General features: G+C 32.1%; 4 protein-coding genes across 4 annotated transcripts; all 4 read left to right on the top strand.

The window, feature by feature from the left end:
- Window positions 1-17048: 17048 nt before the first annotated feature.
- LOC100252761 (glycine-rich protein 5) lies at window positions 17049-17794 on the top strand. Its single transcript, XM_002285615.5, has one exon. The coding sequence runs from the start codon at window positions 17144-17146 to the stop codon at window positions 17585-17587; it is 444 nt and encodes a 147-aa protein (XP_002285651.1). The 5' UTR covers window positions 17049-17143; the 3' UTR covers window positions 17588-17794.
- A 617-nt stretch (window positions 17795-18411) lies between these two features.
- On the top strand, window positions 18412-19162 carry LOC109122558 (putative glycine-rich cell wall structural protein 1). Its single transcript, XM_019219753.2, has one exon. It carries the CDS (start codon window positions 18529-18531, stop codon window positions 19000-19002), a length of 474 nt encoding a protein of 157 aa, XP_019075298.1. The 5' UTR covers window positions 18412-18528; the 3' UTR covers window positions 19003-19162.
- Window positions 19163-19494: 332 nt separating this feature from the next.
- LOC100257913 (glycine-rich cell wall structural protein 2) lies at window positions 19495-20708 on the top strand. The gene has a single exon (XM_002285612.5). The coding sequence runs from the start codon at window positions 20018-20020 to the stop codon at window positions 20528-20530; it is 513 nt and encodes a 170-aa protein (XP_002285648.1). The 5' UTR covers window positions 19495-20017; the 3' UTR covers window positions 20531-20708.
- Window positions 20709-32667: 11959 nt separating this feature from the next.
- Window positions 32668-34499, top strand: LOC100244362 (9-cis-epoxycarotenoid dioxygenase NCED6, chloroplastic). Its single transcript, XM_002283149.4, has one exon. It carries the CDS (start codon window positions 32693-32695, stop codon window positions 34418-34420), a length of 1728 nt encoding a protein of 575 aa, XP_002283185.1. The 5' UTR covers window positions 32668-32692; the 3' UTR covers window positions 34421-34499.
- The last annotated feature ends 37590 nt before the right edge of the window (window positions 34500-72089 follow it).

Below are 72089 nucleotides of genomic sequence, written 5' to 3'. Positions count from 1 at the left end.
TTCACAATTTGGTCCTTTCAAAATTAATTATAATACTCAGAAGGATAAATGGAAAATGAGTGAACTAATTGTTATGTGTGTTCAAGAAGAAAAGATGCTTAAAGTGGAAAAACCCGATATGGCTCACCTCACTATTGGTCTAAATAAAAAATCCTTCAAGAAAGGTAAAGGTAATAAAAAGAAGCAAGGTAATGATGTATCTCACAATGGGCAAAAGGACGAAAATAAGATACAATGTCATTTTTGCCACAAAAAAGGTCACAAAAGAAGAGATTGTTCTAGCTTTAAGGCTTGGTTGGAAAAGAAAGGTAAAAATCAATGCTTAGTGTCTTATGAATCTTATTTAGTTGATATACCACCAAACTCTTAGTGGATTGACACTGGTGCAAGCATTCACATAACGAATTCATTGTAGGGATACCTTACAAGTAAGAGACTAAGTAAAGAAGAGCAAACCATTACTTTGGGAAATGGAACATAAGTGGAAATTGAGGTTATTGACACTCTTCTTTTAATTTTGGATACTGGTTTCATTATGGATTTAGTAGATACAATTTATGTTCTTGTTTTTACTAGAAACCTAATTTCAGTTCCAAGACTTTATTCTTATGGTTATAAATTAAAGTTTGGAAATAATGGAGTTTCCTTATTCTATAATTCTTATTTGGTTGGCTCTGGCACTTTACATGGTAATCTTTATTCATTGAATTTAGATTGCAAATATTCACAGTCTCTTTTATCTTATCATGTGTATGAATTCTCTAAAAAGCGAAATCGAGTAAATGAAAATTCATCCATATTGTGGCATAAGCGATTGGATCACATTTCAAGAGAAAGGATGGAACGTCTTATTAAAGATGAAATTTTGACTTCACTTGATTTTTCTAATTTACCTAGTTGTGTTGAATGCATAAATGGAAAATACACTAAGGTTAAGAAAAAGGATGCCTCAAGGGCTACTGAATTGTTAGAATGTATTCATTTTGACATTCGGGGACCTTATTCAATTCCAACTATCAATGGACATAAGTATTTTATTAGTTTTATTGATGACTTTTCAAGGTATTCTTATGTGTATCTTATTCGTGAAAAATCTGAAGCATTAGATGTTTTTAAGATTTATAAAGTTGAGGTTGAAAATCAACTCAATTGGCGAATTACAAGTGTAAGATCTGATAGAGGTGGTGAATATTATGGTAGGTTCACCGAATCAGGTCAACATCTTAGAGCTTTTGCCTTATTTTTAAGAGAGCATGGTATCATTGTAAACTACACAATGCCTAGAACACCAGAGCAAAATGGTGTAGCAGAGCAACGAAATTGTACTCTAATTGACATGGTGAGAAGTATGATGAGTAACTCAAACTTGCCTGAATTTTTGTGGGGTGAAGCATTGAAAACTGTTGTTCACATTCTCAATCGTGTTCCTGGTAAGGCTATACCCAAAACTCCTTATGAGTTATGGGTGGGTAGGAAACCGACTTTGAATTATTTACATGTATGGGAATGTCCAACTGAATCTAAAATTTTTAACCCACAACTAAAGAAATTGGATTCTAAAACCATAAGTTGTAATTTCATTGGCTATCTTGAAAGATCAAAAGGTTTTAGATTTTACTGTCATGGTCAAGGCCTTAAAATTGTTGAAACTAGACATGCTGTGTTTTTAGAAAATGAATATTTTAGTGGGAGAACTCAGCTTAAAAAGTTAACCTCTAATGAAGTATCAACACCAATGATGGAATATGGTGTGACTCAAGAGGTTTCTTGTAATGAAAATGAGAATGTCCCAACTACAGAAGTATCTTTACGTAGATCACAAAGAGAGAAAATACCTACGATATCAGATGACTATGAAGTTTATCTTAATGAGTGTGATTATGATGTTAGCTTGGAAAGTGATCCTACTTCTTATGATCAAGCCATCAATAGTGAAAATTCAACTCTATGGCTTTATGCTATGGAAGAAGAGTTGAAATCAATGAAAGATAATGAAGTTTGGGATCTTGTAGAATTTCCCAAAGGAATTAAAACTATTGGTTGCAAATAGATTTTTAAAACCAAACATGATTCTAAGGGCAATGTCGAAAGATACAAGGTCAGGTTAGTTGCAAAAAGATACACTAAAAAAAAAAAGAATTGACTATAAGGAAACATTTTCTCCTGTTTCCAAGAAAGATTCCTTAAGAATAGTCATGACTTTAGTAGCTCATTTTGACTTAGAGTTACATCAAATGGACGTTAAAACTATCTTTTTGAATGGTGACTTGCATGAAGAGGTTTATATGGATCAACCTATGGGTTTTCAAGATAAAGGCAAGGCACATATGGTATGTAAACTTAAAAAGTCCATATATGGTCTAAAGTAGGCTTCTAGACAATGGTATCTTAAGTTCCATGAAATTCTCATCACTTTTGGTTTCAAAGAGAATCTAGTGGATCAATGTATATACCTTAAGATGAGTGGGAGCAAAATTTGTATTATTGTATTGTATGATGATGATATGTTGCTTGCTAGCAACAATATGAGAATGATTTTTGAGACCAAACAATTTTTATCCAAGAATTTTGATGTGAAAGATCTTGGTGAAGCATCCTATGTGATAGGAATTGAAATTCATCGAGATAGGTCACGTGAATTATTAGGATTATCCCAAAAGAACTATATTGAAAAAGTTTTTAAAAGATTCAACATGCAAAATTGTTCTAGTAGTGTTGCTCCCATTGTGAAAGAGGACTTATTTTGTGAACTTCAATGTCCCAAAAATGATATTAAAAAGAAACAAATGGACAAAATTCCTTATACTTCTATAGTAGGGAGTATCATGTATGCTCAAGTTTGCACTCGACCAGACATAGCTTATGTGGTAGGCATGCTTGGTCGATACCAAAGTAATCCAGGTATTAATCATTGGAAAGCAGTTAAGAAAGTATTGTGTTATTTGCAAGGGACTAAGGACTACATGCTTACATATAGAAGAACAAATAATCTAAAGATTATTGGTTATTCTAATTCTGATTATGCCGGCTGTAAGGATACTAGAAAGTCTACATCTGGCTATATTTTTATGTTATCAAATGGACCTATTTCATGGAAGAGCCATAAACAATCATTGATAGCTTCTTCTACAATGGAGGTAGAATATGTAGCATGTTATGAAGCCACATGTCATGCAATATGGTTGAGAAACTTTGTCTCAGGGTTTCATGTTATTGATTCGATAATGAGACCATTGAGAATATGTTGTGATAATAGTGTTGTTGTGCGATTCTCTAAAAATAATAAGACTATAGGAGGATCAAAGCACATTGATATTAAGTATCTGGTTGTAAGGGAGAAAGTTCAAAATGGACTTGTCTCTATTGAACATATTAAAAATACACTCATGTTGGCAAATCCATTGACAAAAGGTCTTCCACCTAAGCTTTTTATAGATTATGTTGCACGCATGGGCTTGGTGGCAAGTTTGTCAATTTTAGATTGATTAAGAGTGTAATGTATGTGATCGCATTATAATGAGAATAAAGTTCTTGATTATGATATATTGATGATTATTATGTTACTTTTATATATCCATTTTGTGCACAATCTAGAGGTTTAAAAGTTGATGGGACCATTATGTGAATGAATTAGCATTCTCACCTTAATGTTGCTAATGTCATAAAAGTCATTGATTCATGTTAATGGAGGTGCTAGTACTATAATCCTTGAAGAATATTGGATCGTTATGTGATCCAATCATTTCAATGATTTGGTGTTAGTGGTTCCATGAAACATATTAACGTAAGGGATGCCTATTTTTGAGAAATTGTTATGACCATATTATGTTTTAATCTATTACAAATATAATTATGTACGCCAAGTGGGAGATTATTAGTTTTTTTCCTATAATGTGTGGCCATGTATAATTACATTTGTGTAAATATTATTTAAGGGTATCAATTGATAGGTAGGTGAATCAATTGATTGGGCATCCAAGAGTCTTATGTATGGAAGACTCAAATTAAAAATAGGGAGTTAGAAAATTTAATTTATATGAATGTGGTATTACAACTTTTGTAACCCCATGATTATGAAATTTATTTGGTACATTATGTTTATGAGTAATGGAGGAAAATGGAAAAGTATAACCTATGCAATTATAGAGATGCATTCAAGTTAATAACCCACCATTACCCATTAATTTGTACATAATGGGTGTAAATAATGAGTATAACTCCCATATAGTCTTTGATGGGAAAACTAAGAGATGTACAATTTTTTTATAAGTTGAGGTCCCAAGCCACACTCTCATTCTCATGTCCTTTTGTTTGTTTTGTTTTTAACAACATACACCATACAAGTGACCCATCCACTATATGAGAGTAGTGAGTTAAAGACCTTGACAATCAAATTCACAAGGTGATTCAATCTCACTTCAAAAGTGTTATTGGTATCATGGATCAAGGTAAGAATATGATCATTATTTTAGTAGTTATATTTATTTTGTTTTATGTATCCAAAATTGTTTTTTAAAATAATTATTTTCACATAAAGTTTATAAATGTTTGGTTAACAACTAGATGTAATGAAAGACGGTGAAAAAAAAGAGCGGAGGAAAGTTGAAGGCAGAAGAAGCCTACAATCAAAATTGAAAAGGAAACTTGTGTTAACGTGGATGTTGACATAAAGATTAGTTTAGGGCAATTTGTCCAAAAAAAAATGAGTCAACCCAAAATGCACAAAAATCATATTATTTTTCACATTAACAGTTACATCTCATATTTTCAATTCTTAGGTTCAAAAAACCCAATTATTCCCAAATGGCTGACCCAAAACACAAGTTTCCCAACAATCTCCATCAACTTTCCAGAGATTGAAATTTTCAATGGAAAATTTTTGTGGCATGGAACACCATTATGCACAACCCACAGTACGCCATTGTCTTCTCGATTCGGTGTGACATGATTTTCAATAATATATATACATATACGACTTACAAGTTCAGAAATTGACCCAAGGTAGAAGATTGTTCAAAATTGAAAGAGGTATTCAAGAGAGTTGAAGTTGGGTTTCTCATATTTTCAAATTTTTGTCTTCTTTACATATATATATATATATATATATATATATATATATATAACATGGAAAAAGAAAGTGGATATTCAAATTAAAAACCTTTGTATTAATACAAAACCTTTTTTCAATGTCAAGTGGAAAGAAAGAAAAGAAATAAAATAATATTTTTTTTAAATAAGAAAAAAAATATTTTAAAATAGGAAAGATATATTTTAAAATAAGAAACTTTTTATTAAAAATATTTCTTTGAAAATAAAATTTTTTAAAGGGATCTTCAAGACCCACTCATATACATTGCAAGGCATGTACGTGATACATTTTAAAGTGGAGGCATTTGTTGACATCAAATTTTTTAGTGAAATAAATTATCACTAAATTGGTTTTTAAAAAAATGTGACTCCCAAATTGATAAAATTTGGGATTGAAAAGTGATAGGTATCATATACATTTAACACATGACATACACATTTGACACATGACATGAATTAAAAGGGTGACACATAATAAAATTTGAAAGATTACAAAATTTAGTCTTTCAAATAAAATTAAAATTTTCAATTGTAGTCAAAAGAGAATTATACATATATATATATTAACAAATTCTTAAAAGAACAAATATTCCGGTTGAGGTAAAAAAAGAATAAAGAATAAATAAATATTTTTTGTTGGAAAATTTATTCTAGTAACTAAAATCAAGCAACTAAATTTTAAAGAATTCCAAAATTTAATTCCTTAATTTCACCTATAAATAGAGGTGATTTCCTTCAATGCAAGGACTTCTTTGGATCGACAAAACTAATCCACATGGGTTCACAAAATATCCTTGCATCTTCATAGTCAATGAGTTCATTCAGGAATAAGTCACTTATGGTCATAGATTGATATTTGAAATCAAAGAAAACGTCATCGTGGTCTTCTAAATTGTGACCAAGGTGAAAGAATCAGAAAAATATATTCTTTTATAAATAATATTACTATAAAGATTGTACCCCACAACTTATCAATTTTAACAAAAATATTTTGTTTCGCATATTTTTTCTATTATTTTGTTTACATCATAAGACTTTCACAAAAATTATCCATACAAGGATAAAAAGATGGAAAAATAATAAGATATGTCCATGTTAGTTTGAGTTCAATTTGAGATTTTTCAGGACTGCACCTATATCGATCAATCATTCATCTTGTCAGTTCAATTTTGGGGACTGTACCTATATCAATCAGTCATTCAACTTGTCAATTCAATTTGAGTTTTAGGAACCGCACTTATATCGATCAGTCATTGTCTATGTTAGTTTGAGTTTAGTTTGAGGTTTTTCGGGACGCATCTATATGGATCAATCATTCATTTTGTCAATTCAGTTTTTGGGGTCACACCAATATCGATCTACCATCTTCTTATCAGTTTGGGTTCAGTTCGAGTTGGGACCGCACCTATATCGATCAGTTATTCATCTTGTCAGTTCAGTTTTTGGGGTCGCACCTATATTCATCGACCATTTTCCTGTTAGTTTGAGTAGGGACCGCACCTATATCGATCGGTCATTCATCTTGTCAGTTTAAGTTTTCGGGGCCGCACCTATATCTATCAACCATCTTCTTGTTAGCTTGTGTTCAATTCAAGTTGGGACCGCACCTATATCAATTGGTCATTTAGCTTGTCAGTTCAATTTGAGTTTTAGGGACCACACCTGTATCGATCGATCATTGTCCATGTTAGTTTGAGTTCAGTTTGAGGTTTTTCGGGACCACACCTATATGGATCGATCATTCATTTTGTCAGTTCAGTTTTTGGGACCACACCTATATCGATCGATCATCCATCTTGTCAGTTTGGTTTTTGGGACCACACTTATATCGATGTCTTTTTCCTGTCAGTTTGTGTTTAGTTCGAGTTGGAATCACACCTATATCGATCGGTCATTCATCTTATCAGTTTAGTTTAAGTTTTTCGGGACCACACCTATATCAATTGGTCATTATCTTGTCAACTTGAGTTTGAGTTTTTCGGGGCCGCACCCATATCGATCGACCATCTTTTTATCATCTTGTGTTAAATTTCAATTTTTGCGATTGCACCTATATCGATCGGTCATTCAGCTTGTCTTGTCAGTTTAAGTTTTCAGGGTCGTACTTATATCGATCGGCCATCTTCTTATCAGTTTGTGTTCAATTTGAGTAGGGACCGCACTTGTATCCATTAGTCATTCATCTTGTTAGTTCAGGTTTTAGGACCACACCTATATCGATCGGTCATTCATCTTGTCAGTTCGGTTTTTGGGACCGCACCTATATCAATCAATTATTTCCATATCAGTTTAGTTTTTGAGACCGCACCTATATTGATTGGTCATTCATCTTGTCAGTTCAATTTTTGGGATCGCACCTATATCGATCGGTCATTTCCATGCCAATTTAGTTTTCGAGACCGCACCTATATCGATCGATCATTATTCTTATCAGTTTAGTTTGAGTTTTTTAGGACCACACCTATATCAATCGGACATTGTCCTATAAGCTTGAGTTTGAGTTTTTCGGGGCCACACCTATATTGATCGATCATTGTCATGTCAGTTCGAGTTTAGTTTGAGTTCCTAAGGCCGCATCCATATCGATCAACCATCTTTCTATCATCTTGTGTTAGATTTCAGTTATTGGGACCGTACCTATATCGATCGGTCATTCAGCTTGTCTTGTCAGTTTGAGTTTTCGGGTTCGCACCGATATTGATCGACCATCTTCCTATCAGTTTGTGTTCAGATCGAGTTGGGACCGCACCTATATCAATCGATCATCTTTCTATCAGTTTGAGTTTTCGGGACCGCACTCATATCGATCGATCATTTGTCTTACCAGTTTGAGTTCAATTTGAGTTTTCAAGGCCGCACCTATATCAATCGATCATTTTCCTATCAGTTTATGTTCAGTTCGAGTTGGGACCACACCTATATCAATTAGTCATCGTCTTGTCAATTTGAGTTTGAGTTTTTAGGGCCACACCTATATTGATCGGTCATCTTCCATGTCAGTTAGAGTTCAGTTTGAGTTTTTAAGACCACATCTATATTTATCAGTCATTTCCATGTCAATTTAGTTTTGGGGACCGCACATATATTGATCGGTCATTGTCATGTCAGATCAGTTTGAATTTTTAGGGCCGCACCTATATCGATCGGCCATATTCTTATCATTTCATTTAGAGTTTAGGACCGCACCTATATTGATCGGTCATTCATCTTGTTAGTTGAGTTGAGTCTTGTTCGACTTCGAGTCGTGCCTACCTAGTTGAGTCTATTCGACCTTGAGTCATACCTTATCCTTCATTTGAGTTCTTTTTCCGTGTGTCGATCACTCCTTATCTTAGTCATCCTTGTACTACTCATGGTATCACGGTCCAATGTTATTCATTGCATATACACTCTTCGTATCATCCACATCTTTGGCTAGAGTCTCACCTTCCTAGTATGTGCCCTTGATCTTGAGCTTATCGTGTTATGTGTTTAGAACAAAATTCGGGATTTTTTCCATTCTTCGGTATAGTTCACTTCATTCCATTCGCTTCTCACGTATCTATGATCCATTCATTTCACTTGTGATTTTTACCGAAGATAGCCATATTTGTAGACCCTCATTTTAGTCTAAGTCTTTTTGGTCGTTTTTGGAGCATATTTTTACCACCCCGGGAAGAGTTGGTAGCTGGTTTTTGGAGTGGGGGCCGATTTTAGGAGAAGTCGAGCATGTTGGGACGTGTGGCAAAGGATTGCCATCTTGCCATGGTGGTGGTTGAGAGAGGGACTTCTCTAAATAAAGGATGATGACTGGCATAGTGAGCTTTAGAGGATGATGGTAGGAGCAATGGAACGGGTGAGAGGACGAGGAGAAAAAAAGAAAGAAAAATAAATGAGGGGAAAGATGAGATTAAAAACAAAGGGGTGAGAGCTATGATGGGAGAGGCTTTTTGGGGAGGATTTTGTAGAAGCAGTTGGTTGCTTGAGAAACAAGAAAGGCTTGAGATGATCAATTAAGGAAATGGTGGTTGCTAGAGGGGAGCTATCCCAGCTTTCATTCACTACTTAGACACGACTGCTATGCTATTCTCTCATTTTCTTTGATTTCACTTGAGGATATCATGAGTATAGGTTCATCTGAATCATGGTAATGTTCTCTGTCATTCCCCTGTTCATAGTCCATGGATTCACATTTGAAATAAGGCTCAATATGTTTTTTATTTAGTATTTCCTGTTTGTTTCTTGGGATTTACCTTGTTTTAACCTCTGCTCTTTCTTCTTCCATACATGTTTTTTTTCTTTAAATTTGTGAATCACATGTTGGGTTGTGTGAGGATGAGAGGGAATGGAAGTCACTACACTAAAATCACATTCTAGAGTCATCAGTATTTCTTTGAGAGATTGCAATCAACTTCAAGGTACTCTGTTCAAGAAAGTCTGCTAGTAAATCTAGGTGGATTAGTGAGATGTATGAGCATTCCTTTGATGCAATAGAGCTAAATCTAAACTTAAGAGGAGAAAATGATTTCGTGGTGGGGGTTTCCTGAGATAAGGAATCTTTTGTACATAAATGGGTCTTATGGAGCTTTTAAACATGGCTTGGTGACTGAATCTGAGATTTGGAATGCTAGGAAGAGCCCATGCATTTTACATCTATTGAAGTGGTGGAGTAGATATCATTAAAATGTTCAGTTGAGAGAACTTGTTAGGTTCCAATAGCCCTTCACCAAACGCAAGCCAAGCCAAAGTTGAAGTTGTTGTTTTTAGAGATTACACAACACACCTAAGAAAAGTTCAACCCGCATTGATGTCCTCTTGATGTCCAGATGCCACTTAGCAAAACTCTCAGTGAAGAATACTGCTGAATCTGGCATCATAAGTCTTCATCTCAAAGCTAAATTCCAGGGGCAGTGTGGCACTTGGGCCAGAACCTGGATTGAAGGTCCTTAATGTATGTTCAGCTCCAAGAAACAAAGAACTGAAACCATACAAACAGAACCCTTTAAACAAAATGTTGGTATTTCTACACATTCTACTTACCCATCTGTTATTCTATCCAATTTTGAAGTTCCAATCATATCGCCTAGAAAAAGCAAAGAAGAAATTCAAAGGGAACTCTTGGGCTTGAAATGAAAGGTTCTTAGTCTTAGAAGGGTTCATAAAAAGTTGAAAGGTGCAAAAAGAGCTCAATTGATCCTACAAAAGGCTCAAGACGGAAAGACACTTTCATTCACTACTTAGACGGAATTTGTGGGCGACTTTGAGTGTACATGGCCATGTTCTAAAACATGGATTGGAATTTACTGTTGATGTGAAGACTGGATTGATAATATTTTCTATTCTTTTACCTACTGCTAATTCTCTCCCATATCCACACCACTTCTCACCTCTTACCTCATACCCAATCTACCCATCTCCTCAACCTTCATACCCACCATACCCATTAACATGTTCACCATCATTAGTTCATTCCACATTTTAATACCCACTAACCCACTCATTTCATACCCCCATACCTATACCATACTCACCTCCATTCCTCTTCCTAGACCCCATCTTTCTCACTTTAAAACCCACCCTCTCTCTAAAAAATGCGTGAAATCTTTCACGTTCAAGGTGGGCAATGTAGGAACCAGATCGAAGCCAAGTTATGGGAGGTGGTCTGCATTGAGCACGACATTGACTCCATCGGGCGCTACCAAGGCGACATGGAGCTACAACTAGAGCAAGTCAATGTGTACTACAACGAGGCAAATTGTGGAAGGTTCGTGCCCAGGGCAGTGCTCATGGATTTGGAGCCGGGTACCATAGACAACGCCACACTATCTATTCACTAGCTTGTTGAAAATGCAAATGAGTGTATGGTTCTAAATAACAAAGCTCTACAATATTTGCTACCGTACACTTAAGCTCACCATGCCCAGTTTTGGTGACTTGAACCATCTAGTTTCTACCACAATGAGTGGGGTCACATGCTGCCTCTACTTCCCTAGCCAACTGGATTCATATCTTGACAAGCTGGCAGTCAACTTCATCCCTTTCCCAAGGCTACACTTTTTTATGGTTGGGTTTGCACCTCTCACATCTCGTGGGTCTTAGCAGTACCATGCCCTTACAGTCCCAGAACTTACCCAGCAGATGTGGGATGCAAAGAACATGATGTGTGCAACTGATCCTCGCCATGGTAGATACCTCACATCATTGGCCATGTTTTGAGGAAAGATGAGCATAAATGAGGTTGACGAGCAGAATGATTAATGTACAAAACAAGAGGAAACCATTGAAAAGATTATGGGAACCCCAAGGGAGCTGCCATTCTATTGAATTTTTATTTGAAGAACATCTTCTTTTGCTCAATCCACCAAAAAATCATCAGCGAGGAATATTGAAGATGAATATTGGCAAAATTCTATCGGTAAGGAGCTCCAAGGCAAAATCTGGTTGTGGGACCCATCTCATTATTTCATGGCATGCATGGCCACCTTTTGGTGGGTCATTTTTTTTTAAAAGAAATTCTTGCCCTCGTTTTCTCATTTCTTCATCCTTATTTTCAAGCTTTATTTTTTCAAAAGTCCAACTTTCAAATAAATCATTTAACCTTTTTACTCTTCCTTAGAGTTCTAGGTTACCAAAAAAAAAAAATCTATTTTTCAATAAAATTAGTTGCCATTTTCTTTCCAGCAAGCATCTTTTCACATTTTCATTAATTTTTAAATGTTTTGAAACAAGCGTGAATTTAATTCCGTAATTCCAAAACAATGGAATTTGTGGGATTAATTCATACAAAATCAATTAAGCTTTGGTGGGGGCCCTACATATGAGTTTTCTTTTTTGATTGTCAACTGTTGTGCTTAATAAATATTGCTTGATCTTTGTCCTGATCTTTGATATGCATGTGATAATTTTATACTTGAGCTAACCTTGTTTCCATGATAGTGCACTATTATTTGCTGCTAAGGTACGATCTCACTCCCACTTTGCTTATTCTTATACATGATTCACTTTATTATTTGATTATTTCATTGGTATCCATTGATTTCCTTATTAATTGTCACACTTGTCTTACCTTATTTAGTAGAGACCTTATTATAGGGCTTAGAGGGGTGCTATGACTCACCATCGTACCTTCCCAATAGGTAACTTGACCCCCATACCCGACTTTGGTTTTCCACAAACTGTCTTTTCCAAATAAGGAGTCACACTTAGAGTTTTCTTTCTTATTTTGTTTTCCCTTTAAAAATAAAACAAAAATAAGTGACAACTTAAAAAAAAAATTCAAAAATCATTTTTCAAAATCAAAAGCGAGTCGCGTCATTTAAGTGGGAAACACACATGTGCAGAAATGCGGGGTCCATATAATGATATAATGCTTATAATATAATATATTAATAATTTATTTTCATATTTAAAAATTTTAATTTTGATATACAAATAACAACCAGATTTTTTATTATAGTTATTATTAAATATATATTCCCAAATGATGACAAAAACAAAACACCTTATTTTACAATTTCTAAATTTAAAATTTTATTTATTTTAAAATTTTAAATGACATGGTCAAATGGATTGAAGATTTTTAGATATGCCAAATACGTTGTCTTAGCCATATAGAAATTTCACTAACCATAAAAAATATGTCATTTTTAAAAGTTTTAAAATTTAAGATAAAAAGTAATAAATTTTTTTATTTTCATGTTCATAATATTCAAATTAATTTTTTTTGAATTTTTATCTTTAATAATTTTACTTGGATGAACTTTGTTTTGAAGAAATTTAATAAAAGTTGTCAATTTATAATTAAAATTAGAAAATTAGATTTTGTTTTACCTAGAATTAGGTTTTGATAGTAATTTTACAAGATTAAAATGGGGATATTTCGTTAATTACATTGTAAATTTAAAGTAAAATGGAAACTTGAACCCCAGTCAAATTGCACACCTTTCAAGCTACGCACCTCCTCCCTTTAACAAATTGGACCTCCTCCCTCTTAACAAATTGTGTACCTTTCCAATTTCCTCTCTCTCTCTCTCTCTCTCTCTCTCTCTCTCTCTATATATATATATGTTATCTTAAGCTTGCACACCAACACCTTGAACCACCTACTCAATCTTTCTTGTTTGGTTTTTAATATGTTTCAAAACTTGACCAAGTTTTCTAAGTCATATTTTCCCTCTACTGAATAACGTTAAACACTTTAGAAACTTTCTACTATAAAAATCATGGAACAATCTAATAATCAGCTAATAAACAAACTCAACCAATATCAAATCATCTCGATCCATAATATTAGAATTTTGCATTTTATTTATTTCATCAAAATGTTATACATAGTGTTCAAGTTATATACAAGTATAACTATTCCAAACAATTGTAGTTCTCTATTTCTATTATTTTTACAAAACTTTCTAACATCTAAAACACCTATACTTCAAAAATTTAGTATTCAAGGATTCTTATCAGCAACATATATAGAAAATCAACTCTCCCTTTCTCTTTGAACTCTTCAAATTGTCTTGGGAAAAAATGATTTTAAATTAAGTGGGTGAATTACAACTCTCTAAAAACGGGTTTAATAAAATAAAAGAGTTTATAATATGATTATTTCAAAATGTTTTGCATGACTCATATCAACAATTCAAATAATCTAACAATACATTTCTTAAACCTTTTTTAAAATATGCACAATCATATCACATCTAACAATAGATATCACACTATATATATACATTTCTTAAACCTCTAAACCCATTTCCACAACTTGTAATAGTTATGTCGATACATAAAGTATTTTAGGGCTCTCACCTCGAGACATGCATCTATGCCCTCCATTAATCCAAACATGGATCTTCCCGATGATGTTTTGAGTCTTTCATCCTATGGTATTTTACTCTTTTTTCTTTTGGGACTTTTACTTAGGAACCACTTCTCCCCGTTGATTTTTATCTTCTTCCAAGCCACCTATCATGGTGCCTTACAAGAAGATATGTCAATACTATCAACACTTTCAATATTACTCATGTTGTTTCAACAAGTTAGTTCCAACAAAACAAAGTACATCTGATTACAACAGAGTATATCTCAATCATAAACAATAAGTTTTAATTGAAATTTGTCATATTTAAGTGTCAAACATAACTAAAATTTCCAAAACTTCATATCTCGATTTATTTTAAACATCATGTATAACAAATATGTTTACTCAAGCTCTATATAAAGAATTAAAACAAGTTTTCATACAACATGCACTTTCCTACCTCTTTTAGAAATTTAGTAAGGTTCACTCTGATTTCCTTCTCAAAGAAAGTTATGTTATTCCTACGTTTTGATTTTCCCAAAACAAACAAAGGTTAAAGCTAGCAATTATTTATTCACAAAAAGCAATTGTTAGATGTTTAATTTTAAAACAATTTTAATGTTCCTGACTTAATCGATTTTTTATATCTGTAATTAAGCCCTTTTTAGATGAAGTTTTAAGGGCAAATGGCTCTATCCGAGTCAAGCAATTAGTCACCAGTAGTTGAATTTTTAGCCACCCTCTCCAAGTTCTAATAATGCCACATGCGCATTTTCAGGTTCGTTATTGTAATCAAAACCAAGTAGAAAGTACTTGCCAACTTTCCCACTTTCACTTTGAGTTTTGTTCTGATACTGTATAAGTCCACAACTTCTATTATTATTATTATTATTATTATTTAAATAAAAAATAAAAAATAAAAAATAACTTTCTCATAAAAAAGCATCATATATCATTATCGTTACAATAATATTTTAAGTTGATTCGAAGATCTTAATAATGTCATTTTACGGGATTTGATAATGTTGCAATTTTTTTAAAAAAATAATTTATTTAAATAATTGTGAGAAATCATTTTAGTGAGCTTGGTTGCAACATCCATTTCACTAAGGCCATAAATGGACGTGGGCAAATAATTATTGGGCCTACGACCATTTGCAACATCCATTTTATGAGGCCATAAATGGACGTGGGCAGATAATTATTGGGCCTACGACCATCTTTTCACTCTCAATTCCACCATACTCGGAATCGGAGCCCCTCTAATGCTCCTACTCTGCTCACAAATCATTTCCTCCACCCAAACCCAATCATCAAAAATTATGGACAAAAAAAAAAAAAAAAAGTAAAAATCAATGCAAAAATTGATAAGTGATTAGAACCCAACAACAAAACCTTTTGTTGCCTTTCACCGAGTCGAGCACATAAATGAAGAAGCTGCAAGCTTGCTTTCCAAAAGATCAGACTCCACAATTGCCAAATCTCCATTATATCAAGTCATTAATCTTTATCATGAGAATAAACAAAATTAACTAACCCTTAATCAAAATCTGGCCATTAATACAAAATATGTTTATGAAATAATGTGCATATTTGATTTATTATATTGTCCATATCTTAGGATATTTAGAAATGACAGTTCATCCTAGGAAGAAGATCCATCTTTTTGTACCTCACTATAATGCATGTGTAGACACACGATTCACTATTATGGACTACGCCATATGGGACATGGTCATGACGTGCATGCCAATCTAACCAAGCAACTAACTAAAGCATGGTTAAGATTAAATAAGCAACCATATTAACAAGGCATTTGAACATGTATAATTAGTTTATCAACTAATTAAATACTATTGAAGCAATAATTAGCAAAGTAATGGGAATCTAGACAGGGAGCATGATGGATTGATTAAAAGCCAAATCATTATCACTATGCACTATTTAGAACCACTACCAATAAATTTCTGAACATGTGGTTTAAAATAAATTTTCAAGTGATAGATTTGACATGATTTTCTTATATTTGAGAAGAAGTTTTCCATTTTTAATAAGCTCATCTCATGGTGTTTGTTGAAAATTATTCTTATTTTATATTTTCCACAATAAAATTAAACACGAGAAAATAATTTTTTTTAACAATTTTTTTTATAGTACTTTTTGATAATCAAATATAACATAAGGTTATATTTGTTCTCAAAAGATACCAAAAAAAAGAAAAAAATTAAGGAAAATGATTCTCGTATATTTGGTTTCTTTATGAAAACATGAAAGAAAATCAAATATAATTAAAATAAATTAAAATTTTATTCATTTTTTAATTATTTAATCTTTTCATGAAGAGAAGAAATATGTGAAATGAATTTGAAAGGGTAAATAAAAATAATTTATTCACTTTAAATCTAATTTTTTATTTTTTTATTTTTACTTTTTCTTTATATTTTTTTTCCTTCGCATTTTTATTCAAAGTTTTTGGGAACCAAATACTGTTTAAAAGAAAATAAGATGTAAAGTTAGAAGAAAGAAAAAGTAAAAAAATAAAATTTAAATTTAAGTTTAATTAATTAATTTAGTATGGTAATTCAAATTTATTTAAATTATTTTAAATCTTTTTTTTTATAAAAATTAAATAATTTAAAAATATGTAAATTTATAGTCATTTTAATTATATTTAATTTTTTATTCATATTTTTTATAATAAAATTAAGTATGAAATCCAAACATTTTTTTATGGAGTATTTTTCCCAATCAAATATAACCTTAATGTTACTAAATTTATCTTTTCCAAAAGTTAGAAAGCTTGGACAAATCATGAAGAGGACCGTTTAAAAGATTCGATATAATAATAAAAAAAAAAATACATTTTAAGCTTGCCTTTCATTTAAAGTTTTATTTTTAATCGTAAAACTAACCTGGAGAAATGATTAAGGAAAATATGCTACAAGCAATGAAGAAATGAAGAATGAGACATAGTCAACAAAGCTGCCCGTTATGCTCCACTATGGTTATCAGTGGAGATCATATGGGTTGTGGGTTGGTGACATCCAACACGTCATCCAGATGGCTATGCCCCTTTGGCCACATGGTGTTTTCCACTTCGAATTATAAGCTAGAATACTCCTTCACTCTACTGTAGATTTTGCATGTCCACTCAGTGTCAACAGCTATAAATAACTGCCTGTCTGCACCCACTCTCACACAAAAGCTTCTCTACTATCGCTTTTGTTTTAAACTTCATTTTTCTCAGGCTTCTTTGCTGTTTCTACATTATCATTTAACATGGCTTCGAAGTCTCTGGCTCTTGTTCTTTTGCTTATTGCAACTTTTGCTTTTGTGTCTGAGAGTAGTAGGATTGCAAGGAAGGACTTGGGTTTGGATCTTGGCGGTCTGGGAGGTGGGGTTGGAACAGGGTTGGGCGTGGGTGTGGGCTTAGGGGGTGGCAGTGGCTCGGTCTCTGGATCCGGTTCTGGATCTGGGTCTGCGTCTGGGTTGGGTTCCATCTCTGGATCTAGGTCTGGTTCCATCTCTGGGTCAAGGTCTGGGTCAGGTTCAGCCTTGGGGTCAGGTTCCGGTTCAGGTTCAGGTTCAGGATCAGGGTCTGGTGCGGGTTCTGAAGCGGGTTCTGAAGCCGGTTCCTATGCTGGATCCAGGGCCGGGTCAGGATCTGCAAGCGGTGAAGGATCAGGATACGGGTCAGGCTATGGCAGGGGAGGTGGCAACTGAGAACATGCACTGGTGGTAATAATAGATGATTCATCATTCTGTGTGTAAATAAGTTGGTGAATCTAATAGCCTTTCTGCTGTTGTGTGAGTGTTCTCTACTGTCTTCGGTTGTTTACCGTGTGGAAGATGATGCAGATCTAAAATCTCTCATTTGTATTCCCGTTTCTTATCTTTCATTTAATAAAATGAATATTTTCTTTGGAAAAATCATTATAGACAAAATGCTTCAAGACACAAATTCCTTCATTTTATTTGATCTGTGTGACTGTGTGAGGTTCAAAAGAGGAGAGAAAAGGAGTTCCTTATGATTACTTAAAGAAATAAGTACAACACACAATAGATTCTAAATAAGTTTATAATTAAATGAAAACAAAAGAAAAAAACTAAGAAAAATAATTTTTTTTCATATTTAATTTTATTATAAAAAAAATTAAATATAATTAAAATTTATATATTTTTTAAATCATTTAATTTTTATATAATAAAAAATAAAAAATAAAAAGATTGAAGAAGCTTATAAAAATAAATTTATTTGTGGATGCAACACTTTTTGTATGAATGGGTGGATGAAAGACAATAATTTAAAATAAAAAATAAAAAATTAGCAAGTTCATCGTGGTGTAACGGCCTTTGCGTCTTCATGATGAGTGAGCTGAATTAGTAATCCAGTAAAGTGATCAATTGATTATAAGGTCGGCACCACTTCAATGATACGTTTCCAGAGCTTCAGCGCTCCAACAAAATTTCCACTCGGCAGTTGCAACTTTATGGCCACAAAACTTTGTCCTTCCAGATTTCAGATGTACAAATCACCATTCCAACTCATAAAGCAAGAACCCACGTCAACCTCCACTTCTTCATTCTATTCTTAATATTCACACGTTTCTTTACTTACCAACCTCATTCTCTTTGACTATAAATAGTTGTCTCTAGCTAAAGAAATGATCAACAACATATATAGTAGATTAGAACTCACATCTTTAACTCATTCGATGGCCGGTTTGAGGTCTTTAGCTCTCGTTGCATTGCTTATTTCAAGCTTTGTTGTTCTTTCGCAGAGCCGAGTGGCAAGAAAGGACCTGGGTGTGAATCTGGGTGGGGTGGGAGTTGGCGCAGGCCTTGGGTTAGGAGGGAGTGGTTCAGGCTCAGGCTCGGGCTCGGGCTCGGGCTCGGGCTCTGGGTCTAGTTCTGGGGCAGGTTCAGGTTCAAGCTCAGAAGCAGGCTCATACGCTGGATCATATGCAGGTTCCAGGGCTGGGTCAGGATCAGGCTCTGGGTCAGGCCAAGGGCATGGTCAAGGTTCAGGTTCTGGCTCTGGATCTGGTTCTGGTCATGGTGAGGGATATGGGGAGGGCTCTGGCCAAGGAAGCGGCTCTGGTGAAGGATCAGGCCATGGTGAGGGTTATGGCTATTAAATGACCAAAACCAAGGAGAGAACAATAGAAGAATAATTAATGTTGGGAAGAAATAAGTGGATGAGACCTATGTTTATGTGACATCTTTATTAATAGAGCATGTTCTATGCAATATGTATTGACATCTTGAATATATATTACCCATATTCTTAGATATTAATTTAGAGTCTTCTACAAACTTTTTCACCTGATAACAATCAATATATTCAACAACTGTAGCAACAGATAGCAGAGAAGCTGAACTGAAAACAACAACCATATCAACATTACATTTGTTACATTCTGTTATGTTTAACCCTTAGTTCTTGAAACCCCGGGACACAGGCAATGGATAAATAATAATAATAATAATAATAAATTAAATATCACAACGATAATTCAATTTTGTTCTTCGAAAAAGCCATTTTTAATAAAAGAACATACTTAAAATATCATATTAAAAAAAAGAAGAAAAAATAAGAGGAAAGGAATAGCCTCTTAATGTTCAATTAGTATTCGCAAATTGCTCCACTTCACATCTTTATTTTCCGATCGTTTGGACCATTTGTGAACTGTGATGCAGCTCTCCTTGTGAGCAGATGAAACAAGCTGTGCTCACGATAGTTTTAAAAAAATTGACAAACTTCATCGTTAGTGACAGCCTTTGCGTCCTCCATCTAGGCTTAGGGTGTGATGAGTGAGGATTCGTACTCCACTTAAGTGAGTGGATTATATGGTCGCCAGCACTGCAGTGATACGTGTCCAGGGCTTCAGCGCTCCAACAAAGCTCCACTCAGCAGTCGCAACGTTCTCAGCCACAAAACTTCGTCCATCCAGATTTCAGATGTACAAATCACCATTCCAATTCACAAAGCAAGAGGCCACTCCAACCTCCACTTCTTTATTCTATTCTTAATATTCACACGTTTCTTTACGTACCAACCTCATTCTCTTCGACTATAAATAGCTGTCTCTAGCCAAAGGAAAGATCAACAACGAATATAGTAGATTAGAACTCATTTCTTTAGCTCATACGATGGCCGGTTTGAGGTCTTTAGCTCTCGTTGCATTGCTTGTTTCAAGCTTTGTTGTGGTTTCGCAGAGCCGAGTGGCAAGAAAGGACCTGGGTCTGGATCTGGGTGGGGTGGGAGTTGGATTGGGTGTTGGTGTAGGCCTTGGGTTAGGTGGGAGTGGTTCAGGCTCAGGCTCAGGCTCGGGCTCGGGCTCGGGCTCTGGAGCTAGTTCTGGAGCAGGTTCGGCTTCTTCATCAGGTTCAGGGTCCGGCTCAGGCTCAGAAGCAGGTTCATACGCCGGGTCATACGCGGGTTCCAGGGCTGGGTCAGGATCCGGAAGTAATCAAGGACGAGGATCAGGCTCTGGGTCAGGCCAAGGGCATGGTCAAGGTTCAGGTTCTGGCTCTGGCTCTGGATCTGGTTCTGGTCATGGTGAAGGATATGGGGAGGGCTCTGGTCGAGGAAGCGGCTCTGGTGAAGGATCAGGCCATGGCGAAGGTTATGGCTATGGTGAAGGCTCGGGGCGTGGAAACTAAATGACCAAGAACATAAAGAGTATAATAAAAGAATAAAATGGTCGTCTCTATTTGACTATGTGGAGAAGAAATAAGTAGATGAGACCTATGTGCATGTGAATAATAATCTTTATTAGGGCATGTTCTAGGCATTATGTACTTCCCTTCTTTAATATTACTGCGTGTATGAGCTTTTTCACTTCTTGCATGGACTTGGTTTTCTCTATATTTCCTGTCATCACAATAAAATAAATATCACAATAAGATAAATATATTTACATTGTGAATTACACGTCCACGTCACCCCAATTAATATTATCAAGCATCATCCTCTACATGCAAAATTAAGGTAGAGTTTGATCAAATTGAAAATCAAGTACTAAAAAGATTAATTTGAGTGAAAAATTGAGTACTAAAAAATTTTCATACGAGTCTCGAATTGAAAGAAAGTGTTTAATATCATATTAAGTTTTAGTGTTAATTTAATTCGACCATCCAATAATATAAATAAGTGAAGTTTGAAAATGATTTGTTTATATAAATTTAAATTTACACTTGTTATATGAGATCTTTGAAAATTTAAACATTATACATAATACTGATTAGATGAAGTTTTTAAATTTTTATTGAAGTCTCCTATAGTTTAGACTCGAGATGAAATACAAGGTGTATGTGAAATGAAATGCGATCTAAGATGTACATCAATATTATTCAAAAATCTAATTCAATCAACAAAAAATTTTATATTCTAAATATTTAAAAGATAAAAAAGTAATAAAATTGTAAAAATTTCAATATACAATTAAAAATTTCAATAATAAAAGTGTTTAAAAAGAAAAAATAAAGTCAACAAGACATGCCTTTCCAATAAGGCACATGTCTTGGCATATAAGGCACTATAATAAAGGAGTGGTTGTGCCTTGAACCTATACACCCTTAAGCACACTTTTTAAAACTATGTTCAAAACTATAAAGAAAATAAAATGTTATTTTTTTATCTTACAAAAATACAACACTATTTTTTAACTATCATTTATCTCAAAAATGGTAAAAATATGTCAAATATTTCTAGGTAGTTACCTTTTCATTAAAGGAAAAATTGTATCAAATTTTCATTGAATACATTATGATAACTTGAAATTAAAAGAAGAAAATTAATTAATTAAAATTTTATTTATAATTCTAATTTTATTTTATATAATTAATAAAGAGATTATTTAAAAGAAACTCAATTTTATTCTTGGAAAGGATTTATTATACTTCTCATAAGTTCACTACTTTAATATAATGTTTTTCATCTTAATTAACATAATTCAATCATAAATAATAAATAAAATACATGCAGATTAATGATCAGCATAATGTATCTCGTAATTTTACCCTAAAAGTATCTCATTAATAATAAAAAAAATACTGAATCATAAAATTTTCTTGATTATAATATTTTTATTTTAATAAAAACTATTCGAAGTATTTTGAGCAATGAGAAAATGCTAACAAAAGGAAAAACATAGACTCTTAGGTGACGTTTGTTTTTTTACTTAATTCTAAATAGAACCTTAATACTTAATAGTATTAAATATTATGTTGTTTGTTTTTGTAGTATTTTATTTCTATTAAGCATTAAAAAGTAAAAAAAAAACAATATATTATTTTTTCTATTTAGAAAAAGCTATATATTTTGGCTTTTTCTATTTAATAAAAAGTTCATAATAAGTCATGAAAAAGTAGAAAAACAAACAACCTAAATTCTGAAAACAAATGGCTTTTTGGAACAAACACCACCTAAAAAAAAAAAACAATTCTCCTCTATTAGGATGAGATTAAAAAAAAAAAAATTGAGATAGAATAAAAGTGTTATGAAAATTTTGAAAATATTTTTCTTGTATTTTCTTAAAGAAAATAAAAAGAAAAGAAAAGTTTTATGAAGTACCTTTTGTAAATAATTTTATTTCTCCGGGATATGAACTACAAAAGTTTTATTCACTACTTGCCTTCTTTCCCTTTTTTTTCTTTCTAATTTATTTTTTTTTTCCAAACTTTTCATTAACTGAATGTAATATTTTTTTTTAAAGTATTTTATAATAACAAACTAAAATAAAATATGGAGTAAATGAACTAAAACATAAAAGAAAAAAATTCTATATAACATAAATAATTCATAACAAATAAATATAATATATTATCTAATTTTTTTCATCAAAATCATTTAAAAAAATATCATCATAATTTTTATCTTTTCCAATAACCCTTTAATAAAAAAATAATTTTTATAAGTAAAAAAATAGAGTTCATTTGGAATTGTACTTTTATTATATTAAATAACTAAAATAAAGAATTTTATTGTGAAAGAAATTTATTTTCAATATAAATAAATTAAAAATAGAGTTTGATTTAATATAATTATCATAAATGAACTAAAATAGATTCTTTTTAAATTTTAATTTTATTATATGAAGGAACTAATAATAAAAAAATTGATTTATAAGAAGACACATTTTAGTATAAAATTATTTAATAATAGAATCTTTATTTTATGAAAAGGAAAATGTGGATCCCAAACTTTTTTATTTTATTTTTATTTTTTATTTATTATGTTTTTACTTTTGGTTATTTTATTGTGGACCCGTATTTTTCATGTGCGTCCCCACTTGAACGGTGAGACTTGCATTTTTATTTGGTGAAAAATTGATTGATTGATTTTATATATATATAAGAAGACTTAAAGTTACCACTTATTTTTGTTTATTTTTAAAAGAAAAAACAAAATAAGAAAGAAAACCATGTATGATTCCTTATTTGAAAAAAGACGTGTCTACAAATAGTGTACACTTGAAAAAGAAGTTTACATTTTGACAAATTTATCTAAAAGAAAGAGAATTTGAAATATGCTTACAAATCATTTAAAAAGCACATTTACCTTAAAAATAAACATCTTTCACAATTTTATTCAAGGGAAAGGGAATTTTGTTTGACTTTTATTAAAAGAAATTTTTATTTAACTTTACTTTTAAAAAAAAAAATTGTCTTTTAAAAAAAATTAAAATTTTATCTAAAAGATGATTTTTCCTAACTTAAAAGAAGTAGAAGAAGAAAATATTTTCTTATTTTATTTAAAAAAATAGTTTTGCCTTTAAAAAAAATAAATAAAATTATAAAAAGTTGGATTTTGATTTACTTTTATTAAACTTAGATTTTTACAATTCCATTTATGAAACCAAACCAATTCAATTTATTTAAAAACAATTTTTTTACAACTTTTATTTAGAAAATGGATTTTTAGTTTTATATATATATATATATATATTTAAAAAAAAAAACTTTTTATAACCTTTATTTAGAAAATTGAATTTTAAGAATTTATTTAGAAATGATATTTCAACCAAACTTTTATGAACCAAAAAAAAAAAAGATTTTTCTAGTTTTATTTTGAAAAACAATTTTTACAAATTCATTTACATATTCCAAAATGGTACGTTCAATTGTAATTTAAAATATATATATTTAAGTTTTTTCTTTTTACAAATTTTAGTTAAAAGAAAATTTTAATTCAAATTTTATTTAAAAGAAACTTACCCAATTTTATTGGAAAAGATTTTATAAAAAACAAAACAACTAAATTCTTAAAAAGAATAAAAAATGTTTCCGACTAGAAGTAATAGTTTTTCATTAGTATTAAAAATATTTACAATAAAAAAGAAAATCTATTTTATGAAAAAAAAAATGTTTTTCAAACTATACAAAAAAATAAAATAAAATAAAAAACATTATTTTCTTTAATAAAAATTATCTTAATTTTTTTATTTTAAAGAAAATGGTTTCACTTTATTTATTTTAAGCAAAAGGATTTTAAGTTTACTATTTGGAAACAATGTCTCCCAAATTCATAAGCCATTACTTTAGTTTACTAAAAAATAAATAAATAAACTTTAAGACTTTATTGAACCAGAGAAAGAGGAAGAAAAATATATTTATTATTTATTATAATATCTTAAAAACATGAACCAACAAAACAACAATCCTTCGTTCAAATACCTATTACATATATATATATATATATATATATATATATATATATATATATATATATATATATATATATATATTTATAACAAAATAAATAAATAATAAGAAAAATTTATAATAGCATAATTGCAATATATTTACAACAATTACATATCTACAAGACAAATAATAAAAATGAACAAAACATGCATATTCCCAAATATGTACAAAAATAATATATATATTTAAAAAAAAACGGTTACTATAGAGATCAAAGGAAAATCACCTTCACTTCAAGCATCCATGGATGAAAAAGTGTGGCATGTAGTGGTAGCATGGGTGTAGTTATGCATGGAGAAAAGAAATGGGTATGAAGATGGATACAAAAATGGAGGATGGAAAAGAGAGAGAGAGAGAGAGAGAGAGAGAGAGGGGGAATGACAATTATTGAAAATTTGTGGTGTCATGGTTGGCAAGGGGCATCGACATCGCAACTGTTGGTAATTTCTCATCGTCGATGGCAGCGAGTTGATGCTTCCAGTATTGGTGGTATTGTGGGTGGGAAAGAAAATGAAAAATGAAAGATGAAGAAGGAACAAAAGGGGAAGTAAAGTAGGAAAATGGGGGGAAAATAAAAAAGGGTTGTGAATGGAGAAAAGAGTACTAGAAGAAAAAAAAAGTGTGCTAACAAAATGAGATGAAGAAATGAAAAGAAAAGTGGTGAGAGATAAATTAGGTATTTAGGGTTTAAATGGGTAAATGAATGGTTATGATACATCACAGATGGAGGGTCTACATTCAACCTAAAAAATAATGTCAAATTTTGGGGTTTACATTTATTTATTTCTTTCTTTCATAATTTTGGTTAGTTATTTTTAGACTTATTCTCTTTTATTTTCAGCCCAAATTCATATTCTTTAATGAATTAATCTGGACCCTTTATTTTTGTTAAATCATGAGCATCCATTCAAAATAACAACCCTAAAATCCTTCTCTTCCTACCCAAAATTGTTTCCCTTATTCCTTTTTCTTCTTCCTTCTTTTTCTTTCATTTTCTTTTCTTTCTTTTCTTTTTTTCATTTTCTTATCACCACCATCTTTCACCATGATTGCCACTTTTCCATCTCTATTTGACGATAGCTACTGTTATTGTGGATAACCTCTCACTACACCATCCTTCTTCACATGACTTCAAGAACATGGGTAAACACCACTTTGATCTTTATGGCTTGTATTTGTGTAATTGGATTTTGTTTGTTAGCTTGGATTTGGTGGTTCTTATTTATATACAACCAATAATGTTTTTTTTTTTCCGGCTAATTTCCTACACAAGCGACGAGCATAGTTGCAACAAGGTGTGTCTAAATGGTTTTTTTGGACACACCCCTCCAAAACTTTAGTTTTCAAAAGAAACAAGCAATGGATTTTTTAAGAAACTTAGTTCATTTCTAAATTTGATGTCAGGTAGCCTTTTATTCTAATAGAACTGTAATGTTTTATGTGTCTCTTTAATGCTTTAAATGTCAATAATTAGCCTTGCAAATAATGAATTTTGAGCTTGAAGTTAGGCATTTATGTTGATGTAAGGGTTCAGTACATTTATGACTTGCATAATGAACATGGATGCTACCCAGATAGTCCTTTGTTTGTCTAATACCTGAATGAGAAATGGATTTAGTCATGTGAAGAGCACATGTTTTTCCATCCAAAAAAATAATGGTGTCTCTAAAAAAAATGCACATTACATGCAATTAGAAATGATGGAGGGTACATTGCCGGATTTTGAACTTGAAGGTGCAATGTGCAAAACACGCTATAGGTTGAGGGGTAAAGTGTATTTAACCCAAAATATATTTTAAAATAATTTATAATTTTTTTTTAATTGTAAAGGTCATAAAAATTCATTCTTCTAGCAAAAGTAAATAAAAATTATTTTTATTATCAAATTAAAATTTTTATTAAATGCTTTCAATAATAATATGTGTGCAAGTAACTTTCTTGAAAATAAAACTTAAATACAAAAATCAAATCAAATCAAATCACTTATTGAAAATAAATTGAAACTTTTTTGTAAATAAATAAATTGAAATTATTAATTCGAAATTGTTTTAATAAACTCCTTTGGAATTTCCTAAAAAAGAAATTTCTAAAATATTTTTTAAATTAGTTTAATAAATTAATTTGTATAATTTTCTTTTCATTTATTTTGTAAATTCTTCTAATCTACCTTTATAACTATTTTCCTACATATTGATTTATGTCTTTCTTAATCTTGGTATCCATGATTAATTAATTAACTGTTACAATTCCCTCCATTGGTTTAGTAGAGGCCTAATCTTAAGGCTTAGAGGGGTGCTACGGTTTATCATTGTACCTTCTAGATAGATAACCCGATTCTCGAATATAGACTTGATTTTTACAAACATGTCTTTTTTAAATAAGGAGTCACATAGAATTTTATTTTTTATTTTGTTTCCTCTTTTTCAAAATGAACTAAAATAAGTGGCGACTTTAACTTTTAAAAAAAATCAAATTTTCACCAATGAAACAAGTTTCGCCATCAAGTGGAGATGCACGCGAAAAATGCGAGTCTACATATAAATATAGAATAAAAAAGTGATAAAATTAAAAAATTCACTTATATTGTTTTGTCATAAATGATTAGTCAAGTTCCTTTCACTAAACAAATTTAGTGATTTTTTGGTGTGATTGATCTTAAATGATTTAAAAAAATTTATTATCAAATGAACTTAAAAAGTTAGACCAATCATTTTTTTTCACTTAAGTGGTTGGATCTTATATCAAACACTTACTAAGTTACAATGACATGATCGATTTTAGTAGAGTTGCTACAAGAAAAAAATGTCATCCTTAATGATTGTTGACCATCAAGGATTAAGATATATGTCATATCTCAATCACTAAGTTACTATGTTCAAATATGTCATCTATGTAGTAGGGGCACAATCATTCTTAATATACACTGTTAAGGTTGGTATCTTTCATCACTCATCATGTCAAGGTAGGTATTTTTCACTAATGATCATTAGTTGAGATTGTTCGTCACATATATAATAGTTTTCTTTACGTCTATCATGGTTATATGAAAGATATGTTGAGGTGACTATATATGTTAAGGTTTGATGTCATGTATATGTCATCATTGCCTGTCCATATATATCAAGTTCAAGTATCACTTAAGTGATCATTGTCTTCACATATATCATTGCCTCTCCATATATATCAAGTTCAAGTATCACTTAAGTGATCGTTGTCTTCACACCACATATGTTATGTCATAGTTGTCACTAAGTTTGCTAAGGATACTTATTAAGTTTGCCCTTGAAATTTTTATTTTTGTTTTTGTTTTAAAATTTAATTTTTAATTTAAAATTGTTAAATGGAGTATGTGTTTAAGTATGATAATGATAATAATAATAATAATAATAATTAAATTATTCATATTTTATTGTTTTAAATAAATTTGAATATTAAAAGTAAAAATTCATAAAACTATTTAAAGTTATATCTATGTTCTATATAGATCAAAATCAATACCATCTAAAATTAAATTTAAAAAATTTTATAATATAATATTATAAATTTGAACTAAAAGTTCCACATTCATATACAATTAATGCAATCAACATATACAATCAATTTTATGGACACTAATTCATGGAGAGTTTGCACATAATAATTAGTAGAGAAAAATTAATTAAATTAAATTTAATCAATTTAATTTCATAGAATATTGGAGTACAATTAACTCTTTACAATATGGTATTGAGTTAATTTTAGAATTGGATTTTAAGGAAGACAATATTTTTCTATGATTTTAGTGTCTAGTGATCTCTACTCAAGTGTACACTATCTGATGACATATTATTTTGAGGGATACTTAAGTTTTTATTCATGTGTGCATAAAAGTGTTTTGATAAGAACATAGGATTACACAAGAGCTTATAAATTAATTTTTTGGATTGAACTAATTAATTAATTGAAGTCCAATAAGATTATTTAATTAATTATAACTCAATGCGTTAAATTAAATGACTCAAGCCTTAAATAGGCTCAAGTCACTTAAGCTCGTAAGAAGGTTTATATAAACCCCTTGGGATTTAGGGTTATAAAATAAGATGATTCACTATTGTATTCCAAAGAGAAAAAAACCCTAAGCTCCATCCCTTAAGAGATAATTCTACCATTCTCCATTGCCAATATCCAAGTCATTTAATGCCTTTTTGTCATATCATCAATAACCTATCACACAAAAGAGAGTATTTTGTAAATCAACTTAACAACATGATATAATTCAATTTAAGTAATTAAACATATTTAATAAAATAACTTAATATGATAACTTAAAATTAAAAAATAATTTTAATTATTAAATTAAGATAATTAATTTATTCTAAATCTCAAATCTCTTTTACCTAATTTTCATAAATCTAAGTAAGTTTCTTGCATCAATGATTACATATTCATGACCCAATTTTTTTATAATAAATATGTTATAATTGTTTATATAATTGCATTCGTCTACAATATTTTTTTATATGGGTTTTTAACAGACATATTTATTATTTAAAGTTAATGAGAATGAATTAAATATTAATTACAATTAATAAGCATAAATATATTAATTTAGTGATTTAGAAAAACTTTTAAGTTAACTTTATTAACTAAATTTAATACCTTAAGAAAAAAAAAACAAAATAATAAGTTTTAAATTAACAACTTAATAATAATTTTACTTAAATCAATTTAAATGATTAAATAATAAAAATTAAGTTATATCACACACCCTTTAATAACCTTTTCCTATTACTTGTTTGGAAAATGCGTCCAAACAAGGTGTAAATTTAAATATATTTAGGAAAATGAAGAAGGTATTAGAGAAGTAAGAAAATTATTGCATTCCACCTTTTCCTTTTTTCTTTTTTCTTTTTTAATTCTTTTACCTTTATATCAGTATTTTCCTTCTTTCATTTTTCCCATGGTTTTGAAGAGGCAAATTAGTCTTCATAGTTGAGATTCAAATTAAGAATTTGAACCCCAATTATAATAAACATTCAAGATATAAAAACAGAAGTTGAATATGAAAATAACTTTTTCATCAAATTAAAGACTGAATAATGGTTGAATAATGAACAATGAACTTGATATACATTTCAAATTTGCCAAAACTAAAATGGTTCCTTAAAAAGTCAGATTTTAATGTTTGGGTTAAATTAGCCCAACACCATATGTTATCTCACACAATTGGGTTGATACAATAGGAAGGTTCCCAAACTCTCAATGCAATTTAGAAAGGACTAAGAAGGTGATGGAAAAGTCTTGGTGGAGTTTCAAAGCCTCTTTGAACTCCTTCAAATTTCTTCAAAAATCTTCTTGGCTCCTTCAAAGGTTTCAAGAATGCCTATAAATGAGCAATTCATTAATGCTTCTTTAAAAGGATTCAAGGTTCTTTTAAATCTTCCAAGATTCTTCAACAACCATTCAATTTCTTCAAAGCTTTGAAGTGGACAATACCCGTGTTCTTATGAACACGGATATTGATTTGTATATTTATATATTCTACCCGCATGTTCGTATTCTTGAGTCGTGTTACGTTCACTATGACGTGGAACAAAAGTTATGTCCTAACAAATAAGGACCAAGACGAACTGCTTCGAACATGACCTATGATTTGTATTATAGATAACCCGAATGGATGTCCATGTTCACAAGAACACAAACCAAAGTTCATGGTCACAAGAACACAAACTAAAGTCCATGTTCACAAGAACATGGGTAAAAAATTATCTCCACATGAATTGAGTTACAAGGATCCAGAAAATATTTTTTGTTGTAATCTATTTAAATCTTGACTAGAGAGAAATTGACATGTGTATTCACTAAAGGTATAAAAACTAAGAAAATTTTTAGAAGAGGTTAGACAAAAAATTAGCGTAACAACAAGCTTCTCTTAAGATTTTCAAGTTTCAAACTTCACAATTGAAATATGTGAAAGACGTTTTTTTTTTTTAAATCATAAATTGATCAAATCAAAGCTCAAGTCTTACTAATACTCACATTATACCAAAATCCAAGTCAAACTAAAACTAAGATAAGTTAAGAGTCAAGGCACAAATCAAATTAAATCCTAAATTAAGTTTAAGTTTGCAATGTCAAATTTTCAAGAAAATAAAAAAACTTTTATTTTGACATCTAAGTTTTTCAAATCCTCAATTATTATCACTTAGAAGAAATTATTTAGTATTTGCTTGTATACACCTTTTTTTTTAAAATAAGAAACTTTTATATAATAGTAATTGTACAAAAAATAAATTTATATTATTCCTTCAATAATTACTTTCATAAGTTTTAAAATTTGTAATAGTTTTTTTTATATCTCAATTTTTAAAATTTTTTTTTTTTAATGTAAGTTCTTAAAAAAATTTATATCTTATGTAAAAGTGACTATTATTTTCGAATTTTAAAAATAGAAAATGGGACATATATCCAAACCAACACTTAAAAGATTATTTCCATTTTCTTTTTTTAAAAAATCAAAATTATAATTTTATTCACAATTTTTCATCAAGAAGAATTTGAAGAGCATCATATTGATTAATACAACATTGGGCATCAGGGACAAACCATCCAAGGCCACGTCCTCAATTTTATCCTCTTTACCTTAAAGCCATGTTGAGGACAGTTAGGTCTGGTCTGGTCTGGGAACGAAGCCGAAGAGTGTTCTTGGGCCTAAGGTTCATTTCTCAAGGCCCAAATCAACGCCCAAGTTTAGCTGTTTGAGGCCCAAATAACAATGGGTGTGGGTTAAATGTGACGTCAGAGTGAAATACTAAAATTTAAATGATTATATATCCATTAATTTAGTAAATTAGAAGGGCATAGCCTATAGGTAGTGAATATTTATTTATATCTCAATAGTGATAATATTGACAGAATTGGAAATAAACTAGAAAGGAGAATCCAAGGAATGAGTGGAGGAAGCCCAGAAGGGCACCCTTGCGGTGAGCTTCTCTACCAGGCACGTGTCCACCACGTGTCTCTTGTCTTAAAAACTGGAGTGAAATTCCACACGTCCACTCGAAAGTTTGTCAGATAAGGGGAGAAACCATGGGCTGGGTTTCTTGAGAAACGAAGTAGGGCCCAAACATATGCATTGGACGGTGTGCAATGGTTTACGTGGCCTCAGCCCATGAAGGCCCATGGCTTCCACCACGTGAAATTAATGTGCATTGTTTGAGTTCCCACTTCCCACTAATCCTATATAGGCTTTGTCAGAGTGCTCATCCTTTTATACAGTTGTACCCTAGCGCCCATAGGATTAATTCTAATTACAATGATAATAATAAATAAAGCTTATGTAATTAGTAGTAGTATCAGTTTATGCCTACTTCATTCTTTCTCTTTTTCCTTTTTTTTTTTTTTTTTATTTCTTTTATTAATGGATTTAATTTGCATAATTTTATGGATAAGATTTATATATACAATATATATCACTGTCAAAGGTGATTTATTATTATTTATATTTTTAAAATATAAAAAATGAATTGTGCAATAATAATAATGTAAAAAGTATAATTTATATGTAGATACCAAATGTCTCGAAATAAAAGTTAAATTTAATTTTATTTAGTTTTTAATAAATAAAGAAATCAAAAAGGATATTATGAATTATTGGGCCCTGTTCATCGAAATTGGAGTCTAAAGGGCTAAAAGTGTGTACATTTTTCATAGGAAGTAATAGGATAGATGGAAAAAGATATGAAAGGAGTTATAGAAATGACAAGTGAGAAATTGAGAAATGAAAAAGAGGAAGAGCGATGACTGATGATGTGGAATGGGTGGGAGACTAAGAGGGTTGGAGAGGGAGAGGGAGAGAGAGAGAGAGAGAAAGGAGAGGGGTTTAGAAGTTAAAAATTCAACACAAACCAACGAGCAGGGGCGGAGCAGAAGATATGAAGTGACGCGGTGGGGGGCAATTTTTCGCGAATCACTCATGACTCAATCCACGCCACACGTGTCTCCTCCACCTCCTTCTAACTGGACGACCTTTTACATCTCCCACTCAGCCTTTGCACTTCTTTCCACTTTATATGCCCATCACTCACCCCAGTATTCCTTCCACAACACTCTCTCTCTCTCTCTCTCTCTCTCAGAGCCATGCAAGCTTCTCCTGGCTTCTCCTCCACCGCCATCACCTCTGCTCCTGAATCACCTGCTCCTACTAAACTTCACCCACCGCCATCCAAACTTCTCATCCAAACATCAAACCCACCACTCCCCCTCAAACTTATTGCTCCATTAACCTCTCCCCTTGCAACTAAATGGCCTTCTCACCTCAACCCACTTCAGAAACTCGCTGCCTCTGCCCTAGACATGGTTGAGTGCTTCCTGATCCACCGATTGGACAACAAACACACCCTCCCCAAGCCCCTCGACCCCGCTGTTCAACTTGTTGGCAACTTCGCCCCAGTTCGGGAGTGTCCTGTTCAGCACGACCTCCAGGTGCTGGGTCAGCTTCCGCCAGCTCTCCGTGGCGTCTACTTGCGAAACGGCGCCAATCCCATGCTCTCTCCAGCCGGTGGTCACCACCTCTTCGACGGTGACGGCATGATACATGCTGTTACCTTGGGCCCAGGCAACAGAGCCAGCTACAGCTGCCGGTTCACCCGCACGAGCCGGCTGGTGCAGGAAGCCGCATTAGGAAGGCCGCTGTTTCCCAAACCGATCGGTGAGCTGCATGGCCACTCTGGGATAGCTCGGCTGGCGCTGTTCTACGCCCGCGCCGCAGTAGGCTTGGTGGATGGATCACGAGGCACAGGTGTCGCAAATGCTGGCCTCGTCTATTTCAACGGTCGGCTTCTCGCCATGTCAGAGGATGACCTGCCCTACCACGTGAAGATCAAAGGCGATGGAGACCTGGAGACCACCGGACGCTTCGACTTCTCAGGACAGATGGACCGTCCGATGATAGCGCATCCCAAGGTGGACCCCATAACAGGGGAGCTTTTCTCTCTCAGCTACAACGTGGTGAAGAAGCCCTACCTCAAGTATTATAAGTTCGGCACGTGCGGAGAAAAGTCACGTGAGGTATCGATTTCCCTCCAACAGCCCACGATCATCCACGACTTCGCTTTAACGGAGACCTCCGTGGTGATCCCAGACCACCAGGTGGTTTTCAAACTATCGGAAATGGTTCGGGGCGGCTCACCTGTTATCCACGACCCGAATAAGATCTCCCGCTTCGGAGTCCTACCCAGAAACGATCCCGACGAATCCAGAATTCAGTGGATCGACGTCCCCGACTGCTTCTGTTTCCACCTCTGGAACGCCTGGGACGAGCGCTCCAGCTCCGGTGACAGAATCGTGGTGGTGATTGGGTCGTGCATGAGCCCCGCAGACTCGATCTTCAAGGAACGGGTCGACCCGCTTCGGAGCGAGTTATCGGAGATCAGACTGAACTTAACGACGGGAGGGTCAAGCCGGCGGGTAATAGTGGCGGGGATGAATCTGGAAGCGGGGCAAGTGGACAAGCGCCGGCTGGGAAGGAGAACACGGTACATATACCTGGCGATAGCAGAGCCATGGCCCAAATGCTCGGGCATGGCGAAGGTAGATTTGGTGACCGGAGAGGTAACCAAGATGATGTACGGCGAGGGAAGGTTCGGTGGGGAGGCGTGTTTCGTGGGGGAGGAGGAAGGAGGAGAAGGAGAAGGGTGGTTGATGAGTATAGTGAGGGACGAGAAGAGGGAGAGGTCAGAGCTAATCGTGGTGGAAGCTGACGACATTAAGCAGGTGGCTTCGGTCAGGTTGCCGACCAGGGTTCCCTACGGCTTTCATGGGACTTTTGTTGATTCTCAACAATTGAGGGCACAGCGTGTCTGTTAATAATATCATAAGTTGCTAACTTTCTATTATAAAAACGTATATAAATGGGTGAGTGAAGTTTTGTGGATTATTATTATTATTAACTTTTGGCGGCTTCAGGAGATTTTTGTTTTGTCTGTTTATGGAGCTCATATATATTTGGTGGATGAAGGGCATATTTATTAAGATCTACCTTCAAATTGAGTTGGGGGAGTAGTTGCTTTGACCCGGAGATGAATATGGAGGACGGCCCCTGCATGTGCAAACCAAATTGGAAGTTAAAAGTCTCGGCTCTGGCACACTTGTTAGATTAGACTATTGTCCACGTAATTCAAACTTGGGTGACATCATCGAGGTGAGTAGAGCCCGTGGCTTGTAAAGGGCCATTCACTTGCGCAACATGATAAGGTGACAGCTCAAATGAATACATCATTATTTGGTACTAATGCTTTTGAAATCAGACCGGATCCATCGCACCCGGTTGAATTGTCAATGGGTCAATTGATCGATGAATCGTAGTAGGTCGGTCATGTATGATGATGTGTCTAGTTCGGTTGGAGTTCCAACTATCGATTGCCAAACTCATTCTGGAAATGCTTAAATTGGGTGGGGAGTCCTGGAATGCTTTGGTATGGAGGAGATGACCCACTAATGCACCAAGGTTTTCTTTAATATAAAGTAGCATTTTGAGTAAGAATATAAAACTAACAAATATGAATAAAATTAAATTATTTTATTTTATCTCAATTTTTGATATATGATGTCTTTTAATAATTAAACCTTATAATTTTATTATTTAGTAAAACTATAAATATTAATACATTTACATTTTATCTTGCTTTTTTGTTATATTAATAAAATTTTAAATTTTAATAATATATAAATTATATATGTATGATATAATACTAACATTATAGTTCTATTGTGATTTAGATCACTAATCTAATTAATAAATTATAACTTCAAAACATTTTCAATTCAATGATGGATCTGAATTTGAAAATATTGGTCTTCACTATGACTCACAGGGGTTCCAAATTTGACTTCAATCACTTATAGGGGTAACTAATTGAGTCATTATCTAATACATATATGTAAATAAAAAGAAAGATTTCAGATTACCTTTAAAAATGTCCAAAAATCTCAATATGATTATTTCACTGATAAATTTTTTTATCCTAAATCATGAAGGGAATTACAACCCTTCGCAACTCCAGAATCTTTATCTTTATTTTTACAAAGAAAACAAAAAGGAAGAACTTGAAGAAATAACCTTAAAAAGAAAACTTTCTTCGGTTAAAAAAAAAATGTATACTTTTTTTTCCTTTTAATCTTTTTTTTATATTTCCAATAGCAGTTCTTGGGTAGTTAAAAACCTCTCCCTCTACCTTGGGTTTTTTTTTTAATATTAGATCTGGGTCAAGTCACCCACTTGGGCATTTAAACCATGCCCAAAAATATGAGCATGTTTGGCAAAGTTTTTAACAATAGTTTTCTATTTTTAAAAATAGAAAATAAATTTTAAAAATTAGTAATACTGTTTAATTATTATTCTTTATTTCAAGTTTTTAAAAACAAAGTGAAGAGAATAAGTAAAAGTTATTTTAGTCGGTTTTTAAAAAATAATACAAAAACATACACACTCTATTATTTTTCTTTTATATAAAATCATTATTTAAAAAAAAAAAAAATCACTGAACAAATTAACTTTAAATTAAATAAGACTTAATGCGTTGAATTTGTTAACAAGTTTATTAATTTTTTAAAATAATTTAAAAGTTAAATAATAAGCTCATTAATACTAGAAAGTTATGATAAAAAATTGGTTTAAAACAACTCTATTGTTTATCTTCTACATAAAATCATTATTTCCCATTTTTTTTTTCAATAGGCAAATAAATTTCAAATTAAATAAGACTTAAATGTATTGAATTCATTAACAAGTCCAATAGTTTTTAAAAATAATTTAAAACTCAAATAATACACTTATTAATACCATAAATTTGTGAATAAAAATTGGTTTATAATGACTATTATTTCTTTTCTCCACATAATTATACTTTTATAAATTTTTTTTATTAGAAAAATGACCTTAAGATGAAGTGACACTTTTTATTAAATTTATTGATAAGTTTTAATTTTTTTTATAAATAATTTGGAACTTAAAAATAAATCTATTCATTAAAAAAAAAAAAAAAAGACCAATCCAAATAATTGTAGATTAAATCAAAACATTCTAAAATATTATGTTCAACATTGAGTTATTTTCATTTTTAATAAGACTTCAATTAAATTTAATTAATTAATATTATGTAAATTGAATTTAAAATGTTTTTACAAAATTTAAAAAAAATTAATGAAAAAAATTTAAACAAGTGTTTTTGTTTTTTATTTTGAAAATCCTTTTATAAAAACAGCTTGTCAAATATCCTTATTTTTATAAAACTTTTTTTTTTAAAAAAAAAATTGGTTCTTTAACTTAAAAACAAGCATAATAAATCATGGTCAAACAATAAATTTTAAAAAATAATTAAAGTACTTATTTGACTTATATTAAAAATAAATATTAAAATTATTTTTATTTTATAGTAATTTTTGTTTCACTGGAATAAAAAAAAAATCATAATTAAAAAATATTTATCTTTAACTCATACATAATTGTAGATTTAATTTTATTTTTTTTAATAAGACTTGAATTTGATTTCATGTTATTATAAATGAAATTTATAAAATTTTTATAAAACAAAATTAAGACATTATTTTTAAAAACAATACAAATTCTTTCATCCAAACAAGCTTTTTATTTTTTGTTTTAAAAAACTAATTTTTAAAACATCTTGCAAAATACTCTTGTTTTTTATAAAAAAAAAATTAATTTTTTTTTGTTTTCTATTTTGAAAACAATTTTTAAAAACAAATTTTAAAACACCGACAAATGGGCCCTCTATTTTTTGGTTTGAAGCTATCTTTGATTCCAATATTTTTCAATTAATTTGTATAAATTTCTATCCAAAACATTTTTATTTTTTATTTTTATGAAAAGAGACTACGAAGTAGAATACTTACAAATTCGATTGAAAGATGAGGTATAATAATCTTCAAAACTAAACTTTATAAAATTTTAAGGAAAATTTGACCACCAAATGATTGATTCTAAATTACAAATACATTTCTTAACTGAACAATCTATTGTTTTATTTGTTTCCCTATAAATATGACGACAATTGTAAATATTTAGATCTTGAGATAACTTCTAAATATCCTCCTTTAATAAAATAATAGAACAAGGAATATTACTCTTTTTATTATAATAATCTATAACTATTCTCGCGTCACCCTTAATCTCTAGGTTTAAGAACCAATTGTTTTTAGTAGCTAACATGTCATATCTTAAAGTCATACATTTCATAATAATTATTGAAGCAATACCTATGTGCCTACTTGCAACCATTTTTAATAGTACCATTAGAGTATCAAATAACCCATCCTAAAGCACTTTTATTCTCTATCCTTGAACCATCAAAATTTAATTCGAATCTTCCATTGATCGAATGAATCAAACAAATCTATTTTTCAACCATTTAAGGAACATCGTGTTCTTCAGTTTGAAGATAGGAGTCAATCATATAATCCTGAAGATTTTCAAAGTTTAAGGAAACTTTCTCAATGACGAGAAAGAGGTTGAGTTGGATCTTCCTAAAAAACACCTGCTTCTATGAATCCATACATTCCACAAGATAATGGAAAATTTTTCCATAGAATGCTTAAAAATTTTGTAGTTAATTTTATAGTATTTATACACTGTTTCAAACTAAGAAAATAAGTAACTTGCATAAAAAAAGAGGTGTAGGACAAGTATACTTAATGAAATTCCTTGAACAAAAGGACAATATTTAAAGATATGGTCAACGTGGGACCCTAAACGGACAAAGGGTTTTATAGGTAGTGTCCATATTCATTACATAAGTAATAAATATGTTGAACCATTACGTCAAGAGTAATCATAAATATAAACACCTGAATTCAAGCCCAAAAGTTGTTACTCATAAGGCTAATTATTGGCATTGAAAGCATTAAAGAGGCACATAAACATTACAACTCTATCAAAATAAAAGGTTATCAGACATCAATTTTAGGTATGAACAAAGCTCCCTAAAAAAGTCATAGCACATTTCTTGCAAAAACTAACTTAAACTTCAAAAGGGCATGCCTGGAAAAACCATCTAGACACACTTTGTTGTAGGTACGCTCACTATTCACTCAAATGAGCTAGTCAGAAAAAACATTGTTGGTTATGCACCAACAATTGGCACTGTTTGTGGGGAACGAATTAAAAGCCTCAAGTGTAGATAACTAACTTACTTACTGAAATGTGTTCCCATTCAGCAAAGGTGGATGACTGATTGCATGGCAAGCCAAAATGGAAAGAACACAAGAAGAGTTTGAACAGCTCATGCAGTCCTTACTAAGCAACTAAAAAAAAAAAAAAAAAAAAAGTTACGAGTGTATATGGCCCTAGGACATCATGCAAGCCAAATGAGCCACCACACACCTAGCCAAATGACCTTGAAGCCAACATGAAGCTAGACAGTGAAAGCACCCCCACTCGATAGAGAATCATCACTACAAAGTAGATGACAAATTGTCTGCCAATAGTTCACTAACCTTACCAGTACTAAAGAGTTTCAGAATAAGATAGGCAACCAGGAAAACTCAAGTAAATGAAGCCACAAGTACGGTTAGGGAAAAGCACAAGTGAGACTCAGAATGGGGGCCATGAGTGTCAAATGCTTCGAAAAGCCCAATTGGGGCGTCCTCATAAGAAATATCACCAAGTCATTTCTTGCAATGCACAAATCCCAAACCTTAGCCACATTAAGCTTTGTTAAACCCCCCCTGGGCACAATAAGTAGAAAGGTGAATGACATATTGTCTGCACTGTTTGACCCGCATAATACCAGTTACGAGCCCCCCAAAGGGTTCGCGGTACTAAAGTTTACCATGTACGACAGATCAAGCGACCTTTTCGATCATTTGATACACTTTTGACAGATGATAACCTTGAATATAAATAATGACTTGTTGTTGTTCAAAGTTTTTTCGGCCAGCGTTCATGGTCTGTCTTTATCGTGGTTTCACAAACCATTAAAAAATGGAAGGATGAAGCCAAAGTCAACTACGTGTTTACAAGCACCTAAATAAATTGCTAATAATGGTAAAACGAAGCCGAAGCTAGCTACATACTTACAATTACCTAACTAAACCACTAAAAGCGGAAGAACAAATATGAAACCAACTACATGCTTACAGGCACCTAACTAAACCGCTAAAAATGGAATAACAAAGCCGAAGTTTGTTACGTGTTTACAAGCACTCAACTAAACCACTAAAAGCGAAAAAAACAAAGTCGAAACTGGTTGCGTGCTTACAAGCACCTAACTAAATCGCTAAAAGCGAAATAACAATTACAAAATGCCAAGACTATCTAGTTTGTCCTGGTAGAGGCCTAATTGACCACATTGCTTTATTGAGCCTCAACACCATTCCTATTAGGAACACCTGACCCATCCTAAACGGGGACTTCCTCATTTGTTACCGTCTCACCATCAAAAGGAATAATAGGGATATCATCTGTAATCTTGTGTTTTTTCATACAACACTCGTACCCATAGAAAAACTTGTCATCCACTTATTTTTGGTATGATACTTCTAGTTCTTTCTTCTCTTTGGCGAAACCAACTTGAGCTTGAAATTGATCTTTAGTTGAGTGCTTATATCTCTTCAGATTTTGCCTTGGTGGATCCTATAAAGACATTGTCCAACTTTTAGATCTTTGCCTGAAGTGCTTCGTTTCCTAACTCCGCCTTCTATAACATGTTGGCATTGTTTTCGGCCTTTTCCTGGGCCTTAGCAGTGGTAGTATGAGCATCCTCAAGCTCTGTGCAATTTTTGTTGTTTGTCTACCGTCTGGGCTACATAAGCCATGACCTTCTTGGTTACCTCAAGCCTTTAGAATAAATGGTCGTGCTGCCTTATTAGATTATGCACTCTGGCTACAATTTAAGCAACAACCTAATTAGAAAAACCAAAAAAGACATGGACAAGAGAATAAGTTAAGAAAAGAAACTTACCATCGTCTAGATGGTAGTATACTCGTGCATGGACATGGTTGCCTCGATGGCCTTATACGGAGTGCCATGACAAATTCAAGCAATGAAACTCTACTCCAGATTGTTATCCATCTCAACTAGAACCCTCTATATAGCAGGAAAAAAAATCATTCATGTCACTCACGGGTGACTCCATACCTGTGAAATAAGGAAAACATTTCAGAATTTCATCTAGCTCTTCTCGGCTAGGAACATTGGTAGTGATAGTTGGGCACAATTGTTGATTCGATGGAGAATCACCCAAAATTAGCATCGGATCTCCCATTGAGTGAAGTAGGACGAAATCAACATTAGATTGTTTAACGATAGGCATAGTCAAGTAAGAACTGATTGCAGGAACTATATCAACAGACTTTGAAGAAGTACCTCTGTCAGAGCCTAATTTCCCTCTCTTAGACGAAGAAAGGCCGATTATATGTTGAAGAGTCTTTGATAGTCTCTTCTATTGTCTCTCCTTGAAGCCAACATGGAAGTTAGCATCCATATCTTTTTCTTCTTTGATCACCATAGTGTTCGGACAATCAGTAACCCCGCTAACTTGCACTTATCTCTTTAATTCAAAGGGCTCCTTAGCATAAATTATCACTTGTGCCCGAGCACATTTTCTTTGCACTTGATGAGATTCACAAGCGAGGCTTGACGAAGAGTGCCTTCTTGGCACTTCCTCTCACAAGCATCCAAACGGGCTTGTTGCACCTCAATATTCGTTAGCTGAGTGAACTCATAAAACTTCAAATCTTTTAACAGGAAATGCTCATCGAGAATAGAAGGAAACAAAGCAAACCGAGGGAAAATAGGAATCACAAATGAGTTCTAATGGTCTGAAACACGCTTGAAATTATTTTATGTCAAAAGTACAAAGATTTTCCTCGTAGTTGGGTCAATCTCAAACAACTTGTTAAGACGGTCCCAAGACAAATTTTCCACACACTCTACAAAGTGATCACATTTTTCCTTACTTATATAGAGAATATAAAGTTATTATATCTCCAAATAAAAGTACCAAAAGGGTGAGTAGTGGAGCATCAATACTTGGTAAGTCAATAGAATAGTTGAAACTAAAAAAGTGGTTTGAACCCTCTATGGAACCGCTCTAAGATTCGAACACTAAGATGTGCCATTTTGCCTATCTTTTTTTAGAATTGGGTAAGCCAGTGACTAGCTGTAGTAAAGGGTTATGAGCAGTCAAGTTACCATTCCCGAGGGCTCATCTTGATAGTGTAAATGAACAGGATCTTCAAAAGGGAAAGGTATAGTTGGTACAACATGTCTAGAATACTACACCCTATGAGGATTTGAATAGCATTTGGATGGACGTAAGTGGGCAGAATCCCTGAGAAATTCACAAATTGTTTACGCAAAGACGGAATAGGAAGATGGAATCTCATCACAAAATGTTCCTTCATGAAATAGATCAAGTTATGAAGAAACCCCTTTGTTGATAGGGCATCGCCTTCTAAGACTTGAATATCAACGAAGTTGGGAATTTGGAAGCGAACTTGAAACTTTCATTTAGACAATTCACCTATAAGACGGTCTATTCTAGAACACCTAAATCGAGAAGCGTCTATTCCACTCTGTTAAAACCTACCGCTCATTAAAGCAACACATTTCTATCCATATAAACGAATGGAACAAAGGTCGATTAGACACCTACATGGGGGAAGTGCAAACGAATTAACCAAACGTCCCCTATATCAAGACATAGAAGATATCAACCCGATATCCTATTACTGCTAAAGAAGTTTGACCCCCTGGATGGCTCAAAGTCATCTATAAAGCTATTAATTGGAAATATATATATATATATATATATATATGCTTTAGCTTTGAAAAGCCCTCATTAACCCTCACAAATAAAGAAAAAAATCCTCACAAATCACAACTCATGCAAAAATATGCAAAACCCTAACCTAGTAGAACAAAGTAGAGGTATTTTGGCACTAGTAGCGAGGTTGCAGCGGCATCGACATTGAACCTGTGACTATATCTATGGTGAAAATAATAGCAGTAGAGTCCCTAAATGCAACCACGAGAAGAAGTCCAATTTATGAATAAGGGAATAAAATTAAAATGGCCAAAATGGTATTTCAATACGTTGAAAAATGAGGGCGATGATTGAGGTGTTTAAAAAAACCTATTGCTTGTCAACTATCGTAATCATGCGTCGCCTTAAACCCTGCACATTGGACATGTGCTCCTTTGGTGCCAAAACATAAATTTGAAAACTTTTTAAACAAGTAAGCTAACAGTAAATTCTCTCCAACCGCCTTGAGAAAATTAGGGGACTTTGTGGGATCTCACATCCGTCCAGGCATAAATCCATTAAGGGCTATCTGGGTAGCATCCATATACCAAATCATTATGTCAATAATAATCATGAACAATTGGCAAGAACAATTATTGACATTTAAAGCATTAAAGAGATACATAAAACGTTACAACTTTGTCAGAATAAAAGGCCACCAGACATCAATTTCAGGTATAAACCAAGTTCCAAAAAAAGTCATAGCCCATTTCTTCCAAAAACTAGCTTAAGCTTTGGAAGAGTGTGCTCGAAAAAACCATCTAAACACATCTTATTGTAGGTAAGCTTGTCGTTCACTCAAAGGAAGCTAGTAAAAAAAACATTGTTGGTCGTGTACCAACAATCAATATTTTCAATATTTTGTTTGCAAATATGACACTGTTAGCCCAAGGGTTCTCCTAATCAGGTTTTGATGATAATAAATCATGGTTAAGTGACTAATTGGTTTGAATGGTAAAGAATCCCAGGTATAAATTCGAAAATTCATCAAAGGACCAAATGGATACAAAATCAAGACTTTCGGAAGACTTTTAATCATAGGAAACAAATGAAAGATGAATGCATGGGTGCACTTAGGGTTTTCATATCTTTTCATGCATTTTTGAAAACTTGATTTATTCTTTAAAATTACGATTTCATTAAAACCCGAGTTTTATCAAATGTACTTTAGGCAAAATGTTTCAAAATTGGCATATTAATTTACCTAAAGACCTTGCCTAAGTGTTAGAAAAGAAAAGAAGTCAAAAAGATAGGTTTTCAGGGCCAAAAGACTGAACCAGTCGAGGATCTAGCCAACCGGCTCAATCGATTGGGGAACCGGTCGACCGGTTGCCCTTGTCTAGTTAAGGTCCGATCGAAGAGTGTAAAAAACACTCTCTCTCATCCAATAGTACTCTCTTCCCAGTTGAGGTTCCCTCCTTCCCAATTTTGGTCCGATCGAGGCAACGGTAACCTGTCAAAGCATTAAATGCTCTAATGGTTAGTGAATCGGTCGACCCCTAGCTCAAACGGTTGAGGCTACCTTTTGTTTTTCTTGGCTTCCGAGCTTAGAAACCTATAAATTGAGAGCTCCACTTCATTTATGACATAGAGAACACTTGTAATCAATTGTCTACCAACTTGTTCTTGCCTTAAAAGTTCTCATTTCCTTCTTAGTGCATTAAATTCTCACTTGCATATCTTTTAGTGCACCATTGTGAGTCCTCCTAGCTTTGTTTTGTATTTGAGCTATCATTAACCTAGGTTGAGGGATTCATTCTTGTAAAAACTGAGTGTTAAAGCCTTCAAGAGGTTTGAATCTTGAAGAGATTGTGTAACAACCCATTGGAGTCGGAATCTAAGTGTAAGAAGATTGGAAGCTTGGTTGAAGCTTCAAGTTAGTGGAACTCTCACTCGGTTAGGAGTTTGGGGAGAGTGAACGTAGGCAAGGAAGTGTCGAACCACTGTAAAATCCAAGTTTGAATTCTCTAACTCTATTTCTTTATTTTTTATTATATTGTACTTGAATTTGTTGTGTTGAAAAAGTTTTTGAAAAACCCAATTCACCCCCATCTTGGGTGTTTTTCTCATTTAAGCATAGTTTTTATTTTCTCAATTGGTATCAAATTAAGGCCTCTTGTTTAAGACTTGATCGTCTAAGAGGAAATGACTATTCCATCAAGCTCATCTCAAATTAAAAATTTTACAAAACATATAGCTTCATTTTTTATGGGAACCGACTATCCGTATTGGAAAACTAGAATAACTTGGCATTTACAATCAACCGATTTAAACATATGGGACATCATTGAAGATGACCTAACTTTTCCTTCAAAACTAGTTGATGGAGTCTTGGTTTCAAAACCCAAGCAAGAATGGAATGAGCTTGATAGAAAAAAATTTCAATTAAATGCTAAGGTCGTTTTTACTTTGTAATGTGCTATGGATAGAAATGAATATAATAGAATATGTCAATGTAAATCGGCTAAAGAAATTTGGAGATTGCTTGAAATAACTCATGAAGGAACAAATCAAGTGAAAGAGTAAAAAATAAATATACTTGTTCATAACTATGAATTGTTTTTTATGAAAGAAAATGAGACTATTTTTGAGATGATCACTAGGTTCACCAACATTGTCAATGGTCTTGAAGCATTGGGAAAGACCTACAAGGAATCTGAAAAGGTGATGAAGATATTGAGGTCACTCTCATCAAAGTGACATACAAAGGTCACCGTAATTCAAGAAGCAAAAGACTTGACCAAGTTACCTATGGAAGAGCTCATAGGGTCATTAATGACATATGAGATCAATTTGGAAAAGAAGCTACAAGAGGGTGAAGACAAAAAGAAGAAAAGTATAGCTCTCAAAGCTACAACTAAGGAAGAAGAAAAACCAAGTGAAGAAGATGATGATTTTGCCCTCATCACAAGAAAGCTCAACAAATACATGAGGGGTGAAAGGTTTAGAGAAAGAAAATTCACCTCTAGAAGAGACCTTTCTAAAAAGGAATCTTCATCTCATGGTGACAAGAAAAAATGGGAAGAGAAAAGAGATTTGGTGTGTTTCAAATGCAAAAAACTTGGACACATTAAATATGATTGTCCTCTCTACAAAAGTGAAGCCAAGAGAAGAATAAAGAAGACAATGATGGTCACTTAGAGTGAAAGTGAAGAATCCTTCGAAAAAAAATATGAGAAAGAAATGGCAAACATGTGCTTCATGGCAATAGATGAACTTGATAAGGTAAACTCTAATTTTAGTGATGAAGATATACATGATGTTTTTGAAAAACTATATGAGGATTTTGAAAAACTTAGTTTAAAAATAATTCTCTCAAAAAGAAAATTAAAGAACTTGAAAAAGAACTTGAAGAAGTGAAAGAAAAATTTTCAATTGTTGAAATTTATAAAACCCATCTTGAAAAAGAAAATGAGATTTTGATAAATAAAAATGAGATTTTGAAAAAGAAAAATGAATGGTTGTCCTCCTGTCTTTCAATTTTTTCTTGTGGGCAAAAATCTTTTGAAATGATTTTAGTTAGCCAAAAAAATGTGTTTTTGACAAACAAGGACTAGGATTCAAATCTTAAAAAAATCAAAACTATTTTAAAAACTACTTTATAAAAGAATCCTCAAGTGCAAGTCCTTCTACCACTTGCAACTTTTGTGGAAGAGAATGGCACATTAATAGTACATGTCTTTTAAGAAATGGTTCTCAAAAGAATTCAAATGCAAAAGCTAAAAAGGTTTGGATTGAAAAATCCAAAGTCACTAACCCTCAAGGACCTAAAAAGATATGAGTACCTAAATCAACTTGAATTTTATTTTGTAGGGTTCAAAGAAGGATAAGTGGTTCTTGGATAGTGGATGCTCAAGACACATGACCGGGGATGAATCCAAGTTTGCTTTCCTTACAAAGAGAAAATGAGGATATGTCACATTTGGAGACAATGCAAAAGGAAGAATCATTGACCAAGGCAACATTGGTAATGACACATCCTCTCTTATTGAAAGTGTTTTATTAGTGGATGGTTTAAAACATAACCTTTTAAGCATTAGTCAACTTTGTGACAAAGGTTTTAAAGTGATTTTTGAAGCATCTTATTGCATCATCAAGGATATTCAAAATGATAAAAACCATCTTCATGAGCCATAGAAGTGATAATATTTATGCTATAAATATTTCAAAATATGATGACCATAATAGATGTTTTTCAAGCATGCATGATCAAAGTTGGTTGTGGCATAGGAAGTTGGGACATGCTAACATGGATCTCATTTCCCAACTCAACAAAGATGAACTTGTTAGAGGCCTTCCCAAAATAAATTTTTAAAAAGACAAAGTTTGTGAAGTTTGTCAAATGGGAAAGCAAATCAAAAACTCTTTCAAAAAAAAAAAAATTCATTTCAACAACTAGGCCTCTTGAGTTGTTGCATATGGATTTATTTGGTCCCTATAGGACATCAAGCCTTGGAGGAAAATCTTATGCATATGTTATTGTGGATGACTTCTCTAGATACACATGGGTTTTGTTTTTAAGTCAAAAGAATGAAGCTTTTTATGAGTTTTCAAAGTTTTGCAATAAGGTTCAAAATGAAAAAGGTTTTACAATTACTTGTATAAGAAGTGATCATGGGAGAGAATTTGAAAATATTGATTTTAAAGAATATTGCAATGAACATGGTATTAACCACAATTTTTCGGCTCCTGGAACTCGTCAACAAAATGGGGTAGTTGAAAGGAAAAATAGAACTCTTCAAGAAATGACTAGAACCATGCTAAATGAAAACAATTTACCAAAATATTTTTGGGCCGAAGTGGTTAACACTTTTTGTTATGTTTTAAATAGAATATTATTGAGGCTCATTCTTAAGAAAACTCCCTATGAGCTTTGGAAAAACAAAAAACCCAACATTAGCTATTTCAAAGTCTTTGGGTGCAAATGTTTTATATTAAACACCAAAGACAATCTTGAAAAATTTGATGCAAAATCGGATGTTGGAATTTTTCTTGGTTACTCAACTTCAAGTAAAGCCTTTAGAGTTTTTAACAAAAGAACTATGGTTGTAGGGGAGTTCATCCATGTTATTTTTTTATGAATCTAACAATTCTCTCCAAGAAAGAGAGAGTTTTGATAATGATTTAGGCTTGGAAACCTCCATGGGAAAATTGCAAATTGAAGATAGAAGGCAACAAGAAGAAATTGGAAAGGATCCTAAGAAAGAAGAATTACCATTGGCACTACCCCCTCCTCAACAAGTGCAAGGTGAATCAAGCCAAGACCTTCCTAAAGATTGGAAGTTTGTCATTAACCACCCACAAGATCAAATTATAGGTAATCCATCTAGTGGGGTAAGAACTAGATCATCTCTTAGAAATATTTGCAATAATCTTGCTTTTATCTCTCAAATTGAGCCTACAAATATAAATGATGCTTTAGTTGATGAAAATTGGATGATTGTTATGCAAGAAGAGTTAAATCAATTTGAAAGAAGTGAAGTATGGGAATTAGTGCCAAGACCTTCAAATCAAAGTGTTATTGGAACTAGATGGGTCTTTAGAAATAAAATGGATGAAAATGGCATAATTGTTAGAAATAAAGCAAGATTAGTAGCCCAAGGTTTTAATCAAGAATAAAAGATAGATTATGAAAAAACCTTTGCCCCTATAGCTAGGTTGGAAGCCATTAGGATGCTACTTGCCTTTGCATGTTTTAAAGACTTTATTTTATATCAAATGGATGTGAAAAGTGTTTTCTTAAATGGTTTTATAAATAAAGAAGTATATGTTGAACAACCACCCGGTTTTCAAAGTTTTAACTTTCCTAACCATGTTTTTAAACTTAAAAAGGCACTTTATGGTTTGAAACAAGCACCTAGAGCATGGTATGAAAGATTGAGTAAATTTCTTTTGAAAAAGGGTTTTAAAATGGGAAAAATTGACACAACTCTTTTCATAAAGACCAAAGAAAATGACATGCTCTTAGTGCAAATATATGTTGATGATATTATTTTTGGAGCTACTAATGTCTCTCTTTGTGAAGAAGTTCATAAGTGCATGCATACATAGGGAATTTGAAATGAGCATGATGGGAGAACTCAACTTCTTCCTTGGACTTCAAATCAAGCAACTAAAGGAAGGAACCTTCATCAATCAAGCAAAATATATAAGAGATCTTCTCAAAAAGTTCAACATGGAAGAAGTCAAAACAATGAAGACTCCAATGAGCTCATCCATCAAGCTTGATAAGGATGAGAAAGGTAAATCCATTGACTCAACTATGTATAGAGGCATGATAGGTTATTTGCTATATTTGACCGTTAGTAGACCCGACATTATGTATAGTGTATGCTTGTGTGCTAGATTTCAATCTTGTCCCAAAGAATCCCACTTAAGTGTCATAAAACGAATTCTTAGATATTTGAAAGGAACAATGGGCATAGGCTTATGGTATCCTATGAGTGATAACTTTGAATTAATTGGATTTTCGGATGCCGATTTTGCCTGCTGTAAGGTTGAAAAAAACACTAGTGGCACTTGTCATTTCCTAGGACACTCACTTGTTTCATGGCATAGTAAGAAGCAAAATTTGGTAGCTTTGTCAACGGTGGAAGCCAAATACATAGCAACTAGTTTATGTTGTGCACAAATTCTTTAGATGAAACAAACACTTAGTGATTTTAATTTGTCTTTTGATCATGTTCCTATTAAATGTGATAACATTAGTGCTATAAATATTTCAAAAAATCCCGTGAACACTCTAGGACTAAGCATATAGAGATTAGACATCAGTTTCTTAGAAACCATGCATAATAGGATGACATTACACTTGAATTTGTAAGCACAAAAGATCAACTTGTCGATATATTTACAAAACCTCTAAGTGAAGAACAATTTGTTGATATTAGAAGACAACTAGGTATGATTTTGTTATGATCTAATGATTGCTTAATGAATTCTTGATGAATATACCTTTTGATTGCATGAATTTCACGTCATATGCATCATATAGACATACTCTTAGATAAATGGTCAATTTTTTTTACCAAAAATTAAAATTCCCTTGGCATTGGGCATAAAAAATTGGGGATTTCAACTGAAAATGGCAGGAGGAGGATCACGAGATGAGAAAATGCACAAAAGGAGAAAAATCAAATTACGTTGACCGTTGACCAAGCGATTGACCGGATAAGAACCGGTCGACCGGTTTGTTGGGGCTGGGAATTTAATATCCTCCCGCACTTCGTTTTCTCCACTGTTCTCCTCCATTTCTTCAGGGTTCTTCATATTTTCATTTCCAGAGACCAATTTGGGCAAGATATTGGACCGATGCAGGCCTTGGAGTGGTTTTTGGGACAATTGGAGGCTAGGGTTTCGGCTTCTTCTCCATTTTCGTACACCTAAGGCTCTTGATTGGGTTCGTTTTCTCTTGGTTGTGCTCGTATCTCTCTCTACTAGCCTCGTCTCCTTTATTTCTGTTCTTCTGATGGCTCATAGGAGAGAGACGAGTGCCTCTAAGGCATAGGGCAAATGCCCTGCGGAGCCATCTCAGCCTACTGAGATGAAGGCTCACCAAAAGGTGAGGTTTGACACGACTTTCTTCAGTTTCGTAGAGGATTATCAGAGGTATAAGCAGAAGTTCACTCAAAGGAAAGTGGTTCCAAGGAAAAGTATTAATTTCTCTCAACTGTAGCATTTCAGGTTTGAGGGTCTCTTCAGTCGGATGGGTTGGCTGCCAGTAGTGACGATTTCAGAGTCGATTTTCCCTACTCTAGTGCATGCTTTCTATTCAAGAGTGACATATGGATTTGGTGGACCGATCATTTCCACCATTAGAGGTGTTGAGATCCAGCTGGACCTAGAAAACATTTGTCGTATTTTAGATATTCCTCCAGTTGGACTCAAGGTGTATGAGTCCAAGGCTTGGCCCACTATGCTAGGTTTCGAGCCTAAAGAGGCTATTCAGATGATGTGTGGACTTGTAGACACCCAGGGGATAGGCAAACCATCGGCACATAGCTTGACCGTGATCAGTTGAGTCCTTCACCACATGATCTGCTCCATCCTACTGCCACGAGGCGGGCACCGAGATGAGGTCTCCTACCTTGAGGCATTCCTCGTGGACTCCATTCTGACGAGGAGACGAATTCACGTGGGATATCTGATGATGATGCACATGATTTCATGCTGCGAGAGCTCAACTTGCGTACTCCCCTATGGTCGCTTCCTCACTAGAGTATTCAAGGATGTCGGGGTCGATTTGAGTAGGGAGACAAATTTTGAGGTCCCTAGTATTTACGACACTTATGATGAGCAGTCCTTGGGGCGGATGAAGTTTGAGAAGGCCCCCGATGGCTCCTGGATTAGGAGAGCAGAATGACCATCATAATAGGCCCGGGGACAAGGACAGGTGCATCGTGGAGTAGAGGAAAAGGTCAAGATTCGAGAAATGGAGGGTGGGTTGGACCCTCAGAGAGGCTTTGAGCAGAGAGAGCCCAAGCTTGACATCCCTCCACTCTAGTCTAAGGGTGTTCAGTTTAAGGCCACATTCCCTGAGTCGATGATGTCTGAGTCGGCTTACACAACGGGACCATATTCTCAGCCATCCTTCATCGAGTCTCCTCACACTGAGACATCACCTTATCAAACACCTTACGCTCCTGATCATGTGCCTTGGATGGATTTATCTACTCAGATCAGCTCACTTGGCACTCGCATGGAGGAGCTTGCAGTAGTCAGTGATACTCGATTCTACTCCATGGAGGATCGCATGGATCAATATCAAACTGACTTCACTTCTCGGTTTGAGTATCTGCAGTATAGATTTGAGCATATGGAGGATTGCATGGATAAGCAACAAGCTGCATTTGATCATCTCCAGCAGAGGATTGAGTGCATTGAGAGTTGCCAAGAGAGTCAGCATGAGGAGATGATGGCTTACCTCCGCTCCATGTTTTCACCTCCACCTCCTCAGCCTTGATTTCATTGAGACCCCCTTCATTTCTTTTTTATGTTGCCAAAGAGGGAGAGATATCTAGGATATAGGAAACCTACATGCATATCATTGTCATATCTATTTGGATTAGCTTATATTGTACATTTGACTTTACTATATATATATATATGATATGCTATTTTCATGATTTACATTGTTTCCTATTGAAAATTCGCATGTCTTGATTATCTTGGTTTTAAATTCATAAATTTTGATTGATTGATCCATGATTGGTTTGAGGGGGAGATTTTTTCTTCTCCTAGATAACTAAGGTTTGTCATCATAAAAAATGGGGAGATTTTTAGCCCAAGGGTTCTCCTAATCAGGTTTTGATGATAACAAACCATGGTTAAGTGACTAATTGGTTTGAATGGTAAAGAATCCCAGGTATAAATTCAAAAATTCATCAAATGACCAAATGGATACAAGATCGAGACTTTCGGAAGACTTTTAATCATAGGAAACAAATGTAAGACGAATGCATGGGTGCACTTAGGGTTTTCATATCTTTTCATACATATTTGAAAACTTAGTTTATTCTTTAAAATTACGATTTCATTAAAACCCGAGTTTTATCAAATGTACCTTAGGCAAAACGTTTCAAAATTGGCATATTAATTTACCTAAAGACCTTACCTAAGTGTTAGAAAAAAAAATAAGTAAAAAATATAGGTTTTCGGGGCCAAAAGGTTGAACCGGTCGAGGCTCTGGCCAACCTGCTCAACCGATTGGGGAACTGGTCGACCGGTTGCTCTTGTTCGGTCGAGATCCGGTCGAGGAGTGTCAAAAACACTCTCTCTCATCCCGTAGCCTTCCCTTCCTGGTTGAGGTTCCCTCTTTCTAGGTCAACCTTCGGTCGAGGTCTGGTCAAGGCAAAGGTAACTTGCCAAAACATTAAATGCTCCAACGGCTAGTGAATCGATCGACCCCCAGCTCGACCAATTGAGGCTGCCTTTTTCTTTTTTTGGCTCCCGAGCTTAGAAACCTATAAATTGAGAGCTCCACTTCATTTATGACATAAAGAACACTTGCAATCAATTGTCTACCAACTTGTTTTTACCTTAAAAGCTCTCATTTCCTTCTTAGTGCATTAAATCCTCACTTGCATATCTTTTAGTGCACCCTTATGAGTCATCCTAGCTTTGTTTTGTATTTGAGCTATCATTGAGCTAGGTTGAGGGATTCATTCTTGTAAAAATTGAGTGTTAAAGCCTTCAAGAGGTTTGAATCTTGAAAAGATTGTGTAACAACCCATTGGAGTCGGAATCCAAGTGTAAGAAGATTAGAAGCTTGGTTGAAGTTTCAAGTTAGTGGAACCCTCATTCGGTTAGGAGATTGAGGAGAGTGGACGTAGGCAAGGAAGTGTCGAACCACTGTAAAATCCAAGTTTGAATTTTCTAACTCTATCTCTTTATTTTTTATTATATTGTGCTTGAATTTGTTGTGTTGAAAAAGTTTTTGAAAAACCTAATTCACCCCCCTCTTGGGAGTTTTTCTCATTTAAGCATAGCCTTTATTTTCTCAAACACATATTTATAATTTTCAACCTTCTAATAATCAGAAACTCACAAGTAAAGAAGGCATCTCTAATAATTAGTTATAGGAAAAACTTTATTTTTGGTAAAAGATTTAATTTCCAAATCCAATGCAGAATTTTGGATTTAGGGTGCACCAAAGGCTTTCTCATTGCCCAAGTTGTTTACTTAAGGGTAAACTTACCATCTTTGAGGGAAACCCTAAAAAATCTTATCTTCAATGGGAGAGGAAAGGATTGGAATTGCTTTAGTATCTACTAAAACATTTGAGGGAATGAATGCCGAAATAGAATGGAGATTCCATTCCTTGGTATCCTGATTTATAAAATCATGCACTTTGGCATTCTAATTGATGTAATGTAAAATATTTTCATCCAAGAAAGAAATAAGATGTAACATATATACCTAGTAGTTTGTCCAAAAGAAAAATTTTCTACCATCTCCTATACACTATTTTGGGTCAGCTCCAATATATTTTTTATGATTAATAACTTCTTTCCAAACAGTGGAATCACCTTCCTTTTTCGAAATCCTGAAAAAGTTGTTATTTTAAACATATTTATCTTTCATGATCCAAGCCTATATGCTATCATTATCAATGAGGATTCTCCACCCTAGTTTAGTAATTGAGGCTTTATTAACATTTTCATTCATTCTAATTCCTAGACCTCCTTCAGATTTAGGTCTACATATCCCATCCCAGGCTACCAAAGGAAACCCTTTAGTTTCATTAGATCCTATATTTGGTAACCATAATAAATTCTTATTGATTCTATCTAGATCTTCATTAATTCTTTTTGTAAGTTTAAAACAATTCATAACATGAAGAGAAGAATTTTTCAAATCAACCTTTATTAGAACTATTTTACCAGTTTTTGAAAGGAAATGAGATTTCTAAGATGCCAACTTTTTCTGAGATTTAAAAATCACTTCAGAAAAAAAAAACTCCTTTTTATTCTACGTTGAATTATTGGACAACCAAGATATTTTCTAATGCCATTGGAAAAATGAATTCTAAGAGATTACCCTAACCTTTTATTCGTAGCTCCTTGAATATTATTAGAAATTTTAATCGGAGACTTATGAAAATTAATAATTTGACCAAACATGGCACAAAAATTATGCAAAATTCTATTAACATTAGAACAAGCATTTTACGAGGCTTTAACAAAGATGATACAGTCATCTGCAAACATAAGAAAAGCAATTTTGGGTCCATTTTGATGAGTTGGAATTCCTAGATGATTTTTAGGATTCTTAAATTGTGTTACTAATTCTCTACCCAAATATTTAATACAAATAATGAAAATATATGAAGATAAAGGGTCTCATTGCCTGATACCTCTTGATAATTAAATTTTTTCTTTCAAAATGCCATTTATTAATATGAAGTAGGACATTATGGAAATGTATTCCATAACCCATTCAATCCATTTGGAGTAAAAGCCTAATTTAGACAAAATTACCTTAATAAAATCCGATTCAATCCTATCACATGCTTTTTCCATATCAAGTTTAACCGCCATGTAACCCAATTTGCGTTTTTTTCTTTTTAAACAAATGCATGATTTCATGGGCTTGAAGAACATTATCGTTAATAAGTTTACTTAGAGCAAATGCCCCTTGCAAAGAAGATACAATTTTGTTTAGGAAAGGTTTTATTCTATTAGCCAATATTTTAGCTATTATTTTATAATAGACATTGCATAAGCTAGAAGTCCTATAATGATTTGAAGATTCTAAATTATTTGATTTAGGAATCAAGGTGATGAAAGTCCTATTTATCTCTTTGAGCATGTGTTAATTATTAAAGAAAGCTTTGACCATTTTACATGTAGATTTTTCAATTATTTTCTAATATTTTTGGTAAAAACTAGTTTGGAGAACATTAGACCCAAGCGCTTTGAGACAATTGATCCGTGAGAGAGCTACATGAATTTCTTCCCCTATTACTTCTTTAATTAACTTTTTGTTTTCTTCTTTTGTGATGCAAGGACTAAAGGAATAAAAAAGTTCATTATTTATCTTAGGATTTTCTGATGTGAATCTTTTAGAGAAATCATTAATGAATACCTTTGAAGTTTTGTTTTGATTCTCAAACCATATTCCCTCAAAATCTCTAATTTTCCAAATTTTATTCTTCCTCCTTTTGTTAAGGGCTCACGTTTGGAAATAATGATTATTCTTATCTCCTAACTAGGTCCAAGCTTGCCTTGATCTTTGGGCCCACTCGATCTCTTCCAATTTCATCATTTGATTAAATTTTTAGGATAGACTAACATTATTCTTTTGAAGAACAACATTATGTGGATCTATCATTAAAATTCCTTGTACCACATCTATTTCTTTTTCAATTTGTTTTATATTTTCTTCTAAATTTCTAATTTCACACTTATTCAACACTTTAACTTTTTGTCTAAATACTTAGATCTTTTTTAGTAATTGGAAGGCATTAGAACCTATAAAATTTGTATTCTAAACTTTTTTAACGACATCAATAAAACCCGAAATATGGAAACAAAACTCCTCACATATAAAAGGTTTGACTTTTATCTCGATATTTCTTTTATGTAGGTGTAAGACAATAGGTCCATGTTTACTTGTTAATACAACTACATAAAAAATATTCCTATCATCTTTAATACTCTATTGTTTCTTACAATTTCAACATGGTATCAGAGCAACCCAACTCTCACGAGTGATTCTTTTCTACTATTCCATTTCCATTTTTTTTTTTTTTTGTTCATCTTAATATCACCTATCTGATAACAAGCTTTGCACTATCCCTTGTAATGTTTCCATTTCATGTTAATCTCATGCCTATGCGACCCATTGAGTTTGTTATCTAGCCACTCCAATAACCAATATATAGCAGAGTTTTTGGTTTAGGTTTTCATTCAAATTTTTTTTTTAATCATCATAGCTGAAGAAAACTGTGTTGCTATCAATACTGTTGCTTCATTTTCTCAAACTTCCTCTCAACTAATGTCAATCAATGTTGTTGCACAACTACTAGTGAAGTTGACTCTATCAAATTTTCCTTCATAGCGAGCATAGTTTCATTCTCTATTAGTCGACTATGAACTCTTAGGCTATCTTGATGGTTCAAACAATTGTCCAATGCCCACCATCATTGATAAGGACACTATTGTACCAAATCCAACATATATGCATTAGCAAAGACAAGTTCAAATCTTTCTATATGCAATCCTTGCCTCTTTGTTTGAAGTAGCCATACCTTTGGTTGCTTCGACCTCTACTTTGCATAATGCATGGACTTGTCTTGCTAAGCTCTATGCTAGTAAATCTCGTTCCCGTATGATGCATCTCAAAGAATGATTGCATCTCATGAATAAAGGCACCATACTTGTTTCTGAATATCTTCAAAGCCTCAAAGGAATTTTTGATGAACTAGCCTTGATTTATTCTTCACTTTAGAATGATGATTTAATTATTCATGCTCTCAATGGCCTCGAGCCTAATTTCAAGTAAATTGTTGTAGTTGTTCATGCCCATGACAATCCTGTTTCTTTTAAAAAGTTGCATGATAAGTTGGTTGAATATGAAACCTTCCTCAAGGGAGATGAATCATGATCTAAGTTTACACCTATTACAGTCAACGATACTCATGGCAATGATGATAAAAATTGGAATATGAAAACTCATCATAATCAAAACTAGAATCAAAACCAAACCAAAAACGATAATAGGTTTAACAATTCCAACCATAAAAATCCTAACGTTCTTGCTTGATCATCCAACAACCACAAAAGCATCCATACTAATCAACCTGTAGTTTGCCAGATATGTGGAAAACATCATCACTCTACACTATGTTTCAAACTCAAAGCTAGATTGCTATCTTAGCCTACTACCCACTGTACCATACTGAATAACTCCAATTCTAATTAGCTCATGGACTCTATTGCTAGCCATCATGTGACTAGTGATCTTAACAACCTAGCTCTGCACTAAGACTATGAGGGCACTGATGATATCATCATTGACAATAGTTCTATACTTCCAATCAATCATAGGCATAAACTCTTTGTTACAATTGTGATTTGAAAATTGCTTAAAGTTTTAGATTCCATACTACCTAAGCTTCAAAATGATTTGTGCCTTGCCCCAAAAAGATTATAGGAAGTGGTCCATAATTCACCTCAAATTCATGATATGTGTTGTTGCTTGATTTTGAGTTCCAAATTTTGTTTTGAACTTGATTGCATTTGCTTCAAGCCTCCTACTTCATGGTTGTTTGCCCTCTATCTCACTTCATAATATTCATTCCCCATCTTTCATGCCCATGACTTGCTCATTTTGCCCTTGGATCTTCTCATGTTTCTTGAGTCTATAGACTCTCTTTAGGTATATTTAACCCATTTCTCTTTCTTGGTTGAAATTGACTCTTGCAACTTGCACCATTTTCCTCATTTTAACCTAAAATTAAGCTCAAAATATATGTTTGATCAGTAACTAAGGTCTTAGCACAAATCAATTTAATTTGGGTGAATTAAACCTTTTAGATAGCATAAATTATATCACACATGTGACATTAGAACACATATTTTGGATCTAATCATCACCCTGAACCTAAATTTTGTTATTCTTTAGCAAATAAAGAGAGTAAAAATAATATATATATATATATATATATTCTTGGAAATAAGAAAGAAAGCATAAACAATCTATTAGTTTTCTCACCTTATCCCTTTTTACCTAGGCATACATCAATATTTAGTATCACCCTTAGTTCCCCTAGGATTTTCTTTATGTGGTTCTTTCCACTTATATTCTGAGTGTTTAACTTAGGTGTCTCCTCATAGTACTCTTCTTAAGAATCCATCCTTTCACTTAAAAAAATGATCATTCTTTTGCTTGAAAAGGAAAGAAAAACTCATTTTGTTTTATATTTTATTATTATTTTTTAGTTTAAGAAATCTCGGATTAATATGGATACATAGGCAACTCCCAAGTATTCACCTAAGGTTCCAAGTATTGAAGACCTTTATAGGTCACTTATCCCTCAAGCATCACTCTAACTCAAGGTAGAACAATGAATTTCCCAAACATGATTTTTTTTTTTTCTCTTTTTCCTTTTTTATTTTTTCAAACTTGAGTTCAACTTTTGCAATGAGAAATAAATCAATGACCCTTAACCAATTGGCTTTGGACACCAAAGCTTGAAAACATAAGGCATGAGCTTGGGTATCAATTTTTATTTTTATTTTTGCAAGTGTTTCATCCCTCTAGTTGCTTCAGAACAACTATTTTTTAAGTTAACAAAATTGATTTCAAGTAAACTATCATAAGAGTGCATCGTGCTCTATGTGTATCGAAGTTGTCCTAAGGAGTCAACCAAACTATTTTAACAAGTGTTATTTAACTCTTTATAATAAGATTTCAACAAGATTCTTTGATTAATCTCAAACCGTGTAAGGTTTATCAACTCATTCCACTACTACTAACTTCACAACTCAATATTTCAAATAATAATAATATAAAGCTATTGTTAAATTCAAAAAAACGAATTAAAAGTATGCTACAAGTAAGCATAAAGATAATGAGAATAAAATTAGATTTTAATCTCCCCTTAAAATAATTCACAATCCAATATTTATATAATTATATATTAATATTTTCCTACTAAAAAATATTACCTTTAGATTGTTAGAACAACAAGACTTTTTAAGTTTTCTACAACATTCAATTCAATTTTTCCTTTTATTTTTAAATAAATTATTGCAGCCAATATCCAATATAAATTAAGGATTTCTTATATTTAACAAAATCCAACTATCTTCAATCTCAAATACTTTGATCTAACCACAAAATAAACATTATTGTTTAAATCAAAATAATAGTTTAAGAATATATTTAGTTCTCAGTAAGTACTAAGAAAAAAAATGTTAAAAGAAATTATTTTTCTTAAGTTTGGTTTTAGTATGGAAAATATGAAATAAAATCAAATATAATTAAAATTAATTTGAAATTTATACTTTTTAAAATTATTTAATATTTACATAAAGTGGGAAAAATAAGTAAAATGAGTTTGAAATAGCATATAAAAATAATTTATTAATTTTAAATCTATTTTTTTTACATTTTTTAATACTTTTTTTTTCCTTTTCCTTTTTATTTTCTTTACCTTGTATTTTCCTTCAAAATTTTCAAGAACCAAACATAGCCTAAAATATTTAAAATGAAATTTAAGAAAAGCTTGTCCATTAATTAGGTGAGACACTTGGAGATATGTTGTTGTAAAGTTTTTTGTTATCTCCTTACATACTGATACAACCCAAATGATTTCCAACTGTGTCTTTTCTATAGAGTAATTCAAAGGAAAACAAATTAAACCATCCAAATCTTATTCTCCAAAAACAGAAAAATAAAAAAAAAATAAAAATGGATGCTTTGGTGGCTTTAAAAGAGCAAATAGTATTTTTAGGTTTTTTTTCAAAGGTTATGTTTGGTTTGCAGAAAATATGAGAGAAAATAAAAAAAAGAAAAAGAAAATAGAGGGAAATGTTGGGAAATGTTATATTTAGTTCTTGGAAAATACTAAGAAAAGAAAAAAAAAAATGTAAGGTTATGTTTGGTTCTGGAAAATGCTAAGAAAAGAAAAAAAAAGTGCTAAGAAAAATGATTTTCTTATATTTGATTTCAACATGGAAAATATGAACGAAAATCAAATATAATAAAAATTTATACATTTTAAAATTATTTAACCTTTACATAGAAGAGAAAAAATAAGATAAATAAGTTTGAAGTAACATATAAAATAATTTGTTTTTTTATTTTCCTTCATTTTTTATTTCCTTATACTTTTCCTTTATAATTTTTTTTCCCTTGCATTTTCCCCCATCTTTTATGGGAACCAAACATAGCCTCAAGGAAAATAATTTTCTCATATTTGGTTGTCTATGAAAAATATCAAAGAAAATAAAATATAATTAAAACCAGTTAGAAACTTATGTATTTTTTTAAATTGTTTAATCTTTATATCGATGAGTTAAAATAAGTAAAATAACTTTGAAGTAGCAAATAAAAATAATTTATTAACTTTTAATCTTTTTTTTTCTTTTACTTTTCTTTCCTTCTACTTTTGGGAACCAAACATAACTGAAAAGTAAAAAGAAAAAAAAATAACAAAAAATAAAAATATATATTTAAAATCAGTAAATCACTTTATATGTTATTTCAAACTTATTTCACTTATTTTTCTTCCTTTATGTAAAGATTAAATAATTTAAAAATATATAAAATTTTAACTAATTTTAATTATATTTAATTTTATTTTCCATTTTTCATATTAAAACCAAATATGAGAAAATCATTTTTCTTAACACTTTTTTCCTTTCCTTAATACTTTTTAGAAACCAAATATACCCAAAAAGATAAATAAGAAAAAAAAAATTGTAAGCAAGACATAAGAAAAAACCAGTAAATACACAAAAATATCATAGCATCCCTGCAACTATAAAATCTCAGGACTGCACTGAGTTGTTCTTGAGAGGAAGTACTTTGAATTTGGATATTAGTTTATTTATTTATATAATTTTTCTAAGTTAAGCCAAGGACAGAAACTGTTCCACCTCTCCAGCAATTAACCTGATCAATCCATTATTCCCACGTTCCTATACTTCACATGATCACCCACTCTTACAATCAACCTTGTGGTATGTTTGATTCTTGGAGAAATTTGGAGGAAAAATGTGAAAAAGAAAAAAAAAAAATTTAAAAAGTGAACGAAAATAAATCATATATTTAAAATCAATAAATTATTTTTATATGCGACTTTAAAATTATTTCATTTATTTTGATTTTTTGATATAAAGATTAAATAATTTAAAAATATATAAGAGTTTAATTAATCATAATTATATTTGATTTTTTTTATAGAAAAATCAAAGATAATAAGAAAGTTAATTTCTTTAATATTATTATTTTTCTTTCTGGGAACCAAACAGAATGTTTTCTAGGAAATGGGTCCTGCAACAAAAAGGGAGAAAAACAATTAATGATGAGTATTGTATATGTTGGTTGAGAGTGGAATTAATAGTCCCTTCTGTTTTGTTTTCAAATTTTGCACGTGAAATGAAATGCAATATGGGGATAGATGGTGATTTATTTATGTGTAGTAAGAGCAAAGTGGTACAAGTATATACGGCAACAAATGAACCATGCTTCTTTGAATGAAGTGCAATGGGTGGAGATGCTGCCTTCACTTGCTATTAATGCATGCATGCATGCATGCTCTTATTAATTGATAAGAAAGGCCATCTTTTTATCAAGAATTAAATGTAAAGTCTTCATATATTTATAAAGCTAGAAGGTCCACACCCCTATATATATATCCTCTTTTTGGACAACAATGAACCTCAACCACCTTTGCCTTTTCTCATCTCCACTACCATATATACATATGATGAGACATACCCTAGAATTTACAAGAAAGGCAATTTTGTCAACAAAATTTAATGACTATCTTTTGTTCTATTTTTTTTCTTGTTATAATTAAATTTAGAAATTATTTTTATAATTATTTCTCATAACATATTTTTATTTTCTTTTTAGAATTTGATAGCAAAAGTTGAAAAAAGTAAATATGATAAAAATAGTTTGATTCTTGAAATATTTTAATCAAATTTTAAAACAAGAAATTAACATTCTAGTCAACTTATTCTTTCTTTTCTTTTTGGGGCCAACAAAACTAAAATTCCATCTATGAACACTAGAAATTGGTTAAAACTTTTCTAACATATATATATAATCATTAAAAAGATTGGTTACTGTATTTTATTTTTGTTGATAATTTTGTTTTTTTTCTCACTAAATCATATGCAACTAATTTCGTCGTGTCTTATCACTCTTAATACAACTTCAAATTTCATCAAATTCAAACTTAGGTTTTTCATAAAATTTAAATTAAGTACAAAGCTATGGTTGGTGAAGCTTTTAGAATGGTTAATACAATAATTTGAGAAGATAATATATTATATTTTCTAATTTGGTTTCTACTATATTTTTAATCTCACAAATCATTTTTGGTAAGTCTTAAAATTGTATTTATCTTTAAATTGGTGTTTGATTTTTTAAAAAAAATTCAAATGTTTTAGAATTATGAAATTCTTCGTAATTCTTAAAACAGTTTTATAAATATAAATAAAAAAAATATTGAAAATAAGGGTGGACTTTTATGAATCTTAAGAGAGCATAGTCATTTATCAAAGTTTGACCCTTAATGCTAGAACTTACTAGATCTTTTTTGAAAGTAACTTCCAGTTTCAACAAAGATGATAAATCTCATCACAAAACTTCAATAAAAGTTTTGAGGGATCCACTAAGGAGTACAAGGGAATATTGTGTCGTGGTATGGAAAAAAAGTGTAGGTGTTAACTGCATAAGACCTAGGGATAAATGCATGCAATTAGGTAAAATTTTATATTATTTTCTCATAATTTGTGAATTATTTAACAGTCGAGAAACCGTTCATGGTTTTTTTTACACCTAATAGGCTATTATGTGGTTTTTTATGTTACATTCCTATATTCATTTGTATGATTAATTGTATTTATATTTGCATGAGATTGATTGTTCTCAATAAATAATTAATTTAAATAAAAAATCCAAAATTGATAATAAAGTATGAATTTGGAGAATAATTTAAAGATTATCTGTTTACACACTTTCTAGAAAGTTCCATTATATCTAGGCATTAAATTTTTTTAAAGATATATATATATTTTTAAGTGTATCAATCAATTGCACCTTTGTTAGTCTTCGTGATATGTTGAATGAGACAAGAGAAAATCAATGTACATATAAAATCTAAATTAGTAGCAATAGAATTAAGTTTAGAGCTGGCATTGCATCCTAGTAAAAATCTTCTCTGTAGGGATGAGAAAAATCTTCGGCATCAATGAAATATCTTTTGTATTAAACATATTGGTAAAAATATTTTCTCCGTACGTGTTGATATTTCATAAAAGAATTAAGAAAAAAATTTCATATGAAATATCTTCTCTCTCCACACAACACATTACCAAAAATAAACCATCAATACACTTTATTTTAATTGTAACTAAACTAAAGAAACTAGACGCTTATTTGATAATAATTTTATAAAACGTTTTTTAATCTAAAAGGTGTTTTTGAAAAAAAAAAAATTATGTGATAAAATTTGGAAAACACTTTTAAAAATCTAAAAAATTACATGTAATATTAAAAAATCACTTATAATGTTTTTTAAATAAACATTTTATAGGTAATTATTTAAAAACACATATAGAGAAAGCACTTTCACTAAAAATAGTTTGAATATAAATACTGTTAAACATATTTTATAAGAGTCTGTTTGATAATGATTATAAGAAACGCTTTTAGTCTAAAAACAAAAAATAATCAAGTATTTGGTAAAATTAAAAAATACTTTTAAAAATGTAACAAATCATTTATAGTATTAAAAAAGTAATTATAATGTTTTTCAAAGAAACATTTGATTGATGGTTTTCCTAAAAATACTAAAAATATCATTTGAGATACTCCAAGAGTATGTTTGAAAGTGATTTTAGAAAGTGTTTCTAATAATTGAATGATAAAAAATTTTAAGTATTAAAAATGTTATTTGTTCTCCATTATCACCCAAGACAGAAACTAGATATATATATATATATATATATATATATATATATATATATATATATATATTTATTTATTTATTTATTTATTTATTTATCAAGCATAGAAGAACATGCCTTCATGTCCATGGATTGGGAACATACTTGAGTCCATTTTTGCAATTTAATAAGGTATGGATCTTCTAAGGCTATAGAGGGGAAACCACCATCTCTGTAATCTCTCTGGCAATGGGAAGTGGGAGAGAACGTTTCTTGTCTATTCAAAAGATATCCAAATAAATGAACAAATACCAGCCTTATATACCCCTCTATGCCTTAGGGACCATTCCCTTTAAATATTGGGTCATATGTGTCTTAGGCCCATCATTTGAGATACATATGGTATCGGGCTCTACATATGAGGTGGCCCATACTTTAGAACAAACAGAAGACAAATACGTGAATGCGAATAGCTTAATCATAAACTATGTTACATATGTGAGTCCATAGTTATTTTAACAATCTCCCACTTGGACCACATATATTACAGAACAATGTTCATGATAGTACTTTATTGAGTTCATCTTTGCTATTCTATCCAAATATCCTTAAACAATCCGGTCTACTAATTATGTTAACACAGGATTAAAGCAACCTTCGTTAATCATAATTATAACTAAACCCATCAATGATCACAACATTAACAAAATTAGCAACATGGATCAAGTATGGATGTGTAGCATGGAAATTACATAGAATGTGATCTTTAATATGTCTATTTCCAATTGGCCCTACTTTATGACTAAAAAATAGTCAAATTTCACTTTCAACACTTGATGCTAAACTGCTTCTGAAAGTCATCATTTCAATTCAGAGTATTCAAATACAATAGTCTTTAAACCAAAGTCTGTACAGATAACACAAACATAATAACATATTAAGAAAACAAACATAAAATCTAAACACAAACTCCCACTATACTAGCACATCATCAATATGTACAACACCCACATGTGTGACATGCTCATGATATAATTTGGGTGGCAAACCCTTAGTGAGCGGATCCACAATCATGGAGTTTGTGCTTATGTGTTCAATTGATACTTGAAGACTCTGAACTCTTTGTTTCACAACTAAGAACTTGATGTCAATGTGTTTGGACTTTGACGAACTTCGGTTGTTCTTATAATATAATTCTGCGGCCTTATTATCACAGTTGATTCTCAATGGTTTCTCAATCCCATCAACGATTCGCAACTGAGTGATAAAATTCCGTAGCCATATCCCATGGTTTGATGCCTCGTCATGCTATGAATTCTGCCTCCATGGTGGAAGAAGCAATAAGTGTTTGTTTAACATTTTTCCATGAAACTGCTCTTCCAACCAACATGAAGATGTATCCTAAAGTGGATCTCCTACTGTCAAGACATCTCGCGAAATCGGAGTCCGAATATCCCACAATATCTAAATGACTGGATGTTCAATATGTAAGCATATAATCTTTAGTTCTTTGTAAATACCGCATAACCCATTTTGCCTTTTTCCAGTGATCCATACCTGGGTTACTCAAATATCTGCCCAACAATCCAACAATGTACCCAATATCCGGACGCATACAAACTTGTGTATACATGAGACTTCCTACTGCCGAGGCATAGGGAAACCTCTCCATATCCTTATTCTCAAGTTCATTTTTCAGATATTGGTGCAAACTAAATTTATCGCATATTGCCACAGGCGTGTCTCTTGGTGCACAATTGCCCTACCAAACCTACTTAACAACTTATCGATGTAGGACTTTTGTGATAGCCCAAGTATACCTCTTGAAAAATCCCTATAGATCTGTATACCCAGCACAAAAGATGCATTACTAAGATCCTTCATGTCAAATTTACTGGATAGAAATCGCTTGGTTTCATGCAAAAGTTCCACATCACTACTTGCAAGTAGAATATCATTTACATATAGCACCAAGATAATGAATTTGCTCCCACTGAACTTGAGATATATGCATTGATCAAAAGTGTTCTCCTTAAAACCAAATGAAGTAATCATCTGATCAAACTTTTGGTACCATTTTCAGGATGCATACTTTAAACCATATATGGACCTTTTTAATTTGATACAAGTTGCTTTGAATCATTAGACTCAAAGTTCTCCAGTTGCACCATGTATATTGTCTCATCAATGTTACCATTAAGAAACGCAGTTTTAACATCCATTTGATGCAGCTCTAAATCATAATGAGCCACAAGTGCCATGATGATTCTAAAGGAGTCCTTCGACGAAACAGGCGAAAAGGTCTCCTTATAATCAATGCCTCCCTTTTGAGTGAAACCTTTTGCAACTAGGCGTGCCTTATACCTAACACTGTTACCTTTTGAATCCCGCTTGGTCTTAAAAATCCATTTACAACCAATCGGTTTTACACCTCCAGGCAACTCTACTATGTCCCAAACATCATTGTCGTTCATTGATTTCATCTCATCCTTTATGGATTCTATCCACTTTTCAGAGTCAGAACTTTGTTTAACTTGACTAATTGAAATTGGATCGTCTTCCATACCCATGTCAAACTCATGTTCCTAGAGATATACAACATAATCATCTGAAATTGTATTTCTCCTTTCTCTAGTGGATCTCCTCGGTGGCACTTGTACTTGAGGTTCTTGAGGTTGTTGAGTTACCTCTTCATGAACTTGAACTGGTTCCATAACTTGAGTAGGAAGAATCTCAGGTGTGTCTACAATCTCTGTTATTGGTTGTACATTCTGGATAGTGTGATCAAACATAATATGACCACATCCAGTTGTAATAATAGGAATACTAATAGATTCCTCTTCAAAGACCACCTTTCTTAATGATTCTCTCCCTCTTAACTCAACATCCTCAATAAACTTAGCATTGCCCATTTCAAAGAAGGATATAGTTGAGGGGTCATAAAACTTGAAACCTCACAACCTTTCAGAATACCCTACAAAGTAGTAGCTCATAGTTCTGGAGTCCAATTTCTTTTCCTTTGGCTTGTAAGGCCTAGCCTCAGCTGGATATCCCCAGACATGCAAATGCCTAATACTAGGTTTCTTGCTAGTCCATAACTCATATGGGGTTTTGGCTACTACTTTGCTTGGGACTCTATTCAAAATGTAAACTACAGTTTTGACAGCTTCACCCCAAAGTGATTCTGGTAAGGTGGAATGATTGATCATACTTCTTACCATATCCTTAAGAGTACGGTTTCACCTCTTTGCTACACCATTTTGGCTTGGAGTCCCCGACATGGCGTACTGAGGAACGATACCACACTCCATCAAATATTTGGCCAATGGCCCTAGACGTTGTTCACCGAATCCACAATATCTACCATAATATTCACCTCAACGGTCAGATTTGACGACCTTTATTTTCTTGCTTAGTTGGTTCTCAACTTCAACTTTAAAATTCTTGAACACATCCAATGACTGAGACTTCTCATGAATCAAATAAAGATAGCCATAGCGTGAGTAATCGTCAATGAAAGTGATAAAATATTGTTGTTCATTCCAAGAAGGGTAGGAAATGGACCACAAATGTCTGTATGTATCAATTCCAAGATGTCACCGTACCTATTGGCCTCCTTTTTCCTCATATTTGTTTGTTTACCCTTAATACACTTTATACAGACTTGAAAGTCTGAGAAATCAAGTGGATCAAGAATTCTTTCTGACACAAGCCTTTGAATACGTTGATTTGAAATATGACCCAAATGCCTGTGTCACAACATTGATGAATTCTCATTTGTTAATTTTCACTTAATGCCATAATTACTTGAATGCAAGGTTTCGTTTCCATTAGAGGCATTTATGTTCAATTTGTATAATTTGTCTGTTAGACTACCTGTACCAATAACATTTGAATTTAGATAAAGACTAACCATTCCATTTCTAAATGAACAATTATATCCACATTTGTCCAGACATGAAACAAAAATTAAATTCCGTCTAAACGACAGCACTACAAAAGTCTCTTCCAAATCCAAAGTACATCCAAAGTCTAATTGTAATCTAAAAAGACCAATAGTCTTCATTGCAGCCTTGTTGCCATTTCCCACATAGATGGATCTTTCACCATCAGTTGGCATTAAGCTCCTTAGGCAACCTTGCATCATGACACTTATGTAAGTAGTTGCACCCGTATCTATCCACCAAGTGTCAATAGGCACTATAGCTAAATTAATTTCTGAACAAACAAAGTTGAGAAGTGTACCTTTCTTTTCACACCAAGCAGCCTATTTGGTACATGTCTTCTTCATATGACCAACCTTCTTGTAAAAGAAACAAGTGATCTCCTTATCTTGTTTTTCCTGCACCTTTTGCTTTGATGTCCTAGAAAATGCAGTTTGTTTTCCTGTATTGTCCCTCTTTCTTTTCTTGCTGGTACCAAATCCCTAAGATATGGAAGCCAAGTGAGCACTTTCTATCTTTTCTTGTTTCAATCTATCTTCCTCTTGTACACACTGAGCAATAAGCTCATTCAGAGTCCATTTTTCTTTTTTTGTGTTATAACTGATCTTGAATGAACTAAATTGTGTAGGCAGAGAGATCAAGACCAAGTGCACGAGTATGTCTTTTGACAACTCTAACTTTAGTGCCTTGAGTCTAGTTACAAGATTAGACATTTCCATTATATACTCCCTTATATTCTCTTTCCCTTTGTACCGCATGGAGACAAGCTTACTAAGAAGAGTGTTTGTCTCAACCTTTTCATTTGCAGTGAATCGGTTTGCTATCTGGTCCAAGAATGTCTTGGCTCAAGTCTCCTCAGGTATTGCACCCCTTATAGCTTCTAGAATTGAGTGCTTCATTATCATTAGACTCATGCGATTGGATCGCTTCCATTTTTCCATAGCAAACCTTTGCTCAATAATGCTAGCACTAGTAAGGTCTAGAGGGTGATCCTCTCTTAATGTATAGTCCAAATCCATGCACCCGAGCACAATTATAACGTGCTCCTTCCATTTCTTGAAGTTTGTGCCATTAAGCACAGGAATGTTATTAACATTTGTAGATATAGATGATGTTGAATTTATAACAATAAAGCTCACAATCAATCACAATAATATCATACATACATGAATAAATAAAAATTTAACATATATATGTATATGCATGTGGGCCTATTACAAGATACCTAGCACAAACATTAATATTCAGTCTTTGGACAAAAATATCAACTTGTAATTGGTATCCTTTTTAAAATTAATTCATAAATATTGACAATAAAACCGAAGCAATATGCCTGTCTTTGGATTGACATACATCAAGGTTTCACTCATTGGTCAAAGTCTCCTATTGATTTTGGCACAAACTCAATATCCTCTCAAGGTTAAGAGTTCATGCAGTATAGTAGTTTGGTGAATTATGACAATTGATATATTTGCATCAGGATTCTCCGCAAGTCATGTCTAGTGTGCATCACATACATTAGTGCACTTAACCATATGAAACTCATCCCGATAGCTAAGACAAGTCATCACTCCAATTAGGAGGTGGTGCACTACAATTTCAACTAGATTGTCCAAATCTATGAATCGGTTATGGGCAACTTATTTACTTATAAAGAACCCATGACTTATATCTTCTGTGTAACTCCAAGTGCACCCCAAGTCATGTACAATGTAAAAGACATGGGTTGAATGCTCAAATCAAATGTCAATACACCAAAAGGATAGTAAGGGAATAATTAAGTCTGACTTTGTTACATCATGTCTTTTTTTTTAAGGGTTCAATCCCAACACTATCCAACACTCACCATTATTGACAAGGACATTGTTGTACCAAATCTAGCAAAAATGCATTAGCAAAGACAAGATTAACTCCTTCTACATGCAATCAAGAAAATAACGTTTGGGCCCAGTTGAGAGTTTAAGGTTAAAATGGGATCTTTGGCAGAAAAAGAGGATATAGACTGCTTCCCAAACTATTATCGCTATGACCTTTTTGGTCACCTGGTTGTAATTCTTTGTATTTATTTTTCTAAAACTTAAGTTAAAGCCATAACTCCGCCTTGCAGCTTTAGTGTTTTATATAAAGCTAAAATTACATATGAAGATGCAGCTTCCCAGCCAAATACAACCCGTGTTTTGATGAAGTTGTAGCTTAATCCTCCACTTCTACATAAAACATAAAGGCATTGAAGCCCTAGGATGAAGCTGGAGCTCTAACTTAGGTCATGACACATTGGAATAGAGAATGAAAATAAGAATAAAAAATTATTTGGCTTGAAAACCGAAACCTACTTATTAGAATTTTGATTAATTTCTTCTACATGTTACTGTGATTCACCTTCATTTTTATTCTTATTCCCATATACTAAATTCACCCTTAAAGTACAAAAGAAAAAAATTAATATTTACATGGCAAGGTCATATATATATCAAATTTAACTATCTTAAACTTCATTGTTTAAAAAAAAAAAAAAAATCTAATTATTTTATTTAATTTATTAATAAAAATATAAAAACCAACATTATAATTTTCTTTAAAAAAATTTATATCATTTATATGATAATTAAATATAAATATTAAAAATCATATATGCATCATCATTTATTTTATATTATTGAATACATTTGAATTAAATAAATTATAGTTTTAATATTAAATATATCATCATTTATCTCATTAATCATATTTTAAAAAATTACTATCACTTCACTTTTAAATTTTTATATTTATTCTTTTAATTTTGAATGTCTTTATTTTAAAATATTAAAAATATAAATTTATTCAAAAAAACTAAAATATAAAATAATAATAATAATAATAAAGTTCTAATATTTTAATAAGATAAATAATAAATTATATATTAAAACCGATATATCTTTGCATACATATATTTTTCTCATTAAGCATATATATGTCAATTACACTTATAAAATAACTTTAATATATTTATTTTTATTTATTTTATCATTTTTTTTTTAATTTTTCTAAATATTTCCATGAATTTTAAATAATTTTAACCTTACCGATATTTTTATCAAAATATCCACCAATATTTATAATATATCCATAAAATCCAAATATCGATATATCTGTGTTTACCGATATTTCAAACCATGGTCATACCTTTAGTTGTTTTGGCCTCTACTTTGCGTAATGCATGACTCGTTTTGCTAATCTTTATGCCATTAAATCTTGTTCTTGTATGATGCATCTCAAAGAATGATTACATCTCATGAATAAAAGACGCCAACCTGTTTTTGAATATCTTCAGAGCCTCAAAGGAATTTATGATGAACTTGCCTTGATTCGCTTTCCACTCTCTGATGATGATTTAATTATTCATGCTCTCAATGGCCTCAGACCTACTTTCAAGGAAATTGTTGTAGCTGTTTGTGCTCAGATAGTCCCATTTCTTTTAGGAGCTACATACTATGAAATTTATGTAGTTTTAGCATATACATATATATTGAAACTTAAATTGATTAATATATTTGAAAGAGGTGCTTGAAATTAAATTTTTAGAAAAATAACTTTTCATAAAATACAAAATAGTTGAAAATTAATTTTATGTTAAAAGGGAGTGTGATAATAGGTCTAAAGGTTATGTACTTTGAATAATTGCTCTCAAGTCGATAAAAAATTTTGGACAAAAATACCCTTTATCGTTCACGCATCTCTAAAAACCATATTAAGGGTATGTTGGGTATTTTTTTATGATAAATTTTCTACAAATCCTTCAACTTTCAACCCAATTAAGCAAAGTATATGCATTGTAAGACCATTTTCACGTTGATAAGCCTTTTTTATTATAATTTTTCTAAAATAGATAAAATAATTAAAAGTGTATTTGATAGTGATTTTATGAATTATTTCTAATCTTTATAATACTTCAAAATTTTCATCATTCAAATATTAAAAATGTTAAAAACACTTCCTATAATCCCTCTCAAATACAACTTAAGAGTCCATTTAAAAGTGATTTTAAGAAACGCTTTCAATATTTTTAATACTCCAAAATTTTTATAATTCAAGTGTTATAAATATTATAAATGTTTTTTAAAATCACTGTTAAACACACTCTAAATCAATTTTAAAAAGGATTTTTGGTTTTGAAGTTATAAAAAAAAAAAAAAGGAAAATATTGAAGAAAAAAAATTAAAAAGAAATTAAATCAATAGAGATTGAGCATGAATGAATACCATAACAATAATCGAAGTTGAGGCAAATCATCTTCTTTTCAATGGAATTTTGACATACTAACGAGTGAGGATTAATCAACCTTTGATTTTGAAAAGGTTTTAAAGTTGGAGACCTTTAGTAGGTAAATTAATTGAACTAGGGAAGTCCTCGATAGTCGATACATGAACTTAAGTTGATGTTGACGCCCATGGTCTACTCATGCTCCCTACTAAATTCAATTCTAACCATTCTTCATACCATACTCCTTGGAAAAATCTCTACCCACCTTCTCCAAAAAGTAGAAAATTAATAATTAAAATATGAAAATTTTATAAATAAATATTGTAATATATCATGAAATAATAAATGTTAATTACTAGCTAGCCTTCTCATCTTCTCTCCTACACTGCAGAAAAG

The sequence above is a fragment of the Vitis vinifera genome, chromosome 5 (assembly GCF_030704535.1).
Source record: "Vitis vinifera cultivar Pinot Noir 40024 chromosome 5, ASM3070453v1".
NCBI lineage: Eukaryota > Viridiplantae > Streptophyta > Magnoliopsida > Vitales > Vitaceae > Vitis > Vitis vinifera.
The sequence above is the reverse complement of the archived record's forward strand: the minus strand, read 5'-3'. Positions and strand labels throughout refer to the sequence as shown.

Bases quoted from the DNA above. Each gene is read 5' to 3' on its own strand.
- LOC100252761 (XM_002285615.5), top strand. From the start codon at position 17,144: ATGGCTTCGAAGTCTCTGGCTCTTGTTCTTTTGCTTATTGCAACTTTT.
- LOC109122558 (XM_019219753.2), top strand. From the start codon at position 18,529: ATGATCAACAACATATATAGTAGATTAGAACTCACATCTTTAACTCAT.
- LOC100244362 (XM_002283149.4), top strand. From the start codon at position 32,693: ATGCAAGCTTCTCCTGGCTTCTCCTCCACCGCCATCACCTCTGCTCCT.
- LOC100257913 (XM_002285612.5), top strand. From the start codon at position 20,018: ATGGCCGGTTTGAGGTCTTTAGCTCTCGTTGCATTGCTTGTTTCAAGC.